This window comes from Copadichromis virginalis, linkage group LG11 (assembly GCF_057382275.1).
Source record: "Copadichromis virginalis isolate Kocher_CV1m ecotype Utaka linkage group LG11, C_Virginalis_male_GT1.1, whole genome shotgun sequence".
Lineage (NCBI taxonomy): Eukaryota > Metazoa > Chordata > Actinopteri > Cichliformes > Cichlidae > Copadichromis > Copadichromis virginalis.
In genome coordinates, this window is record NC_140628.1 from 6414254 (window position 1) to 6486342 (window position 72089).

Below are 72089 nucleotides of genomic sequence, written 5' to 3' on the forward strand. Positions count from 1 at the left end.
ATGATGGCAAGGGCGCCGTTTCTTCCTTAAGGGAGGATCAATGATTTGGCTATAAACATCGACGGGAAAGGCGGCTGACGCTGAGAATACCAAGCGGCAAGGGCTTCCAGGAGGGCATCTGAATTTTCCTTGCACAGACCAGACCGTGCCAAACAGTTCAAAGCAAAATCTGGCTCTTAGAGCTGTTATTATTTGTTTTAATCTTTTAATGTCCAAAAAAGTGATGGTGAAGGTAGTGGATGACAGGAAGTTATCAAAAAACACTACCTCTGGAAGCCTCTTTAGTGTTCCGCAGTGTGAAATTATGCGCTGGCAATAATCCCACAGCTGCGCAAAAATACCCCCCCTCTGAAGCAAAACGTGAGTCCACTGGATCCATGCTGGTCGTGTCGTTCTGTCAGGGCTCTGTGTGCGGGCAGGCGGAGGTGAGGATCCAAATGCAGGACTCATGGAGAATGAATTGCAACTAAAAACCACAGCTTTATTGCTGGTGATGAACAAAACATGAACTTAATAATGAACACTGAGAACAGAAACACATAGACACAATCTGAGGGTATGACGTAACACTGACACAAAGAAACACAGGGCTTAAATACACTGAGGAAGTCATCAAGGAATTAGAGACAGAAGGGGAACACAGCTGGGAGGAATGAGACCTAACGAGACAGGGGGAGCGAAGCTAGAAACACTGACATCATAACCCTTCAAAATAAAACAGGAAACAATTCAAAAAGACACAGACTAAGAAACATGGTCTTTACACAGAGTGAATACACGGGCAGAGAAGACTAAGCACAGAACTAAACCTAAACTAGACATGAGGGTACAAAATCAAAACGTAAGAACTAAACCCTAAACCAGAATAAACTGAAACGTAGATTTATAATAATAATCAAAACAGGATAACTAAAGAATCAGAACATAATGGCCTGTATTTGTATAGCGCTTTACTAGTCCCTAAGGACCCCAAAGTGCTTTATATGGTCAGTCATCCACCCATTCACACACACATTCACACACTGGTGATGGCATCACTAGTCATAATGCAGAAGAATACCAAACACATAAGAAACTGAAAATTCTGGGACAAAATGACCCAGAACCGTGACAGGTTGGGCTCAACGTCAGTTAATTTATTAATAACAAACCCTTCTTAGAAATACTGTCAATGCGGACTGTTTGCTGTGCGACTATGCTACTGTGACTTGTCCAGTTTTACTCTGGATGAGTAACACTACACACACAGATATGCATCAACATTTATATGTCTAGCTCAGCAGAAGGCTACCAGGTTGTTCTTCAAAGTGACGTTTGCTGTTTGGAAATTCTTCAAATCTAGTGCAAGTTAGGTTAACCAAGAAGAAATGCTGTACAGGTGTGTCTGCACTGCAAAGAACACAATTAACTTATTTCACCGCATGAAAACACACCACAAACTCAAGTATACTCCATACATGAAGGTAAGAATAAAAAACATTGCAGTGGTTGCTAAAATCAATCAATTGTTCAACATGAACTCAAATGTCTATAAAAGTGAAGCTATTGCAGTACATAGTACATAAGGATACCCATCCAGCTCACAAAGACACACTGAAATATGATGTGGCCAAAAACATCCTTGGCGAAATCAAATTCCATCTGGCCATAGACGTGTTTCCAATAAGCATGGTGAGAAATTAATGTTTCAAGAAAATAGTCAATTAATTAGACAAAAGATATGTTATCCCCCTCCAATTTTTGTGTGTCATGGCCTGCCATCCTAAATAAAGTGATGGGCAGGTATTTTCACCATAGGCACTCTGATGAGCCTAGTAGGTCACCAGAATGGGGTGATACTGTGGTGTTGCTTCATTCCTCCTTTCCTGACTCACCATTTTCTTTCTGTCTTTGTCCTCTATATGTGTGAATGAGTTTTGTGTGTGTTAAATAACTTGGCCTTGTGTTTCAGGGACAGGACTTTGGTTCCCTCCCTTCAGTGCCACGCACTATAAGCTACTTAGTTTGTTACACTATGCAGAAAGTACTGGTTGTTGGACAGAAAGAGAGGTCTTTGGAAAATTTGTGAAGCGAAGGAGATGTGAATTTGCATGTTCTGTAAGTTTTGATCCCCCAGCACTTTATTTAAAAATAAAAGCAAATAACAATGAGTGTTTTCTATGAGCTAAAAACACTCAATTTCAGAAAGTTATTTATCTATTTTACCTATTATATAGTTTTGATTTCAGTGAGAGGGGAAGGTCATGTATTCACACAGCTTTAGCTGTGAGCACTGAAACCTCACCCACCTGCTGTTTAAATTTTCTGTATGCAAGACTAGAATATGAGAAGAAAGTTAGTCTAAGGGGGGAAGGGAATAAAAGGGCTTGTTTCAGACAGAGAATAAACTAGGAGTTTTGTACCAGTTAAATGATAAAGGATTAAACTGTAAATTATCCAAAGTTATTCTTGTAGAGTCCAGTAAAAATGAGCATAACAAGTCCCTTTTAACAACCTGACCTAAAGTTTGTTAGATTTAATAAAATTTCTATTAACAAGGTAGGTATGATGTGTATTTCAGGAAGTAATAATACTATCTCATTGAGCTGGAACACTAAAGCCTACATCATTGTCATTATTCAGTAATTTCCTCTATTAACAAATCTTCTGGTGTAGTCTATCACCCCCGTCAGGATGCTTTGACATTTTTATTTAGTAATGCTAAAGTGTCTGTGTCCACTCTTTGTCAAGGAAATGTAGGTTCCATATGCTCCAATCCCAATCTATGGAAAGCAGAAACGTATGAGGAGCCACTTTATAGTTGTACCAGCCACTTTATAGTTGTACCAGCCACTTTATAGTTGTACCAGCCACTTTATTTCCAATAATAAAGACACACTTAAAAATGACATTTCCATTACTGAGCTCCCAGTATTGCTATCAGAACGAAGAGCTGAAAGAGCCTATCCAATTAATCAGAGAGCATTACAAGACTCACACAGGCTCTCTTATTATCTAAAATATACAGAACACTTTCTAAATTAGATGAATCAATATCCCTTCCTATTGCAAAGTGGGAAGCAGATTTATCAGTCAGCTTAGACCAAAACTTCTGGTCTCAGATTTGCTTAAAAACCTTTAAATTAATTAAAAATCCCAGTCTGCAATTAATACAATACAAAATACTACATAGAGTGCACTATACAGGTCATCGGATGTTCAAGATGGGCTTTACATCTTCCAACAACTGCTCACACTGTCAAGGCAATACACCAGACAATTACATCCACGCTCTTTGGTTCTGTCCACCAGTGCAAAAGTTTTGGCGCGAGATATGTGAAGACTTATCAAAGTGTCTGAAATGTAACATTCCAACCTCCCCCTTAGTGTGTTTACTGGGCAGCTTAGATAATGTCACTTCAGAAAAGAATATAGCCCATATGATTTTCACTGCCCTATGCATAGCCAAGAAAACAGTCCTCATGAACTGGAAAAATAAAAATAATCTTAATTCTAACCAATATAGAAATTATCTATTAGATTACATTAGTCTTGATACAGCCTCTGCCACCACATCAGATCAATTGCTCTGGACTCCTTTTATCAGCTCCATCACCTAGTGGGGGTGGGGGGTCATAATTTGGTCCCGCCTTCACTGTTGTGATTGGTGTGGGGGTAGGGACAGGCTTAGGGCGTCGGGGGGTTCTCCGGAGGCATCTTCCTTGGGGGGCTCAACCCGGGGTAGCGGTCATGTCCGGTTGGGGGCTCTGTTGGCTCTCAGGTGACTGTTTCCTCGCGGCTGCGTGCAGCGGGGCTAGGGGAGGGTCTGTGCTGACGGACGTGGGTTACTGACCTGGTAGCCTGGCTGACCCTGGGTGGGTCCGGGATGGGCGTGAGGTTCTGGGGGCGCTCCGTCTCTGGGCTGGGGCCCGTGCCGGGCCTCGGGGGCTTGGATCCTGGTTGGTGTGTTGCCGGGGTTGTGGGCGGGTGGGTGCATGGGCGCCCGGCCCTGGAGCGGGGTGCCGCCGGTGCGTCGAACCACCTGGGGGGCTCTTCAACTGGTGGGGGAGATGGTCACATCTTGCAGGAGCTTTCCTCTCTTCAGGAACTCTCTCTGCAGGAGGGGGAGATACAGGAGAGGTGGAGGAAGATCTCAGCCTGGGCGTTTACTGTCTTATGTAGTCTGGAAGATGAGTGGATGGTGGGGTGGGTGCAGTTTTCTCTGTGGTGGGGTTGGGTGGACTGTCCCGGGCTCTGTGGGGCCGGGAGGCGCTGCTGCACTGGGCCCCGGTCTGGATGGGCCTGGGCCCCCTTTCCCTGGCGGGTCGCGGAGTGTGGGAGTGCCTACTGGGGTCAGCGGGGGAGCTGGCCCCAGGGAGGGGTTACCTGCCCCTCCCTTCCTTCCCTCCCCATCTCCAGCTGCCTCTCTCTTCCCGCTCCACCACAACCACCCACACATGCAGGGCCTTGGAGTAGGGGTATGTCACCAGGGTGCAGAGGAGGCTACCCCCCCCCTGTCCCCTTCTGGCTGCGTCTGCCTCAATTTTATCCCACAACTTAGACATTCACATTATTCACACTCTCATTACACATACATATAGGATCTTGGGGGTGGGCACAATCACGGAGTCCAAATTACCATCAGGGTGTACACCTCACCCCTGGCGTCGTTGCCCACCTCTCAATTTTAAATACACTTAGACATTGAGGGCTATCAGGAGGGACTATGTGCTTACCTGCTGCTCCTTGGCAGGTAGCTCCACGCCCTCCTGGGTTTTAATTGCACCTTAGAACATACATGCATCAACACTACAATGAGCGGGTGGAGGGAGGTTTGGAGTCTTCTCCCACCCCCATTCTCTGCGGCCTGCTGGAGCGGGAGGGCTAGGTGGAGTTGGCCGTCCGACTGCGGTCTGGAGTGTGGGGCCTCCCTGCTGCTACGGAGTCGGGGTGGTCTGCCTCTCCCCACCGCAGGGAAAAGGGTAACACCACCTGGGTCTGGGTGCAGTTCCCCCCTCCAGGAGCAAGGGTACCTAGACCCGGTTTGTAGAGTACGCTTGGGGAGTGTGATCGTGTGTCTGTCTCCACGTTGGTTGAGTGTGGAGTGAGTGCATATGAGAGCATGAGGGGGGGAATGGATGTTTGTGTCTGTGTGTGCCTGTATGTCTGTGTCTATATGTCAGGTTGGGTATCAGACGCCACCTCTCTGGGGACACCTCAGGCCCTCCAAGGTTTGGAGGCCTATCTCCACCTACCACCACTTCCCCTGCCGGTGGCGGACTCCCTCAGGTGTCGGTGCATTGGTGGTTCTTTGTGTCTGGGGGTTGGCGTCCAGGTACACACCGGCTCACTCCTTGGCGGCCGCTTATCGGGGCCTGGAGCCTGGGGCTCGCTCGGGCCCCTTCGGGGGTGGGGTGCCCCCGGCCTCTCGGCCTGGGGCTCGGTCACTCAGGCACAGCTGGCGGCCGGCGGAGCTCATGGGCGCGTCACTGCAACTCCCCCTGGCTTCTGCTCCGCGGCTGCTGAGTGAACCCTCATCTGGGACTCTCCTCAGCTCTTACTGGAACAGTGGCGCGGCTGCCCCTCTGTTGGTCTTCCATGGTTTCTTGTGTTCTGGGGGCCTCTGAATGTCTGGAGTTTTGATCTCCTCCATACCTGCTTCACACCCTGGAGGACGGGGCTGTGGCCCCCCCACACTCCCTAGCAGATCGTTACATGGAGAAACCTTTGGAATACAAGCGCGCTGATCCACACAGGTATGCACACGGGTGTTCACTGCTCGTAGACCCAAATTACACCTTTCTTGGCTGCTACTTCGAAGCACATCTGTCCTGCGTGCTGCACAACAACATTGAATATTTAGTATTTACTGCTGTTTACACTTAGCTAGATTAATGCGATGGTGTTGTGTTTAGTATGTTGCTTTGTTTTTTGTTTTTTTGTCTTTTTTTGCTTGTTTTCTATTCTTCTCTCAACAGGTGATCCAGGAGATTTTTATTTTTTTCTCCCCCCCTTTCTCACTGTCCCTCTCCCCTTCTGTTTTTCCTTTCCTTCCTCTTTCTTTCTCCCTTTCCTATCTCTCACTCATGTCTGTCCCGTCTGTAACATCTGAAAATAAAATATAATAAATAATAAAAACAAAGATCGACCAAATGGACCAATACGGCAATGCCACGATGATCCATTTGGCAAAGTAAATCCATTGGGTATCCTTGTTGGTCTTCAGACAACAATTCTGATGGCTAAAGGACCAAATGGGACAGGCGAAAAAAAAAAAAAAAAAAAAAGAGAGAGGGCTGAAGAACACTGAATGAGGCAGCTTGTAGAAAGTGACAGAGAGCACAGCATCTCTAACAGCTCCACAAAGACTCCTGACAACTCCCTGTTCTGTGTGCTTTTAGTAAACAGAAGAGAGATTTAAAGCTGTGAAAGTGATATATACAGGAACATACTGAAAGTCAGATTCCACTGCATGCCATGTGGTGCAACATGGCAACAAAATATATATAATCATATTTATGCTTGAAATGGCAATCAGTGTTTGTTGTTTTTCCCCTCGCTGTACACCAGAAACTCATTACAGTGTTGAATTTTCTGCATTTTCAGGCAAAAAAAAATCAAACAAAAATCAAAAGCATGTTTATCAAAAGTATTGCAAACATTTGATTGCAATTGTTGCTGCTAAAGGTGGCCCAACCAGTTATTGGGTTTTGGAGGCAATCACTTTTTCACACAGGGCCATGTAGATTTGATTTTTTTCCCCTTTAAAATGCAGGTTCTAAATGAAGGTGTTTATTATTGTGTTTACTTGTGTTATATTTGTCCAACAAATTAAAATATTAGACAAACTGAAACATTTGAGTGTGAAGAACATACAAAAAATAGGAAATCAGGATGGCGGCAAACACTTTTTCACACCACTGTATAGGTGCTTTTATGTGCTGCTTCATGATTACCTCAGCAAATTTTTCTGCTATTTGCTGGGCTTTCATTTTGAAGCGCATCCCCTCATTAAATGGAAAGAGGGGGCCCAGAAATATTGGTATGCATTGTGGTATTATAATATTATCTTATGCTATGTTATACCCCTAATTAAAGATTGTGAAATTATTATGTAGTTTTAGTTTGCATTATTCTCCTGAATTAGAAGAAGGTGATAACTATTACATTTGTTAAATTGATTTGTATTAAATTAGACTGCTGATTTATTGTGAATGAATGATATTGTTTTATGATGCATTATACTGCTGAGTTATAAGAAATACTGTTTTCAGAGAGTCATTGCCTTATTTGTCTGATTAGAAAAGAACAGAGCATACTGCACAGGAAGCCTAGGTCATAACTTAGGCTCACTGAGTGAGAGAAAGAATGTGGATGTTGGGTTTTTACAACTAGGTGGGGGCCAACAGAGGCTATAAGAGGTTGAGTCACCCTCCACCATTTTTGAGATTTGCTGTGTCCCTCTGCATGCATGTCTCCCCATCCGGATGGTTCATGCTCAAAAGTGTTGAATTGTATGTAATAAAGTAATTGTTGATTGAGCATTTATACACCAAGTATTGTCCTTCCTTCAGCCCAAAGATCGAAAGAATTGGGAGGATTTAACAGCATCAAATACTTAATAATACCTAGTACTTTAGTCAATGTATCACCTTTAAGGAATGAAAACTTCAACGTCAAAAAAATACAGGTAATTAAATGGACTGATTCTTATATAGCGCTTTTCTACTCTCCTGGAGTACTCAAAGCGCTGTATATAACATGCCTCATTCACCCAAGCACACAAGTGAAAACTAACCAACATTCACAATCCGATGAATGCATCGGAAGGCAACTTGAGGTTAGTATTTTGCCCAAGGATATTTGGCATGCAGACTGGGGAAGCCAATGACCAAACTACCAACCTTCCAATCAGTAGCTGATCTGCTCTACCACCTGTGTCACAGGCACCTCTAATTTACTCACTCTTTATTAGTTAAGTCAGCATATCCATCGCAAGGCAAGCAAAACCATAAACAGTTGGACAGTCCAACACAGGGAAAACACAAAAGGACAGATTCACAAATTCACAGATTTAAAGCCAATTTAGAAACACCAGTTATCCTGCATTACCATGCATGGCTTTAGAAAGCTTGAGAAATCTGAAGTACCTAGAGAGAAAGCACACAGGCAGAGACACTCACACAGAAAGGATTTTCGACAGCTGCCAGTTTCAACTCAAGGAGAGCCCTAAGAGCTCTGTATGTGTTAGTCATTATATTTCTATGTAGTTAAAAATATACACTAAAACATTACTCTTAAGACAACCTTTTAAAAACATAGATTTCTCATTCTTAATTGTTAACTGTAGCTCTGAGCTCATGAAATATCTTTGTAACAGTTCTTCTTGGCAGTAAATATGGAGAGGACCCAGGCAGACCCATCCTGTCAGTTTCCATGTAGATCAGTGCTCTTGGAATATGACTGGGTTTAAATTTAGTGGGCCAGAGAATAGGCCCCAAGGTTCTGTTACAGGTTACTCTAGCCTTTTTTAAAAGTAAGACATATTTACAAAGGGTTAAAAAGGGAATGTCCACAATAGGTGGGTGAACAACAACTAGGGGAGCCTCAAACAGCTGACAGGGACCCTAACTTACAGGGCAACAGAAAGGTACATGAACCTGAGTTGCAGACAACAGAGCAACATTATGCAACATTAGAACTGCTGTTTTATAACCAACAGGAGTCACAAGATGAGCAAATATCAGAAGAACAACAAGATGAGCAAGGAGACAGCAACTTGAACAGTTCTTCCTATCCAGGGCGTCTTCTGGTGTAACATTCGCAGCCTTCATATCATCTTTGATTTGGTCCATCCAGCAATTTTTTGGGCTTCCTCATGGCCTGTTTCTACCCAGATCTAATTGCTGGGCTGTCTTTGCGATGGAGTTCTTATTGCTACGGACAACATGGCCGTACCATCGAAGCCTCCCCTCTCGCATCTTGTCTGTGATCGGTGTCACTCCCCATCGTTTCCTGACATCTTCGTTCCTTGCTAGGTCAAGTCATGTGACACCCAGAGGCCACCTCAGCATCTTTATCTCCATGGTGTGAAGGGCTTGTTCGTGTTTGGTCATCGCTGGCCAGCACTCTGACCCGTACAGTGCCACTGGGCGCACGATCGACTTATAGACTTTCGCCTTAATATAGATTGGCATTCTCTTGTCGCATAAGACTCCACTGACCTGACGCCACTTCATCCATGCTGTATTGACATGGATCTGGCGTCTGGTAGAGTTTCGCAGTGCGAGTTGACAAGGGACCTGAGGTACTTGAATTGGGCAACTTTAGTCAGCGGCTCGCCATCGATAGTGATGGTACTGTTGGTCTGGGTACCGCATTCAAGGCACTCAGTCTTCTTGATGTTCAGACGCATGCTGTTTTCGGAGAGCCGGTCTTTCCACGCTTGTGTTCGGAAATATATATTTTGAAAAAAAGGATAAAAGCAATTAAGAAGGGGGTTGCACAGGGTCAAGGATGTACAGAGAGGCAGGTTGGCTCCAATATTAATATAGTTTTATTTATGTTTATAAAGCAATGAAGAATAAAACATTAAGGAAATACTGAATGTAACGTTGTTATCAGTGTACTCAAATCACAACAAAACAATCGTGGAACTGGGACTTACCAGCAGCCGCGGACCCAAAAGGAAAATCACAAAGAAACAAAATCACAACAGCCTGCACCCAGTGCTGTACAAAGGAAAGTGTGAAAATTACCCACCACCTGAGGTCCCAGGGCCCCTGGCGCATCCTCCGTTCACTGGTTGTAATTGTCCAAGCCTCGATCACAGGCCCATCTAGCTCCCCACAGACTGGAACCGGCAACTGAGGTGGTTTAAAGTTCCCATCACAACACTCGGGCAGAGGATTGCTCTAGCCCGATCACAGAAGAGTGGGTGTAAGCAGCAGTCCAGAATAAAATCGAATAAAACCAGGCGAACCAAAAAGAAAAGGCAAGCCCACTTAATAAAAACAGTCCCACGAAAATAAAAGATGACACAAGACAAGACAGCAGCTCCACCGAGGAGGACCCCTCATAACAGCGGCTGGGAAGGCGTTTCACTCTTCCAATTAAGGTCGGGCGGTTTGCCACGGAGAGGTAAAGGCAGCAATCAAACCCCAGGACTGGAGGCACTATCCTGCACTACCGGAGATAACTCGAGCACCTCTCTCCGCAATGCTGGAGTGAAAAAGAGATGGCCGCGCTGTAGCTGTCATGCGATCTGCTCACTTGCTGATCGATCCGTAGCGGTGTGCCAGCATTTACTGCTGCTTTTTGCCAAAAGCACAGGAGGAATAAACCAGGAGAACACCGGCTTCCCTTTATACGGACCGAAGCCACTCAGCTGTGGAACGTGCTGTTCTCCGGAATTGTGGACCACCCACCTCAGACTGTCCGACAGAACCTGAGGAATAATGTGGGGAGCAGAGGTCAGGGGTGCTACAGGCACATTGGAAATAGGCCTGGGCTACACCGATGGAACTGTGTAGCCCAGGTGTCGGGAAGTGGCGCCACGGGTGCCGCAGGTTTTGAGGGTACCTCAGGGACGAGGAACCACAACTCATTGTCACTCAGAGAGGTCCGCTCTAAATCAGCAGGCACAGGCGGGGGTGGACCCTGTGGACAAGGTGCAGGGCCGACCTGTGCCTTCAACATGTCGCGATGAATATGTCGAACCTTCTCCAAGTCTCCTGCGGGGGCAATGGTATAAACAGCCCCCTCCCCTTCGGGGCGCCCTAAGTACCTGGTACACTGCAGAGCTCCACAAGTCCTGGATCTTGTGCTGGCCTCTAATGCTGTGATCCCACTGGGTCCTGAACCCGGCCTAAAATTTAAACAACCACTCGGTCAGAAGGACCTGGGCTACAGTTGAAGCCCTTTGATTCCGGGTAGGGATTGCCACAGTGTATTTACTGAAGACATCAGTCATGGCCAGGACATTCTCAAACCATTACGGCAGGGTTCCAACACCGTGAAGTCTATGGCCAAGATTTCATTTGGCCTAGACGCCAACAGATGACCCATGTAACTATGAGTCCCCAACTCTCAGTCTTTTGCGACCTGACAACCTTCACAACGCTGAACCCATTGCTTGATGTCAGAGGACATCCCGGGACAATAGCAATGCTGCCTGACCATTTCTTTTTTTTTTTTTCTTCTTTTTTTTTTTTTTTTTCTAAATGACATCAGAAACAGCAGTATGCGACATTACGTGATGGCAGAGCTTCAGTTCATCCTTTGTCATTTTTTTTTTTTTTTTTTTTTTTAATAAATAGGACAGGGGGAATGAATGAGAGAAAGAGGGGGAGAGAAAGAAAGAAAACCAAAGGGGAGAAGAGACGGTGAGAAGGGGGGGGAAGAGAGAGAAAAAAAAAAAAGAACTCCTGGGTCACCTGTATGGAGAAAAAAAAGAACAAACAAACAAAAAAAACAAACAGAGGAGACTGCAAACAACAAAGAGTAACATAATAATAGAGAAAACAAAGCACCATCACAATAAACTAGCTAGTCATAGATATCAATATTTACTAAATAATAAACGATATTGTGCAGCACGCAAGATAGACAGCGCACAGTGTGCTTTGAGGCAGCAGCCAAGAAAGCTTTAGTCCGCGTCTGTGAATACCCATGTGTGCATACCTGTGTGGATCAGCATGCTTGCATTCCAAAGGTTTCGCCATGTAATGATCTGCTAGGGAGTGTGGGGGGGCCACAGCCCCGTCCTCCAGGGTGTGAAGCGGGTATGGAGGAGATCAAAACTCCAGACATCCAGAGGCCCCCAGAACACAAGAGACCATGGAAGACCAACAGAGGGGCAGCCGCGCCACTGTTCCAGTAAGAGCTGAGGAGAGTCCCAGATGAGGGCTCGCCCAGCAGCCGCGGAGCAGAAGTCAGGGGGAGTTGCAGTGACGCGCCCGTGAGCTCCGCCGGCCCCCAGCTGTGCCTGAGTGACCGAGCCCCAGGCCGAGAGGCCGGGGGCACCCCACCTCCAAAGGGGCCCGAGCGAGCCCCAGGCTCCAGGCCCCGATAAGCGGCCGCCAAGGAGTGAGCCGGTGTGTACCTGGACGCCAACCCCCAGACACAAAGAACCACCAACGCACCGACACCTGAGGGAGTCCGCCACCGGCAGGGGAAGTGGTGGTAGGTGGAGATTTCATTTGGCCTAGACGCCAACAGATGACCCATGTAACTATGAGTCCCCAACTCTCAGTCTTTTGCGACCTGACAACCTTCACAACGCTGAACCCATTGCTTGATGTCAGAGGACATCCCGGGACAATAGCAATGCTGCCTGACCATTTCAGTGGTATGCTCAAGACCACGGCCTCTCTGTGTGAGGATCTAAACGTATTCTATGCTAGATTCGACACAGCGAACACCATGAGACCGGACAGTGTGCGCACCGCGGATGACGTCAGTGCGCACACTGTGTCTGAGGAGGATGTGCGGAAGTGCTTCAGGAAGGTGAACGCACGCAAAGCTACTGGTCCGGACGGAATTCCCGGCCGCGTCCTCAAGTCATGCGCGGCTCAGCTGGCTGGAGTGTTCACACACATCTTCAACCTTTCCCTCTCTCTGTCTGTAGTCCCAGCCTGCTTCAAAATGGCCACCATCGTCCCTGTACCCAAATCCTCCACCATCTCCTCATTGAACGCCCTGACCCACTGGTGTCAAGACAACCATCTCACCCTCAACGTCGCAAAGACAAAGGAGTTGATAGTGGACTTCCGGAGGTGCAGAGAAGTACACACCCCCATCACAATCAACGGCGCTGCTGTGGAGAGAGTGAGCAGCTTCCGGTTCCTTGGTGTACATCTGGCTGAGGATCTTACGTGGTCAGTACACACAAACAAAACAGTGAAGAAGGCGCAGCAGCGCCTCTTCTTTCTCAGGAGACTGAAAAGATTTGGCATGAGCCCCCGCATCCTCAGGACCTTCTATCACTGTGCCATTGAGAGCATCCTCACTGGATGCATCACCACCTGGTATGGCAACAGCACCGCCTACAACTGCAGAGCTCTCCAGCGAGTAGTGTGGTGCTCTGAACGGATAATTGGAGGTGAGCTTCCCTCCCTCCAAGACATCTACAGGAAGCGGTGCCTGAGAAAAGCGGGGAGGATCATCAAGGACTCCAGTCACCCCAGCCATAAACTGTTCAGACTACTTCCATCAGGAAGGAGGTTCTGCAGCATCCGGTCCCGTACCAGCAGACTGAGAGAAAGCTTCTTCCACCAGGCCATCAGACTGCTGAACACGTCATAGACACCTTCACTACTGGAACTTCAACATTATGCACTCCATACTGTACAGTAATGCCACTGTTTTGCACATGTCTCAACTCTGTATATTTTTATATATTTTATTTATTGTTTACTCTATTTAATTTGTAAAATATGTGTACACACACACACACACACACACACACACACACACACACACAAAAACACACGTAGAAAAATATTTAGTATACACATCCAGAAATGCATATACTATTATATATTGTACATATATTTATTAGTTTCAGATGTAGCCATTCTTGTATTTTGCTTGTTTACATTATTGTATTTGCACAACTCTGTTGCTTGTGAAGCTCGCACACAAGAATTTCACTCACATGTACTGTACCAATGTACCTGCACATGTGATGTGACAATAAAAGTGATTTGATTTGATTTTGATTTGATTTGACCTTGGTGCCCATGGTCCTGGTGCAGCTGCCTCAAGATCTCAGGCTTCAGAGCCTCTGGAAGAACAACTTGTAGGGCTTCCTCACCTCCACCCGGACAAAAAATCTGGCGATAAAGGATGCCATCCTTCTCCAGCAGACGATCCCACTGATGCAGCAGAACCATGACTGGTTTGGGGACCTGGCTCCTTTCGCCAGAGAGGGCGGGGACTGCCTCCTCCAATATACCAAGAAACCGTTCAGGAGGGGACCACCCTCCTGCAAATCATGAATATCCCCCGGAGAATGAGACGGAAAGGCCCCAATCTCTAACTGAGTAACAGAGGGCTACACTGCTGGACACGGAGCCTGCTGAAGCGAAATCAGGACAGGAGTCCCAGGCAACACGCCCTCGGCCAGGCTGGAGCTCATCTCATACTGTCGGGAGAGAGCATCAGCATTCCTATTACTGCGGCCTGACCAATACTTAATTGAAGGCCGCCAGCTTGGACGCCCACCTCTGCTCGGTGGCACCCAGCTTAGCTGAAGAGAGTTAATTGAGTGGATTATTGTCAGTGTAAACCACACACTTCTGCCCCAGCAGGTACTCCCGGAACTTTTCGGCCATAGCCCACTTGAGCGAAAGAAACTCCAACTTCATGGAGCAGTAATTGTCCATGTTGCACTCATGGGGTCGAAGACCTCGACTAGCATAAGCCACTGGCCTAAAACCACCTTCAATGTCTTGGGAGAGAACTGCACCCAAACCACTGTGGCTGGCATTAATCTCCAAGATAAATGGGCGTGTGAAGTCGGCATACGCCAGCACAGGGGCAGACATGAGCTTTGCTTTAAAGGCCACAAAACTCTCCTCACACTGAGGTGTCCAGATGGCACTTGTGGACAGGAGATATTTTATTTTGTATTCTTATGATCACAGTTATAATCAGAATTATCATTGATTAATCATTTACCATTGTTGAATCAGTTGACAGAATAATCTTTGAATTATATCCATGTTAATCTGAGTAAGATATTAATGTATACAGATTATCATCACTTTAATTCAGTCTATTGTTGTTCTGTATCATTCTTTAATATTTGCTTATGGGCCTCGTACATTTAGTTTTGCACGTACTCAGCCTTACACCAACACGCACAGGGAGTTATGTAAAACACGCACGTTCACAAACACACTTATGGAGAACTGTGAGGGCGTCTCAGGACATGCTCCCTGTTTGACACACACACACACTCACAATCGACACGAATAGATATACACTCCACACACACTGGTTTTCTCGGAGTGCTGGACTGAGTGGAAACATCTGGAGTCCATATAAGGAGAACTTTTTGAGTGTGGGGAACTGTTATCATTTCCAGTAAGATCTAACTGTGACGTCAGTGGGATTATATAAGGATGGGGAGCAGTCTGCTCGAAGAAGTCCGGCTCTTCCCACACTGTAATGTGTGTTTTAATAAAATGATCTGTGCTGACCCAGCTGTATACCAGTCATAGTCTCTTCCTCAAAGTACGAACCATGACAATTCTGGTGCCGAAAAACCTGGTTTGAGGAGGGACAAATGGAGCTTGGCTGAGGTATAAGTGGTGTCAGACGGATGGCCAGGAGGTCGACTGAGTGATGGGCCCCGGAATAGGAGAGGTAAGCACCGTCTGTTAACGTCCAAAGGTGCTGAATTGGAAATTAAGTTAATTAAATGTTCACTCAGTGGGGCTTCTGTTCTGTCCGTGGTGATCTTGGTAATTAGTGTTAAAAACAGGGAATATTGAATATTGGTCTGTCTAAATTTATTGTTGTTTATTTTGGGGGTGAATTTTGAGCTAAGAGGTTATATGTGTTTAAGACAATACGGTTTAAAGTGTTTAAAGAAGATGTGGGTTGACTGGATGCCAGCCAGTCACCCGGTAGTGTAGGGAATTTGGTTTAATTGATCAGCAGAAACGCGGTTTCGGCGTCAGGTAATTAAACTGGAGGTGGAGACCTCGCAGTGATGCTTATAATATCTTGAGTAAATTTGTTTAGGATGGGGGCGTGGCCCCTAGGAATGCAGTTTTCATTCAGCAGGTGGCACTGACCCCTAATCGCGGACGCGTGGTTAGGTTTTACCCCGGAGTTGGCCTTCCGTCGAGCACTTGGGACGCTCGCTTAACAGGCTAGGCAATCTATGAGTGATGGCCTTATACTGCATTGATTGATTGACAGAGTCGGACTCGGCTGTGACTATTTAAACGTCAGGAACTTGTGAACTTTAAGTAAAGCCAAAAGCGTGATCTGGGATATTTCACGCGGCTGGTGGAGCTCCTGGTTTTGCCTGACGGGAAGCAGTTATAAATTAATTAGTGTTTAGAAATCTGACCGCGGCCGGCGAGGGCGTTCCCGACGCGGGGTATTGACCAGCAAGGCGCGGCCTGGGCTTAGAGCTTTTAAATTGGTCTAAAAGTCAGGAATACCGGTATAGAAATAGAGAAATAAAGAAGATAAGCTGTCTGGCATATAGTGTTTTCTTATGTCTATGCGGGCCCGTGTGTAAATAGAATATAAATTACCCGTGTGTGTGAATTTAAAAGTGTAAACTGTATAAACTGTCTTTTGTTGTTGAATTCCATCTGTGTGGATCCAGAGTGTGAAAAAACGAAAACGCCTTTCTCTTCTCTCGCTGTCAGAGAAGAGGAGAGTGTGTGTGTATTTCTTCTTAGGAGAAGGAGGGGCTGTGCTCTGCTATGTTGTAGCGGGCACACTCGCGAATACCCGCGGGGTGTGTGTGTGTGTGTAGCTGTTGGCTTGGTCTCATCTCCCTATTTCTCCATTTCTATGCTTCTTAGTTTCTTTTTGGTTAGGTGAAAGTGTGTTTCAGAAGTGTGGTTAAAAGATTTGAGTATATTAAATAAACTAAACCTTGTAGTCTTGTGTTTGTGATTTCCTAATGTGAGTATGGTTTAATGGAATTTAATGAGTAATGATCTCTCGTGTAAAACTCCCGTAAAGTAGGAGTGTGTTGCTAAATATATTGGTGAAAATTGAGAACTTTGTGTGATTGCTGGGAGATTTTCTGGTTGGGTCATATTTTTTCTCTACCTGGAAAAGGCAGAGATCTGGGCTTTAGTTTGACGTTGTGTATATAAAGTCTTTTAAAGATCGGTTGAGTCTCTCGCTATAAGGAGGAAAACGGCGTGCATAGTAGATTGACTGGATTATTTTCATGTGTGAAAACTTTGTAGTTGTTAGGGAAGTGAATGTGAGAGTGAATTTTCGCTGGTTTTGGGTGGTTAAACTCTTGAACTAGAAGTTTGTGAAGTTTTTTTCTTGAAAGGAGCATTAGAGAGAGTGTGTGTGTGTGTGTGTGTGTGTATGTGTGTCTGTGAGAGAAGAGGTGGGGTCCGAGTGAGTCCGCGGGGCCGAGCGGGTCCGCGGGAGCGAGCGTGCATGGGGAAAGAATGGGGAAGAAGGGAGTGAGAAAGAGCGAGTGAAAAGAGTAACCGAGTGTTTGGTGATTTTTTTTTATTATTTCAGAGGCTGTGTGTAAGAGTTTTGATTATATTGATTGGTTTCTGTGGTTCTGGAGTTGGTGACTTTAGCTGTGAGAGTTGTGAAAAGAGCAGGTTTTTCTCTTGTTGTGATGTTAAGTATAAATTGAATAGACTGTGATTAATCGGTGATTTTCTGCCTGTTGTGCAGTGTGGAAGACACAGAAGTGTAGAAAGGTCTGTGGTTTATCTTTGTCTGACGTTTTATATAGTCAAGTCAAGTCAACTTTATTTGTCAATTCTGCCACATGTACAGGACATACAGAGAATAGAAATTCCGTTACTCTCAAACCCTAGATGAAATAGCAAATGAACATTTAAATTTAAGAGAGTGATTAAAAAATGCAAATAAAATAATTAAAAAGTAAAAATTTAAATAAATACAATACAATTTTATGTATAACAAGAAAGCTATGCAATATACAATATACAATATTCAAGTAAGGGTAAATGACATTGAGTGTAAACCAGGCAGAGTAGTGCAAATGGAGATTTAGTAATATACGGTAAGAGATAGTGTAAATACAAAGTCTCAATCTCAGGCAGGCCTCAATCTCAGTTCTCAAAGTTTCAGCATCCTCATAAAACCCGGCGCGTATTTTGGTTTTAACCACGTTATCAGACCTCTGCTCAGCATCACCCTTTCTCCTACATTCAAAATAAGCCTTATCATTAGGGAGATTAAGCCATGTATAGGGATATGAAATTTCAGTGAGAGCCACCTCCCATGCCCCATCGAGATTGAGATGCTGGGCGAGATCCACACGGAAGCAGCTGCTGCTGTTATTTTTAAATACATTCAAACTTGATGGAAGCGTGACGTAAAAACTCTGCGACCTGACAGTCATTGCTGACCCGTTACCAAGGTGCGTGTGTGGCCCGAAGTTTGTTATGCGATGGTTTTAAGCTCACTGGCTTTAACCCAGCTATTAAATTTCTCAGGCCAGCTCCTCCATTTGACCAGGAAATAAACCTGTCCCCTCTGTTTACGTTTTGAGAGAATTTTCTCTATGTGATAGAGCTTATCCTTGACAAGAGTGATTTTCTGCAGCTCATGCTCATAAAAACTACCGATAATTTCTTCCCCGTGATAATCTTTGATTTTATAAACGGGAGGATCTCTAGGTATGCATTGGTCAATAGTAAACACCTCGCTTGTGAATGTTTGCTCATACCGCTTATCAAACACACCTCTGACTTTAGACAGCCTAACGTGATCACCCTTTTTAAATTTCATGGGCTTTTTTCTACAGCGAGAAGAGGTGCCATACAGGTTTTAAAATACTAAGGCTGTGTTGTCTGAATTTACTTGATTCGGGGCCATTTTTATGGAACGATGATAACTACTGTTATAGCTGTCTAATAAATCTTGTAACACATCGATATATCTACGTGTATTTGCAGCAGTGAAATATCTATACATTTTACTTTTAAGAGTTCTATTAAACCTTTCACAGACTGAGGCTTTTAGATCGCTCCCTGTAGCAAAATGATTTATACCATGCTTTTTCATTAAAGATTGAAAACTGGAATTAAAAAATTCCTTACCGCTATCTGTTTGGAGTTTTTGTGGGATTTGGCTATGTTTCAAGACAGATTCAAATGCCTTAGTGACTTGAACGCCTGTTTTGTTTTTCAAGACTGTTGCATAAGCTTTTTTAGAAAAAACATCTATAACTGTAAGTAAATATTGATAGCCATCATTATGCTCGGATAACGCTCTCATATCACAAAGGTCTGCTGATGTGTGATCTGATTAAGAGGTCTGGGGACGAACACACGGTTTCTCAGAAAGTGCAGGCGTGCAGCTCGGTGTAAGGTGTAAGCGTCTTGTCCAGAGAGCAATTTTTGGGCTGTTTGCGCGTTAATCTTTGTACCAGTTTCATCCTGTATGCTTTTAATCAATTTTTCCACACCGCAAAAACTACTAGGGTGAGCTGGGTCATAATATGCACGTTTCAATAGATTCTGCTTTGCCATGTGTGATCTTTGAAGTTATGTTTAACTATGGTTTCATGTAACGAGTTTGCAAATATATTTTTATTTGATATAATTAATAACATTATACTTATTTTCTAGTAAAATAAAAATAATGAGTTTGATTTCTTGCAATGCTTTTCCAAAAAAGTTTTATTTGATGTAACGATTTTCCACAAACTATTTAATCTGATGTCATGAAAGCAATAGATTTGAATGGGGGTGAAACAAATAACAAGATTGATTGTTGCAATGCTTTTCCAAAAAGTTTTATTTGATGTAATGGTTTTCAACAAACTATTTAATCTGATGTAATGAACAAACAAACATCCATCCATCCATCCATCTTCATCCGCTTTGTCCGGGGCCGGGTCGCGGGGGCAGCAGCCTAAGCAAAGAGGCCCAGACCTCCCTCTCCCCAGCCACCTCCTCCAGCTTGTCCGGGGGAATACCAAGGCGTTCCCAGGCCAGCCGAGAGATATAATCTCTCCAGCGTGTCCTGGGTCTGCCCCGGGGCCTCCTCCCGGTGGGACATGCCTGGAACACCTCACCCAGGAGGCGCCCAGGGGGCATCCTTGTCAGATGCCCGAACCACCTCAGCTGGCTCCTTTCGATGTGGAGCAGCAGCTGCTCTACTCTGAGCCCCTCCCGGATGGCCGAACTTCTCACCCTATCTCTAAGGGAGAGGCCAGCCACCCTTCGGAGGAAGCTCATTTCTGCCGCTTGTATCCGCGATCTCGTTCTTTCGGTCACTACCCACAGCTCGTGGCCATAGGTGAGGGTAGGGACGTAGATCGACCGGTAAATTGAGAGCTTCGCTTTTACACTCAGCGCATTACTGCAGCTGCAGCCCCAATCCGTCTGTCGATCTCCAGCTCCCTTCTCCCATCACTTAAAGATGGGGACCACCACCCCGGTCTGCCAGTCCACAGGTACTGCCCCTGATCTCCACGCAACATTGCAGAGGCGTGTCAACCAGGACAACGTCCAGAGCCTTCAGGAACTCGGGGCGGACCTCATCAACACCAGGGGCTCTGCCACCAAGGAGTTGTTTAACTGCCTCAGTGACCTCGCCCCCGGAAATTGGCGGGTCATTCCCCTCATCCCCAGACTCTGCTTCCTCCTCGGAAGACGTGTCAGTGGGATTAAGGAGGTCCTCGAAGTATTCCTTCCACCGCCTGACAATTTTCTGAGTCGACGTCAGCAGCGCTCCGCCAGCACTATACACAGTGCAGGTAGAGCACCGCTTTCCCCTCCTGAGACGTCTGACGGTTTGCCAGAATCTCTTCGAGGCAGTCCGAAAGTCTTTTTCCATGGCCTCTCCGAACTCCTCCCACACCCGAGTTTTTGCTTCAGCCACTGCCCGAGCCGCATTCCGCTTGGCCTGTCGATACCTGTCGGCTGCCTCCGGAGTCCCACAGGCTAACCAAGCCCGATAGGAATCCTTCTTCAGCCTGGTGGCTCCCTTCACCTCTGGTGTCCACCATTTGGTTCGGGGATTACCACCATGGCAGGCACCAACCACCTTGCGGCCGCAGCTCAATGCAGCAGCTTCAGCCGTCTCCAAACAATAAACATGAACAAGAAAAGTAAGAAAAAAACTAACATTAAACATTAGAAAAACATTAAAACTAAAAACAAGAAAAATAAAACATGTTAAGAAAAATAAATGGTAATAGAGAGAGAGAGAGAGAGAGAGAGAGAGAGAGAGAGAGAACGATTACTAGGGGAGCCAAAGGGAGTATTTGTCATATAGTACTTTATCAATTATGGTCCGGGTAACTTCTGTAACGCTTGAGTCAATTTCTAGCAGTGCGGTCTCTATATCACGGGCATCTCGGAGTTCAAAGAGATATGCTTGGGCCACACCTCTGACTTGAGCCGCTGGTGGTGAAAAACCCTCTAACCGCAAAATTTGTAATAATGTGTTGGTGAAATGTCCATTCCATAATCTTGTGCAGAGTTCATCATAGTACTTGAAAAAGTAATATTTTTCCAGTGGGAAAAGACATGAATGTCGTCTTTGTGAGGGATGTGACACCTCACATCCCTGACAGACATCTTGTCTGTGTTTCTGGAGCAAGGAGTTAACGAGGTACTTTACAGTCAATTTTATAAGTTCAAACACAGCAGTAGGGAGTAGAGTCGCGGCCTCATCGTTGTCCGCGGGCGAAGGCTCATTGTCTTCAGACTCTCGGAAAAGAGCCCGGCACACAGGGTCGCCCAAGGCCCACAGCGATGCACCGGAGATTGCGGTGCTTGAGGGGGTCTGCTCCGGTGATTGCCACCCGAGAGCAGCTAGTTGTGGGTGGCTGGGCGAGTTCCATCCTTGAGGTGATGAGGGCGGGGGTGGAGGCATAGCGGCCAGAGACGCTGAGGCCTGATGCGGGCTCTCCATCAACGGACTCGATGGCGGAGTAGCCAGATCGATTGGCGGAGTGGGTGGCGGCGTAGCCAGATCCATTGGCGGGCTGGGTGGTGGTGTAGAAGCAGCTGATGGTCGGAGGGATGATGGAGATAGAGCGCTGAGGGTTCCAAAGCTGTGGTGAGTCATGGTTGTTTTAAGTTGTGGATGAGAGAGCGGTTTTTAAGGGTTAGGATTAGGAGGAGGCAGGGGTAAGGGGGACCGGATGTGGGGCTGGGGTTATGTAGAGCGTGGCGGGTTATTTCCAACCATGACCAGCTCAGTTGTACTTTTACTCATTTTGAACAGGTTTAAGATTGTCGCATTGTTCTCGGCCATCATCTTGAGCCAGTCCTGAGTCGGAATCCGAAGCAATGTGCTGAAAACCCCGGATTGGGTGTTTGTAAGGTCCAACACAAAATCATCTGTGCAAGCTCGATCGCATGCTTGTCGACTAGCTCTACATATCCATCTGCAAAATAGAGTGCTCTTGGTCTCCCACTGGGTGTATGTGAAATGTTTTGCTCACCGTGTTTTCAGTCCGGAGTGGTTTGTGTTCTTGGGTGAATCGGGGGAACGAGTAGGCCTCTTTGAAAACCCGATGCGTCTGTGTTTGCTGGTCTCTGGTTCGCGGTTGCTGCGAGCTTGTTTCCCGCACGCTTCTCTCTATTTCAGGGGTGGTAATGAGCGTAATAACAGCCCAGTCAGAGCAAGTAAAAGCGATCCGCGGTGTTAGCGGACCAAAACTTTCACCCACTTTGAGCTGATAGAAAAAGATTTCACTCTCTGGGAGGCTGAAGGCATAACCCCAAAACCCGCCATTGTTGAGGCTGAATCTTTGCTTCAAACGGCTGGCCGCTGGTGTTGACTGCACTCTGCAGAGATGTAGTCGTCTGAGTTCTGACGGCGTACCGGAGGCCCTGTAGCTAGTTACAGGCGTTTGAGAGAGCACAGTTAGGTTGGTAGGTCTGGAGGCCATGTTTCTTTGCGAAGAAAAGAGAAAACGCTTGTTTTTTCTGAGAGAGAAAAAAAAAGAGTTAAATTTAAGCTGAAATGTTAGATTATTTATCCTGAATGCCAGTAAGAGAATAAACTTATCGCTGAGAAGGTAAATCGGACCTGGAGCGGATTGGCTAACCGGGGTGCGAAGGGAGCGGCGCGATTGTTATGTGATTGGCAGCGGGGCGAAGTGAGGCGGAGTTGGTATCCGGCGCAAATTTCGAATGAGGTAAGCAGCGCATTGGGGAGCAGAGCGGGGAGCGAACAAGCAGGAAAAAATTGTGCTCTGCAAGAAGTTGTGGATTGGAGATTAAGAGCGAGGTAGAACTTAGACTCTGCGTTGAATTTTAGAGGTTGCTAGTAAGAGGGAAGTTTTTGAAGAAAAAAGACTAAGGACTTTTCCCCTGTTTTGAATATAAGGTTTTGGAAACAGAGGGGTACCTAACAAGTTATTCTAGGGTTTTGGAGAAAACGCGGAGAGTTTTTTAAGGAGTTTTCCCTGCTTATGTTTCTAAGGATTAGGTTAAGGGGGCTGCGGGGATCGCGAGAGTTTTTTTCTGAGTATGAGTTTTATTCTAAATCTACAAATGCATATAAATTGAAATAAAGTTTTCCCCCAAGGCATGCAGCCTGTATTTGTGGCCATACTGAACGTTACAAAAGCACAAGTTTAACTAAACAATTTTAATATGGTTTAATACATTTTTAAACACATGAGCACGGAGCTCGAGAGAGCACGGTCCGGGGGCGCGCCCAGGCACTGACCCGCCACCAGATGGCGTTTTTTGAGCATAAAAAATAAAAAAATTTTAATGGGTTAAAAAAATAAAAGAATGCTCTTTGATATATAAGAAAGTATTTAAATAATCAATTAGTTGTTTTTAGGGGGGGGAAAGCAATGAGCTATGAACTAGCATATTTTTATGAATATCATATTTTTTATGAATATCATATTTTTATGAATATCATAATTTTATGAATATCATATTTTTATTACTTCCTACTTCCTGACCTCATGAATAATTTATTGGGGGTCATAAATCAATTAGGGGGCCATATATCACTCAGTTTGACATAAGGGGTATAATATCACTCTCTACTGACCTGCCGAAAAGGTCTGCGCGACTGTGTAAAATGTCTGTGTAAATGTTTGTGTTTTCTGTGTGTTGAGAGTGAATTGATTTAAACAGCACAATACGCTGCTGAATCACTCTCATTGTTATTGTCATTTTATTTCCTGTTAGTAGCTGAAGTACTGGTGACAAAAGAGAAAGGTTGAGTTCAGCCTCATAGAATAGCTGGAGTTGAAGGGCGTGTCAATAACCACTCTTAAGTCTAATACCAGAGAAGGCTCTGCAGTTCTGTTTTAATGGGTAATCAGCCCACTAAGTTTACTGTTGACGAACAGTGGTTAGAGGAAAAAATGTCCATGCACCGGACAAATTAGTGTGCAAAGATTGGAAACAGACCCCAACGAATAGATATAAATATAAGAAGTACAAAAATAAAATAAACAAAGAGAAAATTACATTAGAACTTATTTTTAACGTATTGAAACTAATAATAGGAAGGATAACAACCTGTAAACTGATATTAACAATGAAACATAGTTGGCATGACGACCATGCCCAGAATGTATAAAATGAATAAAAGGAAAAAATTCACACGATAACCTTTTAAATAAAATAGAGAGATGCATAAGGTACATTAAGGCCGTGTCATTGTTCAGCCAAGGAAAGTGTGTGAAAAGGTAAATGTCTCCAGCTTGGGAAAGGGTGAAACTGCAGATCACCCGAAGCCCTTGATGGATACAAAATAAAATATAAAATATATAGTAATAAACTGCTTGGTTCGACATGCAACAGAGAGAATGAATGTGACTGAAGGTTTGATCTGAGATGAGGCAAACAGAAGACCAGTCTAAAAAGTAGGCACAAACCTGTTCAGAGAAAAAGCAAATTTGTACAGATTGGATGAATTCTAAATTATCTGTTTGCTGAGTAAGATGATCCTAACTATTAATTTGGCTCAGTAGTAGTGTGGTGATATACACTAATAAAATATTGTAATATACTATTGTTATTATATAGAAAGAAAAAGATGATGATAATAATGATATAATATTAAATGGTAAATGTCCTGCATTTGTATAGCGCTTTTCTAGTCCTTAAGGACCCCAAAGCGCTTCACACTACATTCAGTCATTCACCCATCCACACACACATTCACACACTGGTCATGGCAAGTTACATTGTAGCCACAGCTGCCCTGGGGCGCACTGACAGAGGCGAGGCTGCCGGACACTTCTTAATAAGAAGAAGTATCCTAGTCAGTTATGATGTGAGAAGCATTTGAAAGTCCTGGAGTGGCCTAGCCAGTCTCCAGACCTCAACCCCATAGAAAATCTGTGGCGGGAGTTGAAAGTCTGCGTTGCTCAGCGACAGCCCCAAAATATCACTGCTCTCGAGAAGATCTGCATGGAGGAATGGGCCAAAATACCAGCTACTGTGTGTGCAAACCTGGTAAAGACCTATAGTAAACGTTTGACCTCTGTTATTGCCAACAAAGGTTATGTTACAAAGTATTGAGTCGTATTTTTGTTATTGGCCAAATACTTATTTTCCACCCTAATTTACGAATAAATTCTTTACAAATCCTACCATGTGAATTCATGGATTTTTCTTTCACATTCTGTCTCTCACAGTTGAAGTGTACCTCTGGTGCAAATTACTGACCTGTGTCATCATTTTAGGTGGGGGAACTTGCACAATCGGTGGCTGACTAAATACTTTTTTGCCCCACTGTAACTGTTTAAAGGCACTGAATGTGATATTTTGCCTGGCTGGGACTTAATCTAAAAGGAAAATACTGAAAAGAAATGGAGAAGAAACAGACTGTGTTTGCTGGAGATTTAAGACAACAAAGGACACTTTGAGAAGGGCACAGGGGCCAGTGGGAAGGTGAAGCCCAGAGGAGTATAATTGGGTTGAAATTGAAGCCGGAACTCATGATGGTGTTTAGAGATGTCCACCAGATCACAACAAAGAGGTAAATAAAAATAGAAAACACACATATATAAATTGTTACATGTGAAATTATTTTTGGAAAGAATCAGAAGTAAGAAAGTTTGAATCAGACCTCAGTGAAAAGATGCATTAATTGATACAAGTGAACCAATGGATAAATCTGTTAGAGAGACAACTTTAGTAGAAAATAGGGATATTGTTTTGAACTGCTGTGCGACTAGGGATGGGTACCGGTGTCCGGTGCCATCATGGCACCGGTTCTGACATAAACGGTAGTAACCAGACCGAAAAGCAGCGCACATTTCGGTGCTTTATTTCGGTGCTTTTTTTTCCTGAGCTGTGATACACTTTAGATTCTAGCCAATCATTTTACGTTTCCGAGGATAGTAGGCGGGCCCAGGTACGTAGGTTCTTTAATGCAGAGCTACAGATTAAAAATGTCCAAGGCGAAGCGGTCAAAAGTCTGGCTGTACTTCACAGCAAAATATGCAAACTCAGCAGCCTGCAACAAGTGCTTTAAGCTGATACTGTGATACTGTCAAAGGAGGTAACACCTCAAATCCGATGAAACACCTGGCGACGCATAGCGTTTTTTTTAAAGCCCAGAAATGCGCCGTATTTGATAGCTTGCTGCGAGACCTCACACCGAGCGCATCTACTACCCCCAAAAACATGAAGAGGAGAGTCCTGGCCCCTAGCCCTGCCAGTGTAGCAGAAATGATGAGGATGATGATGGCAGCAGCAGCCGCTCTTCTCTGCGTGAGTAGCTTCATGTTGTTCGAGTGTAATTTACGTTGAGTAGGCTAACCACGTTATTACATTAATGCATGTAAGGTGAACTAGCAAACATCATCATAGCTACATGCGGCTGTCCTCTTGTTTGATGGCAGATACTCCCTTCACCCTGGCCAAAAAGACTAAAATGACCAAAGAAAAAGTGGAAAACAGTTAAACATGAGAGGTTTAGGACAAAGTTTGTGTTTTTTCCATTGTTTAAGCCCTGCTTCCAGCCAAGAGTGATACCATATATGCCCCATAGCTGCAGAAAAGGCTAACATTGTTATCTTTTTACAAAAAACAGCTGAACATGAGAGGTTTTTGGACCAATTTTGTGTTCTCCATTCTTTAAGCACCGGTTTGAGCACCGTTTGAGCACCGGCACCGTTTCAAAAGTACCGATTTGGCACCGGTATCGGATAAAACCTAAACGATACCCATCCCTATGTGCGACGCTTCTCAAGTCTCTTGCAGATTAAAACCAGGCGATAAGGTCCATGCCAAGTACTCCTAACGACGCCAACAGTTTGCAAAATCGCTGAGAGGCCCTTTTGGATCCACCAGAGCCATTGCAAAAAAGGTGGAAGTGAGTGACAGCATAACCTAAAAGACACCACCACCCCGACTCTTTGGACAATCAGCAAGCCCTGGTCACATGACCTCAGGGACCTGCTGGGAATGTATGGATGTAAAAGTTCACTTATATATGTTGGTGCTTATCCATGCAGAGCCCTGAAAGTCATGTCAAAACCTTAAAGTGGATTCTGAATTTAACGGGGAGCCAGTGCAGCTGAATCAGCAGGGGTGTGACATGGGAGTACTTGGAGGACTTGGACAGAAGCGTTGCAGCAGCATTTTGAACAAGTTGCAGATGCTCCAAAGAGGCTTTACATAAACAAGTAAACAAAGAATTACAATAATCCAGACGAGATGAAACAAATGCATGAATGGCAATTTCTAATTTGGAGCACGATACAATGGGACTCAGCTTAGCAATGTTTCTCAAGTGATATAAACAGGAGCGAACCAGAGATTTTACATGAGCATCCAAAGTCAGAGCTGAGTCAATAGTAACACCAAGGTTCCTGATAGACGGTTTGGCAAATGTAGCAAGTGGACCCAAGTTTTCCATAACACTAGGTACAAATTTTTTAGGAGCACAAACAAGGACTTCAGTCTTCTCCTCATTTAGTTGAAGAAAGTTTCCAGCCATCCAACCTCTAATGGAGTCTATGCACTTATGCAAAATCTGTAGCTTGGAAACATCATGGGGCTTAAAGGAGATATATAATTGAATATCATCTTTATAGCAGTGATACGAAATGTCCTTAAAAGTGCTCAATAAGTGTTGAAGAGGAAGTAAATACAGCAAGAACAATAAAGGCCCCAAAACTGAACCTTGTGGCACACCATAGGCAAGAAAAGTAGAAGAGGATCTGTACTTAGAGGTAGCCACAGAACAGGATCGTTCATGCAAATAGGATTCAAACCAGTCCAAAGCAGCCCCTGATATACCCACCCAGTGTCTCAGCCTATCTAGCAGAATATGATGGTCCACAGTATCAAAGGCAGAGGTCAGGTCCAACATCAATAGAACGGAGCATTCTCCTGCATCACATCTCATCAAAATGTCATTGGAGACTCTAAGAAGTGTAGTTTCAGTAGAGTGAGCTCTACGAAAGCCAGATTGGAATTTATCCAGAATGCTGTATTCATCTAGAACAGCTATAAGCTGCTTAGCCACAACCTTTTCTAAAATCCTAGCAATGAATGGTAATTTTGAAATCGGTCAGTAGCTACTAAGAAGAGAAGCATCAAGCTTAGGTTTTTTTAACAGTGGATGAATGAAAATTGTTAGTTTACAATGAATGTTACTGATTATGTGGTAGTATTTTTGTGTTAATTGTTTTGTTTTTTGTTTTTGTTTGTTTGTTTTAATTCGGTGGGTGAATGACAGTATAGATTTGTGATATTAGAGCCTTACTGTGAGGCTTCAACTGGAATAAGTCTTCCCACCAAGGCTTGAGAGGCTGACTTGGAAACTCTGACCAGATAGAAGATGCACAGTGTCTTATTTGAAAGTAGCAGAACAAATGATACGAGGGCAAATCGTACAAAGAACAAAGTTCACTAAAGCTGAGAAAAATGTTATCTTTGAAGAAGTCATGAAAACATTTGATACCTTTTCTTGCCCATATACTGAAGGAGGAGTCCACCAGGGATGGGGGGAAGAGGTGGTTGTTGCAGACTGGGGTCAGAGCAGAAGCAGAGATAGAATTGAAGTGACGCCGGAACTGATACCATATTTTTAGAGAGCCAAAATATGGCTCTCTGTTGTCTGTGAATCGTAACAGGGAAACCGGAAGGGATGAAAATAATAGTGCTGGGAGTGAGGAAGAGAAACACGATTGAGCCTCAAGGCAACACCAAGTAGCTTGAGGATCATTCAGCCAATAGGTATACTTCTGAATGTTGGCTGCCCAATAATAAAAGATCAAGTTGGGCAGAGCAAGACCCCCACTGAGCTTACCCTGTTGTAGTGAGGTCATACTAATCCTGGGGGTCTTATTTGCCCATATAAATGATGAAATCATTCGATTCACAGATTTGAAAAAGGACTTAGGTAGAAACAATGGGATACACTGAAAAAGGTAGAGGAATTTAGGTAGAATATTCATTTTTATAATATTAATCCTGCCAAGAAGTGACACAGGAAGATTTGCCCACCTCTGAAAAGCCAACCTGACATAGGTCAGCAAAGGGTTAAGATTAGCTGTTCGCAAAGCTTTAAATGAACTGGTAATATACACTCCTAGATATCTAAAACCTGAGGAAGCTAAATGGAAATTAAAATCTGTCTGTCTAAGCTCCTTTGCAGCTGGGTTTATAGGAAATCATTCACTTTTTTGTATATTAATCTTGTACCCAGAGAAAGAGCCAAAACTCAGAAGTATTTCCATTATAGAGGATAAATAAATTGTTGGATTTGTAACATATACAGTGGGGCAAAAAAGTATTTAGTCAGCCACCGATTGTGCAAGTTCCCCCACTTAAAATGATGACAGAGGTCAGTAATTTGCACCAGAGGTACACTTCAACTGTGAGAGACAGAATGTGAAAAAAAAATCCATGAATTCACATGGTAGGATTTGTAAAGAATTTATTCGTAAATTAGGGTGGAAAATAAGTATTTGGTCACCTCAAACAAGGAAAATCTCTGGCTCTCACAGACCTGTAACGTCTTCTGTAAGAAGCTTTTCTGTCCCCCACTTGTTACCTGTATGAATGGCACCTGTTTGAACTCATCATCTGTATAAAAGACACCTGTCCACAGCCTCAAACAGTCAGACTCCAAACGCCGCCATGGCCAAGACCAAAGAGCTTTCGAAGGACACCAGGAAAAGTATTGTAGACCTGCACCAGACTGGGAAGAGTGAATCTACAATAGGCAAGCAGCTTGGTGTGAAAAAATCAACTGTGGGAGCAATCATCAGAAAATGGAAGACATACAAGACCACTGATAATCTCCCTCCATCTGGGGCTCCACGCAAGATCTCATCCCGTGGGGTCAAAATGATCATGAGAACGGTGAGCAAAGATCCCAGAACCACACGGGGGGACCTGGTGAATGACCTGCAGAGAGCTGGGACCAAAGTAACAAAGGTCACCATCAGTAACACACTACAACGGCAGGGAATCAAATCCCGCAGTGCCAGACGTGTTCCGCTGCTGAAGCCAGTGCATGTCCAGGCCCGTCTGAAGTTTGCCAGAGAGCACATGGATGATACAGCAGAGGATTGGGAGAATGTCATGTGGTCAGACGAAACCAAAGTAGAACTTTTTGGTATAAACTCAACTCGTCGTGTTTGGAGGAAGAAGAATACTGAGTTGCATCCCAAGAACACCATACCTACTGTGAAGCATGGGGGTGGAAACATCATGCTATGGGGCTGTTTTTCTGCCAAGGGGACAGGACGACTGATCCGTGTTAAGGACAGAATGAATGGGGCCATGTATCGTGAGATTTTGAGCCAAAACCTCCTTCCATCAGTGAGAACTTTGAAGATGAAACGAGGCTGGGTCTTCCAACATGACAATGATCCAAAACACACCGCCCGGGCAACAAAGGAGTGGCTCCGTAAGAAGCATTTGAAAGTCCTGGAGTGGCCTAGCCAGTCTCCAGACCTCAACCCCATAGAAAATCTGTGGCGGGGGTTGAAAGTCCGTGTTGCTCGGCGACAGCCCCAGAACATCACTGCTCTCGAGAAGATCTGCATGGAGGAATGGGCCAAAATACCAGCTACTGTGTGTGCAAACCTGGTAAAGACCTATAGTAAACGTTTGACCTCTGTTATTGCCAACAAAGGTTATGTTACAAAGTATTGAGTTGTATTTTTGTTATTGACCAAATACTTATTTTCCACCCTGATTTACGAATAAATTCTTTACAAATCCTACCATGTGGATTCATGGATTTTTTTTTCCACATTCTGTCTCTCACAGTTGAAGTGTACCTCTGGTGCAAATTACTGACCTCTGTCATCATTTTAGGTGGGGGAACTTGCACAATCGGTGGCTGACTAAATACTTTTTTGCCCCACTGTAGTAATAAGTCATCTGCATACAGAGCAACCCTATATTCCGTACCACCACGAATAACCCCTTGAAACAGAGGCGAGGTTCTGAGAGTCACAGAAAGAGGCTCTATTGCTAAAGTGAAAAGTAAAGGTGAGAGTGGGCAGCCTTGACGTGTACCACGTGATAGAGTAAAATACTCAGAATTCACATTATTAGTACAAACAGATGCCAGTGGCGTAGTATATAAAAGATGAATCCAAGATATAAAACTGTCACCAAAACCAAATTTCCTCAAGACTGCAAAAAGATACTCCCATTCCACTCGATCAAATGCTTTTTCAGCATCCAATGAGATCACCACCTCAGGGACAGTGCTATGATTTTTGGAATATATTATATTAAGAAGGGACCGTATATTAAAAAAGGAATGTCTTCCTTTAATAAAGCCTGTCTGTTCGTCTGATATAATAGAAGGGAGAACTCTTTCCAAACGGGTTGCTAGCAGTTTGGATAAGATTTTAAAGTCTACATTAAGAAGGCTTATTGGTCGATAGGAGCCACAACAGGTAGGATCCTTTCCTTCTTTATGCAGTAATGAGACAGAAGCCTGTCTTAGTGTCTGAGGGAGAGAGCCGCATTTCAGTGACTCCTCAAAAACCGACAGCAGCAAAGGGACCAGTTTTAAGTGGAATTTTTTATAAAATTCGGCAGGGAACCCATCGGGACCAGGGGACTTTCCAGACTGTAAGGATGTGATTGATGATATGACCTCATCCAAAGTGAGCAGTGCATCAATTTCTGCTGCTGTTGAGGTTGTAATTGTAGGGGTATCCAATTTGTTAAGAAACTGGTTCATATCTATAGAATTAGAGGGGAACTCTGATGTATACAGAGAACTATAAAATGACTTAAAAATTGAGTTGATTTCCGTTGGATCAGAAGTCAAAGTTCCCGATTCATTTCTAATTTGCAATATTTGGCGAGATGCCGATTGGTGACGTAGCTGGTGGGCTAGCAGACGAGAGGCTTTATCACCATGTTCATAATAGTTGCCATGGGACCGTAATAACAATTGCTCTGCATCATGGGTCGACAGGAGACTGAACTCCGATTGCAGGTTAAGACGCTGCTTATATATTTCAGGTGAGGGAGTTTGAGCGTATTGCCGATCTAGAGCTTGAATTTTGGCAGAAAGTTCATTTTGCTTAGCTTTCTTAGATTTAGATAGGTGAGATAAATAGGAAATTATTTGGCCCCTGAGGTATGCTTTAAGAGTTTCCCATAGTAGAGAATTTGAGATGTCCTCAGACTCATTTGTAGTTAAGAAGTTATCAATTGCAGATAAGATATAGTCACAGAAAGCTGAATCAGACAAAAGAAGAGAGTTCAACCTCCATGGGTGCTGAGGTCTATAGCCAGGAGACAAAGCCATATCCAGGATTAATGGAGCATGATCAGATATAACAATCGGAAGATATTCAAAGTTGCAAACTTTAGAAGCCATGGAGCCATTTATAAAAAAGTAATAGATCCGAGAATATGTGTGATGAACATTTGAAAAAAAGGAATATTCTCTGGCTTGGGGATTAAAAAATCTCCAAGGATCAATGTATCCATTTTGGGTCATAAAGTGTGAGAAAGCCCTGGACATAGCAGATCATGCTTTAGAGCCAGTGGCAGATTTGTCTAAAGCTGGGTCAATAACGCAGTTTAAATCACCTCCGAATATTAGGAGGTGTGTATTTAGGTCAGGAATCATCCTCAAAAGATTATTAGCAAACAGAGTGTTGTCAAAGTTTGGGGCATAGACGTTCACTAAAACAACTGGGTTATTCATGAGGGTCCCTACTACAATTAGATATCACCCATTTTTCTCAGCAATCAATTTAGTGAGAGAAAAATGTATTTTATTCCTAATTAAAATTGCCACTCCTCTGGCTCGAATATCAAAGTTTGAGTGAAACATATGACCTATCCATGGAGGTTTAAGTCTTTTATGATCTTTGGCTCGCAAATGAGTCTCCTGGAGAAAAGCTACATCTGCACTGAGATGTTTTATGTGGCTGAGAACCCGAGATCTCTTTACCGGACCATTCAAGCCTTTCACATTCCAAGACAAGAATCTAATAGTACTATTGTTAGTGCTATAACTAGCCATATATATGTTTTACTGAAATCTGGTGACAATAACAAGTTGACCGTACATGGGAGGGGACAAGAGAAAATAAAACAAAACAAAACAAAACAAAAAAACACAAACCCACATACAACCAAAGCAAACAAACACAGGAACAATATCTTGGGGCCATAGTTCCCCCCACCCACTAGGTCCCCTTTCTGAACTAAGGTGACCGCAGTATATTCCCAACAGCTTCAACCTCCTAGCCCAAACTCCTGCTACATAGAAACTCCATATAACCTAACTTTGAAGTGCTAAGTGTATGTCCCAGTATAAGTCGAACCTTCTAGGGATCAGTGAACATAAATTCAAAATATTACAAAAGAAACATAAGAACCAAGTGTTAGAACGGTGACAACTAGTATTCCATGAAGTAACAGAAACATGTAGTGCTTGCCTGCCTTCTCTGCAATCGTCCGATTGCCTGCAAGTCAACAAGGATTCAAGTCACTTTACTCGCAGCTGTCAGTCACTGTGGCCTTTGAGCTTCAGCCTCGTTCCTCAAGCCTTGCACGAACTTATCGGCCTCTGAAGCAGACGTAAACCACTTTTTCTCCCCTGCGGGAAGAACGATGCGCAGTTTAGCCGGGAAGAGGAGCGCAGGTTTAAATCCCCGCTTATAAAGTTCAGACATCGCGTCTTTATACTCAGCTCGGACTGAGAACCTTCACAGACACTCAGCTCGGTTCTTCACCACCTCCGGGCTGTAATCTTCATATAGCCGGATCCTATGGCCGTTGTAGCTGAGCTCGCCTTTCTTATGAGCTTCCCGGATTATAAGATCTTTTATTTGGTACCGGTGAAATCGCAGAATGACCGGCCGTGGTTTCGTCGATTTCGGAACTGGACTCCGGTGCGCCCTGTCCAGCTCGGGCGGCGAGGGAAGTATCTGCATTCCGAAAACATCGACGAGGAGCTGAGAAAAGAAAGCTGTCGGGCGTGGGCCTTCAATGTCCTCAGGTAGTCCTACAAGTCGTATATTCTGCCTCCTGCTGCGACCTTCCAAGTCTGCCACCTTGGATTTTAGCCAGTTGTTGTCTTTGCGAAGCGTAGAGCATTCGGACTCTAATTGGTCCAGACGTTGGTCAAATTCAGTGTATGTCGATTCCAAAGAATCAATGCGTTGACCGTGGTCCTTCACTGCAGACTGCACAGTGTCTAACTTAGAGGACAAGTCCTGAAAGGATGACTTGAAGTCCGCTAGCAATGCAGCTCTATGCTCCTCGAGCATTAAGCTAATCTCGGCTGCAGTTACAGGCGCCGCAAGTGTCGAGGTTTCTCGGTCTTGTTTGCCCCTTGACTTGGACATTCTTTAAATCTTCGGTAATCGACAAAGGCAAAAGACATTCAAAACTGGGAATCAAAATCTCAAAGAAGTAGGTTCGTTAGGTAAATGCTGAGCCATGTAGCAGAGCGGACCTAAAACACATCTACCCAGTAAACGCCATTACCGGAAGTCTCCCTCTAATGATTACTTCTTATTGAAATTTATGTTGTTCAGTGCAGGGAAAGTGCTCACACCTCTACATTAGAGAAACCAAACAGCCACTTCATAAACGGACTGCACAACATACAGTGGGGCAAAAAAGTATTTAGTCAGCCACCGATTGTGCAAGTTCCCCCACCTAAAATGATGACAGAGGTCAGTAATTTGCACCAGAGGTACACTTCAACTGTGAGAGACAGAATGTGAAAAAAAAATCCATGAATCCACATGGTAGGATTTGTAAAGAATTTATTCGTAAATCAGGGTGGAAAATAAGTATTTGGTCAATGACAAAAATACAACTCAATACTTTGTAACATAACCTTTGTTGGCAATAACAGAGGTCAAACGTTTACTATAGGTCTTTACCAGGTTTGCACACACAGTAGCTGGTATTTTGGCCCATTCCTCCATGCAGATCGTCTCGAGAGCAGTGATGTTTTGGGGCTGTCGCCGAGCAACACGGACTTTGTGTGAATGTGTGTGTGAATGGGTGGATGACTGGATATCAGAATCAGAATCAGAATCAGAATACTTTATTGATCCCTGGGGGAAATTATTTTTTGTTACAGTGCTCCATTTTAAACCAACATTAAGACAAGACAGACAATACGCTAACTAAGAATAGTACAATATATACACATACATACATACATAAGTCACTTATAAATAAATAGTTGGAAAAGAAACGTGTAGCTGTAGCAGCAAACAGTGTGTTAAGTGGATGCGTTGTACAGGGAGATGGCCACAGGCAGGAATGATTTCCTGTGTCGTTCAGTGGTGCTTTTCGGTAATCTCAGTCTCTCACTGAACGAGCTCCTGTGACTGACCAACATGTCATGGAGTGGGTGGGAGGTGTTATCCAACATTGTCTTTATCTTGGACAGCATCCGCCTCTCCGACACCACCTTGAGGGAGTCCAGCTCCATCCCCACAACATTGCTGGCCTTACGGATCAGTTTATTAAGTCTGTTGGCATCTGCGACCCTCAGCCTGCTCCCCCAGCATGCAACAGCATAGAGGATCGCACTGGCCACAACAGACTCATAGAAAATCCTCAGCATTTTCTGGCAGATGTTGAAGGACCTCAGTCGCCTCAAAAAATAGAGACGACTCTGGCCCTTCCTGTAAAGTGCTGTGGTGTTTTTAGCCCAGTCCAGTTTATTGTCAATGTGTACTCCAAGGTATTTATAGTCCTCCACAATGTCAACACTGACCCCCTGGATTGAAACAGGGGTCAAGTGTTTCCTGGTCTTCCTGAAGTCCACGATCAGTTCCTTGGTCTTTGCCACGTTGAGCTGCAGATGATTCTGCTCACACCACGTGACAAAGGAGTCGACCACAGCCCGGTACTCTGTCTCATCATCCCTGCTGATGCATCCAACCACCGCAGAGTCATCAGAAAACTTCTGAAGATGGCAGGTCTCTGTGCAGTGGCTGAAGTCTGTGGTGTAGAGGGTGAAGAGGAAGGGGGAGAGGACAGTCCCCTGTGGTGCCCCTGTGTTGCTAATCACCTTGTCAGACACACACTGTGGGAGACGTACATATTGTGGTCTTCCTGTCAGGTAATCAACAAACCAGGACACCAGAGAAGCATCCACCTGCATCGCTGCTAACTTATCACCCAGGAGGGTCGGCCTGATGGTGTTGAAAGCACTGGAAAAGTCAAAAAACATGACCCTCACAGTGCTCATATGTAAAGCGCTTTGGGGTCCATAGGGACTAGTAAAGCGCTATATAAATACAGGCCATTTACTTTCAACTCCCGCCACAGATTTTCTATGGGGTTGAGGTCTGGAGACTGGCTAGGCCACTCCAGGACTTTCAAATGCTTCTTACGGAGCCACTCCTTTGTTGCCCGGGCGGTGTGTTTTGGATCATTGTCATGTTGCAAGACCCAGCCTCGTTTCATCTTCAAAGTTCTCACTGATGGAAGGAGGTTTTGGCTCAAAATCTCACGATACATGGCCCCATTCATTCTGTCCTTAACACGGATCAGTCGTCCTGTCCCCTTGGCAGAAAAACAGCCCCATAGCATGATGTTTCCACCCCCATGCTTCACAGTAGGTATGGTGTTCTTGGGATGCAACTCAGTATCCTTCTTCCTCCAAACACGACGAGTTGAGTTTATACCAAAAAGTTCTACTTTGGTTTCGTCTGACCACATGACATTCTCCCAATCCTCTGCTGTATCATCCATGTGCTCTCTGGCAAACTTCAGACGGGCCTGGACATGCACTGGCTTCAGCAGCGGAACACGTCTGGCACTGCGGGATTTGATTCCCTGCCGTTGTAGTGTGTTACTGATGGTGACCTTTGTTACTTTGGTCCCAGCTCTCTGCAGGTCATTCACCAGGTCCCCCGTGTGGTTCTGGGATCTTTGCTCACCGTTCTCATGATCATTTTCACCCCACGGGATGAGATCTTGCGTGGAGCCCCAGATGGAGGGAGATTATCAGTGGTCTTGTATGTCTTCCATTTTCTGATGATCGCTCCCACAGTTGATTTTTTCACACCAAGCTGCTTGCCTATTGTAGATTCACTCTTCCCAGTCTGGTGCAGGTCTACAATACTACAATACAGGTCTACTGGTGTCCTTCGAAAGCTCTTTGGTAGTGATGGCCCGCTTGAAGCTGACGCTCCGGAGCGTGTGTCGAAAAAAACAACACACTGGTTCAGAAGCACTGTGTCGAGGCTTGCTTCATTTGGCAAAAGTCACGTGACCAGTGACGTCCGAAGCTTCATTACGCACGTAACTGCTTCGGTACCTGATTCAAACGGATATAAGGAAGTGAATCATCCACGGGATTCGTGGAGTGTGTTGATGGTGACAGATAGCGACGAGGTGATCATTCCACTGACAGATATGGAGCCAGCGAGGAAGAGAGGACATTCTGGCGTGTGGGAATATTTTGAGTTGATTTTGCTCAATTCATTTTATCTGCCGAAGTGCAAAACTTGAAATGTCCAAAATCATGTTTTCATAATGTAAATATCATTACAGCATATGACTTTAGGAACACTTCCATGTGAATTAAAGCTAATGAAGACTACAAAAATGTATTTGACACTATACGTACATTACATTGCTACACAGTTTAGAAAATCATTTTGTTTATTGTTTTTAGGTGATAGTCTGCAGGACCCAGGAATACCTGCATATCTACCAGCTTGCAGTGTGGTTCCTGCACTCCACAGCCTCTTCTGTTCCATGCAAGTGGATTTTCTCCAGGGCAGGAGAAACTATTTCTAAGAAAAGAAACAGACTCAGCCAGCGCACAGTAACACTAATCCTCTTTTTAAATGTAAATAACAAAAGGGCTACCTTACATAGATCATGTTTTTACTTTGCAAGTTCTTGATTAGGGGTGGGTTTTGATTATCGCTTTTCTGATTACAATCCATGCTAAATTGAATAAAGTGATATTGATTCATTAAAATCCCGTGTCGATTTGTAAATTAACGTTATTATGCCTGAAACGCCAGCATCTCAGGTTAAACCTCACAACATGTCGTCAAACACCATACAGCTAAAACAGTAACTGGGAGCAGGTTTACGGATTCTGCATACAAACGTAAACACAGAGCGCGGACCCGACGCGTCAGAATCAGATTTTGGTGTGTCGTTGGGTCCGCGCTGTGTTTGCCTCTTTTTTTTTCGCTGGCTTCTGCAGCTGCAGGTTTCATAACTCTCTGTTTACATCTCTAATTAAGTCTCACATGTGTCAGCTTTCTTTTAATAGATACGAAATTATGGATATATACTGTTAAATGATCAGAATTGTAATATTTCTGACTGAGGCAAAACTTTCCAGATTCCAATCAAATTGAATCGGATCCTGTATCGAATCAAAATGATTCTACAAATCAGTGACGATGCAGCCGTACTCAGCCCCCTAAGCATTTTCCCTTTCCAGTTCACAGTCAATCCCACCCCTAGGTCAAAAATATGTATAGGAATTGGCCTAATCTAATATTTTGTATGAACCTGTCCAGCTGTCCAGTGATTAAACGACAAGTAGATGGAGGCAGGACTTCACAGCAGGGGCATACTCCATAATGTGCTGTGCATTCTCATATGTATATTATATATATTGCTCACTTATTGTATTTACCAACATCAAGGAGTTATGAGCAAAGAAAGGCCACACCATAGTGCATGTTTAAATAGGGAAAGTTTATTGATCAAAATGTATTACGCAGATACGCATTACATTTTTTTCAGCCCCCCAATCGAGAAAACAAAACCAATTACATGTTCAAAGCAACGGAACGGTGGCCCAATATCAGAGAGAACTCCACTCTTGAGTGAGCAGTGATAATTGAGCAGTCCGTTTTATTTTGCAGATTCAAGCTGCTCTTCAAAATTTTCACCACCAGATGTCACCGGAGAGGACTGTGTTGAAAAGCTTCGAGTAATGAACCGTTTTTCAATACAAGCTTCAGTGCTTCGGAAAGCTTCATTTGGCCATCACTACTCTTTGGTCTTGGCCATGGCGGAGTTTGGAGTCTGACTGTTTGAGGCTGTGGACAGGTGTCTTTTATACAGATGATGAGTTCAAACAGGTGCCATTAATACAGGTAACGAGTGGGGGACAGAAAAGCTTCTTACAGAAGACGTTACAGGTCTGTGAGAGCCAGAGATTTTCCTTGTTTGAGGTGACCAAATACTTATTTTCCACCCTAATTTACGAATAAATTCTTTACAAATCCTACCATGTGAATTCATGGATTTTTTTTTCACATTCTGTCTCTCACAGTTGAAGTGTACCTCTGGTGCAAATTACTGACCTCTGTCATCATTTTAAGTGGGGGAACTTGCACAATCGGTGGCTGACTAAATACTTTTTTGCCCCACTGTAAAAGAGACACCTCAATAGGACAGGCACTATCCCCTTTAGTCTTCTGTCTTGTACAAGAAGCAACTAATAGATTTTGAGCTTGTGGAAAAAGCAAGCAGATGGAGATTGTCCATTTACTGTTTTGTTTGTAAGTATGATGAGTTTAAAACAAATTCTGAAGTCAATTGGGATTCAATGTAAAGGGAAGTAAATGGATGTAAAGAGAATAAACTGTATGAAATGGTGACTGTGACAAAGGGTACATTTTTTAATTAGCCTGTAATACTTTAAGGTAGTATATTAATGTCATTCCATTCCATAAGTGAAAAATAAAAGAAACCACTGAGTTAGTTTCAGGATTGAAGTTTGAATGGCTGTCCTATCACTCTTTAGTAACATGTTGAGTTGAGTTTAATGGGGCCCTGCCTCAAATTTTTGAGCAAGATTTGCACTCTTCAGGGGTTAGCTGACAGCAGATATCAGCCAGAATGTTTCAGAATTCAAGGTGTTAAAAACAAGCAGTAAAATCTGTAATTTTAAAACTCACGGTCAGTGAAGGACAACAATGAAAAGTGTAACACGAGCATTTCTCTTACTGAATGTCTACAATTTGAAAGCAGTGTTTCAGTGCAGTTTTCTGGAGCAAATACCTGAGTGTAACTCATTTGGAAACACAAGAATAACAATTCCAAAAAAAGCCACTATTTTGAAACCTGCTGTACATGTGTGTACAAACATGTATGAACTTTCTCCTGGAATTTTGTGAGCAAATAGTGCACAGTAATTGCATTGCTGCCATCAACCAATAAAAAAAGATGCAAAAATGTTGTCCAGATGTTGCAAAAATGATACAATGGTCCATATACTTAATTTTTAATCATTAAAATTAATGACGAAGCAGTTAGATGCTCCATTGTTCATTTTACTGATTCTCACATAATAAATTCCCATAGCATTAGAATTTTGTCCAGAAAGATCTGCTGACAATTTAAATTTACCTTGACATTTGTTACTACTTAATGAATAAAGAAATTATAATTAATTATTATGTGACATAGCACCCATGGTAAAAAGAAATGGATTGCAATTGTGTTTTTCATTACAGCTCCATATAGTCGGCACAGATGGAAGGAGGTTACAGGAGCAAATGTCCCTTATTGTTTCCAATGCGTTTCTTTTTTTTCTTCTTACACTCTCCGTTATACCTTTATTTGTTTGAGAGATTAAATCGTTTGAGTGCAGTTTTCATGGCCTATGGAATAGCTGCTCTGAGGGGACTCCACCATCCGCTCACAATAAATGAAATGTGGCATGCCAATCTGTGGTTAGAGGCTCAGGTCATGATAAATGCCCTCATACATAAATTACCTAGTTGATTCACAGCTAATCATCCATACAGATGCACAGGGCACCACTGTCTTGTGATTTGTATTTCTGGTAAAATTGTGTGAAATAAGCTTGACATCCAACAATCAGACATATATAATCCAGCTGTATGCATGCGTGCAACACATCAAACCACATGTAAAAATGTATAATTGTGAAGTTATCCAGTGACTACTGGATATAACCATTAAACTAATTCTTTAATGGATGTATTCAGCAGATACTAATTAAAGTAACTAATATACCTTTAGACTTAAATTCTACTGCTTTTGGAACATTTCAGTGCAGTTATAATGTGCCTTGTCTGTGATACAAATGATCCTAATAACAAAAGAGTTCAGTGCCCAGTGAACATAGCCTCTTCCACTCCTCTTTCAAACCATCTGTATTCTATGTGCAGAATGTGAGCACTGGCAAAAGAGTCATCTTTATCCTTTAGATCAGGGGTCGGCAACCTTTCTGATGATGAGTGCCATCTAAAATTTCCTCAGAAGTCAATGTGCCATATGACTGCATTAGCAATACATTTAATAACGCTCTATATTAACAGTTACACACTGTATAGAACCACTTTATAGAATTATATTTGTTTGCAGATGTTGGCAGCTATCAGCGAATAGTTTTCAGCTATTTTGAAACATAAAACAGACACTTTTTTTCCATAACAAGAACTCCATAACAGCAAATGAACTGTACAACAGAAAATGCAACAATGATAAGAAAAATAAACTGGGCCAATATGGCATGTTTGTTAATACAGAGACACACATGTTAATGTGATCTCTGATCTCACACTCAGAGACACAGGTCTCCAAGTGTCCTGCATTACCTGTCCACTCTCACACATAGTGTCCGGCTACCTAACGGGTGGCTGTGGCTCAGGTAGAGCAGATCAGCTACTGATCAGAAGGTCGGTGGTTCGATTCTTGGCTTCCCCAGTCTGCATGTCAAGTATCGTTGGACAAGATACTAACCCCAAATTGCCCTCTGATGCGTTCATCGGAGTGTGAATGCGTATGAACACAGGTTAGTTTGCACTTGTGTATATAAGTGCTTGTATGAATAAGTGCTCGTATGAATGGGTGAATGAGGCATGTTGTATAGAGCGCTTTGAGTACTCCGGGAGAGTAAAAAAGTGCTATATAAGAATCAGTCCATTTACCATTTACTCTTTGTGTGAGAGAAAATCTGCTCACACAGATATGTACTGTATCTAGGTGCAGGATTCACCCGCACATCAAAACAGGAAAATCAGTGTTTTAGAGTCTCCACTCTAACAGACTCCAACACATCCCATTCACTTCTGCTAGAATTCAGTCACCTTTCCTTAATCTAAGAACGATCAACTAATTTGCATATCAGCTATTAACCCACCAAGTTGACAGGACAACAGAAATGCATGTTCAAAATATTATCACAAAAATAGTATTTCCCTCATACAGTAAATTACTTTTGCTGCATCAGTCAAGCAGAAAGCATCTCCTAATTTACTATATTAACAACTAAATTTATTGTCTGATCACTGGTTGGTCAAACCAGAATCTTTTTTTTCCCACAAAAGTTAAAATGTTGTCCTGTAACCTAGAGAGTTAATTGTCAGCATTGGATAAATTCAGCATTTGATAACAAGCTGATTTTCATTGCATGTGTGTGTTATTAAGCAGGTTTAATCTATGTCTGTGGAGCTGTATATCCAGCAGGGCATGTTCTTAAAGCTGCCTTTCCTACACATTTTTCTGCTATTATTTGATCATTTCTTAACTAATTTGCTATTAGTCCACTGGTCTTTGCATCACTTTTCATCACACTAAGTGACTTGGACAAGATGACAAACAGAATCTCATGCTTAAGATGCTGTCTAATCTTCATGAGCTCTCTTGTGTTTGTAAGTGTTAGTAAGGTTAACACATTTTCTGTTTGTGTGTGTGATTTTGTATATGTTTCTTTTTGCAGTGTTTCAGACTCCTTCACAATTTTCCCACTTAAAGCAGTTTCCTTTTTTCCCAGGATTGCTAACCCAAGACCACTGTCTACTCTATGATTATTATTTAATACTGTATTGATAGAACCAACTGATTCTGCAGCAGAGCATCCCCAGTCCCTGAGCTCCTGCTGCTGCACCCACAGGTATGTACAGCAAGCACTGATAGCTTTTTAGTTGGTGGGATTGCCTTGTGATCACCTTTACTAAATATCTACAATCAGTCTGATTATATCCTGTTTTTGTTTTTTGTTTTTTTTTCAATGTTGAAATTAAAATCTAGTAGCCTTCTCATTTCTTTGTGTTTTGTGCTGTTTTACAGGCCCACAAGGGAGGATGGCTCCGAGGCAGATGAGGGACGGGTCCCAGGACGGTCCATCGGCGCTGGAGCTGGCCATCCTGGTATCCCTGAAGAGTCCACACCAGTCTCCAACGGAGCATTTCCTCCTCAGCCTTGTTCCTGCTCTGGAGAGCAGCTGGTCCTTTTTATTCCTGTCTCTCTGTAAATACTTATGTTTTACATATTTATGTTTAATGTTTTTCTGTTTGAGAATTTTAATATTATTTCAAAAAAATTTTTATAATGACTAATGTCTCAGTTCTACTACACAGCAAATGTTGGCACACGACTTGTCACATGTAGAATTTATTTCATATTATACTAATGACAAAATATACTAATACAGTGGGATGCAAAAGTTTGGGCAACCTTGTTAATAGACATTATTTTCCTTTATAAATCGTTGGTTGTTACAATAAAAAATGTCAGTTAAATATATCATACAGGAGACTCACACAGTGATATTTGAGAAGTGAAAAGAAGTTTACTGGATTTACAAAAAGTGTCCAATAATTGTTTAAACAAAATCAAGCAGGTGCATAAATTTGGGCACCACAAAAAAGAAATGAAATAAATATTTAGTGTATATCAATGTGTGTGTCTCCTAAATTATATATGGGGTGCCTTTGTCTGGACGTGCTTCCCATCCAGAGCTGCACAGCACAGAGGAAAGTTCCAGTGCTCCTGGAATCCCTCTGTGATGGACCGCCAGTCTCCAGGTGAAGGCACAGCCATGAAGTCGTCCACCAGACAGTCCCAGATGGCCGTCGCTACCTGGGGGATGATCTGACACACCGACTCTGAAACTGAACGCTTGGTGAAGGAGTCCCCGGTGACAAGGAACCTGGACAAAATTGTTCAAAATCAGTATTATGTGTACTGCAGTTAGAAAATACATTATTCAAATTCCAAAATACTTTTGTGATGTCAGATTTAAGTCACAAAACTTAAATCTTACATAAAACATTTTGTAATTATAAGGATAATTACAAAATGTATATTAGATAATATCTAAAACAGTTGTGTTTTGTTTTAACTTTAACATATCATAATTTGATTGGTAGCAACTTTCACAACTACAGTGAGCCAATCACTCATAATTCCTAAACATGTCAATCAGGTAGGAATGAAGTGAGACATTAATAGAAATAAAGAGTTGTATGTTGACATGTAGCCCTTTCCTTGCTTAAATCATTAAGCAAGGAATGTGTGTGTGAATGGGTGAATGACTGAATGTAGTGTGAAGCGCTTTGGGGTCCTTACGGACTAGAAAAGCGCTATACAAATGCAGGCCATTTACCATTAATATGTTTGAAAAATTAATCTGTGATAAGACATAGCTTATCAAGATAGAACCAAAGATGAACCAAACTGTTCAGTTTTATCTAAGTCTGTTTTAATAAAGGCTGGCGACCCCTGCTATAGAGTCTGACAGCTGTGGGGATTATATACAAATATTCAACTATACCAGAATTAAACCAGGTCTAAATAAAAAGGAGTGAGTATCACTACAAAGGTTATCTCAGTGGTCCTAATGCTACAGTTTGATATCAGCAAACCCCGAGCACATACATTGATGTGACACCACAGCCATGCTATCATTGCAAACACTGATAACAGCATAAATCGAATTAAATCGGGACTTGATGAGAGCTTCTGAGTATCACTAGAAATATTATAAACAGTCGTCTCCGTACTAGAGATGGTACGATACCACTTTTTTATGTCCGATACCGATATCATAAATTTGGATATCTGCCGATACCGATATAAATCCGATAGTGTTTTTTTAATCAACAAAAGTGTTTTTTAAAATATCTTGCTGCATTTTGCAAGTCTGCAAGTTCATACTCAAGTTTAAAACAACAACTACACTAAAGCTATTCTGTTATACCTGTATGCAAAAAAAAATATTTCATAGTTCAGCAATACTGATCAATCTAATAAACTTAAACCTACACCCTCCTCCCTATTCTGGTATTTTAAAGAGTACTTAGCGTAAATATTAAGCAACCTAACTAATAGGGTTCCAACTCCCAGCAACAACAAAAATAAATAAATAAAAAATAGGGAACCACCCCTCACACGCCACCTCATGATGCTTAATCGACGTAATCAACCTTAATTTGATGCAGTGTGAAAAAAAAATGCACAGAAATCAATTATTTTTCAAGAAATATTAAATAGATTCAACATCTTTCTTCAACAAAATTGCAGACTGCACAGATGGTACCTTCCCAAAGGAAAAAGTACTATAGCTTACTAGGGTATATATATTAGACTTAATAGTCACTATATACAGTAATTGACTTCTATTCCTTTTACATCAAATTAAAACTTTGGGTGTCAGATAATTATTTATTAAAAGCTAGACATTTTAAATGAGAATAAGAAAGAAAAGTATGTCTTTGTGCCCCCTTTTCCCTGTTCATGCCCTATCGGCCCCCCTGGCTAAACTTTGCTAGACCCTGCACAGTTACCAGTGTCAGCTACGTAGAAAAAGATCCTCGAGTAGAAAGTAATATTAAATACATTCTAACAACAGCTTATCAAGCTTAAACGTGCTGCTGTTGTTCAGCTGCTGGTTTCCTCTTTCTGGTGCAAAGTGGGCCAAAAACAAAGAAGAGAGATGGAGTCGCGACAGAAAAGCCGATCAGCTGATCATTAAGCAGTTTCACGATTGAAGTAGCAGCCGGAGAGCGAGAGGCAGTCGCTCCATATATCGTTTGGTAAACTTAACGCAGGAATGCTTTACATTCAGAGATGGACTTACACACTTGCTTTACTTCTCTCGGGGATAACTTTGTCGGAGATGAAATGCCGGGTTGCTAGCGAAGCTCCACATGCTATCCAGACCACCGACAGGTCCCGCATGCCACAGCCGCTCTATCACGTGATGCATACTGCTCCGACGTGCTAACGTTCTGAGGCGAGTTACGGCGTGTTGCAAGTTTTGTGAGGTGCTTTCGTGATATTTAATGGATCGGATTAAATTTTTTATTTTTCTCCGATATCCGATCCAGTAATTTAGGTCAGTATCGGACCGATACCGATACGTAATATCGGATCGGTCCATCTCTACTCCGTACCACAGTTTTCTATCAGTAAACACCGACAGCATTCACTGTTAGCATACCACATTCATGTTAGCAGTGTATAAACGATAGTTTAGCATATATTAGCACAGGTATCAATAAAGGACTACCGTATTAAACACTTTTACTAACCTCAGGCAGATGGACAGGCGCTCTGCAGGTGGGATTGAGCGCCTGTAATTGGTGTCTAGGCGGGCGATTCTGGGACTGACGCAGGAAAGCAGGTCCTCAAACTGGCAGAGTGAACGACGGTGATAGCGCTGGAATCCGCCGTCATCCAGGCGCAGCTCCTGGAGCAAATGGTGAAACTCACCAAACTGTTCAAGCCTCTGGAGGACATGATGGACCCAGGTACGGCGAGGACGTCTTTTACGCTGCTGCTCTGCTCTCCACAGTACATAGAGAAGGGAGACTCTCTCTTCAAGTGCTAGCTCGACAGCTGCCATCTTGCAAAGATACCGGTCTGGCACAACTTCCTCCCACATTCCTCCCACATTTCCGGTTCACGCGCGTCAAAATGACGCGCTATGGATTTTTCTTGGACACGCGTAGAGGTGCAAATGTGCACGCGTCAAATTAGGGGCGTTTGGGGCGTTTTGTTCGTGTCCATCGCGTTCGGTGTGAACACACCATAAGGCCTTCTGTACTCACTGTTCGTGTTGTTTTCATTCACGGGAAGAGTCTCTGGATCCCATCAATCGCCATCCAGCCTGAGGGGAGTTCAGACGCAAACTGTCCACCTGGTGACAAAGTTAAGCACCAGTTCTTTCAACAGGCGTCCCAGACGCTGGCTGCTAGCAGACTTTGGCGGCGTCATCTCCCTCTCCTCGGTGGATGTGATGTGTTGGGTTCTGGCTCAGAGGACCAAATAAATGTTGGATCTGTGTTTCCACAAGCCCCGCTAGTTTAGAGACTAACAGAACATCTTCAACCCGCTAGGGAAGTTTTTGGTCAAGAACCAGCTCTTGGAGCTCACGCTCCTAACCTGTCTCCAGCCCAAAATCCTTCAGAGAGCAGCTGTCCCCATAGCTATTTATTAACATGACAGTTACAATACACAATACAACACAAGCACCTCCCACCGTAAAACCCCCCAATGGTTCTAAGACAAGGCACTATGTGTGTGTGTGTAAGCACGTATGCATGTGTAAGAACGTGTGTGTGTGTGTGTGTCATGTGAGAATGTGTGTGTGTGTGTGTGTGTGTGTGTGCGCCTCTCTGTATGCATGTGTCTCTGTATTAGTGATGTGTCGGTCGCGAACTAAATGGCTCTTAGAGAAGGATCTTTGATGTGAACGACGCGAGCCAGCTCCTTATCGCGAGCCGTGGGCTTTTTTTTTTTCCTTTCTCTCACCCTCTCTCTCGCACTGTTTTTCGCTTCACTCTGCACGCGAGTCTTGTGCTTGCGCTGGGAAGACGGGGTAGGGGCGGTAGTTACAGTCACAGTAGCACAGGAACAGAGCGGGAGGGAGAGACAGAGAAAGAGAGCCAGGGACAACAACGTCACATTAGAAAGGTATAGGTAATCATCCACAACTATTTTCAGTTGCGGATGATAAAGGAAAGTTTATTCATGCAGGCCCATATGACAGAGAATGTGCATCTTCTTTTTGTTTTCATATTTGAATTTATATTTAATTGCGTTGTGGTTTGCAGTGTTTTGTGTTGTTTCACTTTAAATTTGTTTAAAAGGAAAAAGCTGAAAATTTAAATAGTTAAAAGTTGAAATGTGAATAGTTGGTTTTTGTATTATATGATTTATTTATTTTTATTTTATTTATTTATTTATTACATTTTTTATGGTGGCCCCTAGAGACAAAGCACGTACAAACTTTAAAATACGTCTGAACTCTGAAGCACGTACAAACCCTGAAGCACGTACAAACTCCAAAACACGTAAAAACACGTACAAAAGACAACAGAAGTGCTCCAGGATGCTAGGCGCAGTGTTGAGCTTTTGTTACCTAGTGGCTACACAAGCCAGCAAGTACCAGCGACCGGATTTGGTGTGTGGTAGTAACAGGTAAATGAATTTTTTGAATTATTTGAATATATATGAGTGCATGTGTATAAATACACAAACAATACACATATGCTTTCAATTGTGTAATTTAAGTGATCTAGGTAGCTCTGTTTTGGAAGTTCAGTTAACGCTAGAAATGTGTTTTGTAGTTTGTACGTGCTTTGTCTCTAGGGGCCACCGCATATATTTATATATAAACATGTATAAATAAAACCACTTCTTTTTTTACATTATTAATATTTTTGTGCATAATTTTATATTGTTGTTAATAATAAATTAATTAAAGCAACAAAACAACCTAAAGAGCTGGTTCGGAGCTGAAAGAGCCGGCTCTTTTTAGTGAGCCGAGCCGAAAAAGCCGGTTCTCTAAAAAGAGCCGGAAATCCCATCACTACTCTGTATGCATGACTTCCTGCTCACCAAAAGGATTATAAAAGCAGGAAGCAGCGTCACAAGAAACAGATCTTCCAGATAGAATGTATCTGCAATAAAACCTCCCCCAGCACAGAGTGGTTGGAGACCTCCTCCCCTTTCCCTCATCCACCTGCTGGCCTCTGTGAAAGCTTGACCATAGCCACCACCAAACAACTGAGTTATTTTTACACATCGGCCAGCATCTGGCCAATCCACCACCAAAATCACCATCAGCCCACTGGGTATGCCTGATGGCCAGTCCAGCTATGGTCGTGCCATCAGTTAACCCTTCACATGCCAGCTGTGGCACATGTGCCCAGGGTTGCCGACCCCTGCTTTAGATGCATACGTATAGCTGAGTCTCATCCTTTTGAGTTGGCTCTTCTATATTGTGCCATGCTTTTATGGAGTGGCTATTTGGTTTCTCCAATGCATGCCAAGCCTGCTAGTATTAACTAATCTTATAAAAAAAAAAAAAAAAATTATAAACGGTCATTTAAATGATCATTTATAAAAAAGACCAAGTATCATCAGAATTCAACTATTTTTAGACATTGAATTTATTACACTGAATTTTTATCCTCCAAATTTCCCTGCAAAAATATCCACCTGCAAAAATTCAACTGCAAAAGTGATGAACTTAAATGACCCAAACGAGAGCAATCAGCACTAAATCGAGTTGAGCGGCTCTCAGCCAATTAAATCACGCTGTTTGATCACATGCCACTGTTAGCCAGCAGTGTGTCTCCTAAAAGAGAGCTGTTTAAAGGTGAGTGAAGTGTGAAGTTTTTCTCCTAAATAGAGATCATTACAGTCTGCCTAGTCCTACTTAAAATCCCATTCATTTTCCTTTTATTTTATCATCTACTCGAACTGAGGAAAACGTTTGACTAACCCACAGACAATTTCCGCGCCTCCCCTCTCTGTCTGCAGAGGCAGTTTTGAAGATGGCAGCGGCAAACCCTGGCGATTCTCCAGTAAGTATATTGTTTCTTATCTTCAAGTTTGTCTTTTGAAACGTTAATTTTATTTAAATCCGTTGCTTACTTATAAAGTACACAGACAGGGTCTTTGCTCAACTCGTCTGAGGCGTGTCCTACTAAGCGCAACATGCTAGCATCCTGCTAACCGAGCTACCATTTACATGCTGTGCTTTAGAAAATAGGACACTCGGTACAAAACCATACTCCGCAGATATTGATAGGTAGATGAACAATGCAAATAAAAGGTTGGAAACGAGAACGGCATTTGGTGAAGGGGTAAAATACACCATGAATAAAGCCATAGAGTGAATGGCTGCCATGGTTGCAGAACAGCCTGATTTAATGACAAGAATGGGGAAAAGTGAGGTGAAGTGAACCAAAGCTACAAAACACGGTCAGAAAAGGCAGGAATAGGGCAGTGATATGTCTGTCAGTATGAAGTTGGTGTGTGCTTTGATGCACAAAAACTCGAGACCGGTAGCAGGAAGATGGGAGACTCATGTTTCACTGGAATAGTGGTGAATTAAAACATCCTTTGTTGGGGAAATTTAGGTGTAAATGCATCCATACAGGCGAGACAGAGGCAGACCAGACAGTGAAAACAAGGCAAACATTAGAAATATTAAAACGGAAATATAGGATTAATATAACATACAATTAGGGAAAACTGAAGGAGCACAATGTAAATTATATTGTAAATTCATTAAAACAGCATACTCTGATGAAAAGAAACATTTAATTGGGTAGGATGATAATAATAATAATATGAAAAAACATGTACACGATGGGCATGTATACTTGTACCCAGAATTTAACAACAATAAAGTTGTAGCATGCCAGTACCTAACCCCATCCGTTACACCCACACTTTCAGAAAAGGATATGATCAATATCTTTACAAATACTATCTAAACTTAAACAGATAGCATAAGTTAAAAGTAAGACTTTGAGGGTAAAAAAATACGAAATGACAGATAAGCCAATTATTACATCTGTATCGAAGACATTGAGAGACCATCTTGATTGAATGTAACTTCACTCCACACAAGTTTTATGGTAGACAGATTTATATTGGCATCTAATAAATGATTAATTCTTAGATTTTATTGAACGTTAATTTATAAATAGTTTCTGTCTGTATGTGTTTGTTTCAGATTATGTAAAATGAAATTATTCAGTCAGAATATTCAGTTGGATGCTGACATCATCCAACCAATATATATACACTCAACAAAAATATAAACGCAACACCTTTGTTACTGCTCCCATTCCCCATGGGATGGACGTAGAGACCTAAAATTCAGTCCAGATACACAATATAACCATCCCTCCCAAACAGTGGTCACAAATCAGTCCAAATGTGTGGTAGTGGGCACATCTGCCATATTGAGATAATCCATCCCACCTCACAGGTGTGCCACATCAGGATGCTGATCTGACATCATGAGTAGTGCACAGGTGTACCTCAGACTGCCCACAACAAAAGGCCACCCTGGAATGTGCAGTTTTGTCTCACAGCAAAATGCCACAGATGCCACAAGCAATGAGGGAGCGTGCAACTGGCATGCTGACAGCAGGAATGTCAACCAGATCTGTCGCCCGTGCATTGAATGTTCATTTCTCAACCATAAGCCGTCTCCACAGGCGTTTCAGAGAATATGGCAGCACATCCAACCGGCCTCACAACCGCAGACCTCGTGTAACCACACCAGCCCAGGACCTCCACATCCAGCAGGTTCACCTCCAAGATCGTCTGAGACCAGCCACCCAGACAGCTGCTGGAACAATTGGTTTGCACAACCAAACAATTTCTGCACAAACTGTCAGAAACCGTCTCAGGGACGCTCAACTGCATGCCCGTCGTCCTCATCGGGGTCTTGACCGATGTTGTGGGCAGTCTGAGGTACACCTGTGCACTACTCATGATGTCAGATCAGCATCCTGATGTGGCACACCTGTGAGGTGGGATGGATTATCTCAATATGGCAGATGTGCCCACTACCACACATTTGGACTGATTTGTGACCACTGTTTGGGAGGGATGGTTATATTGTGTATCTGGAATGAATTTTAGGTCTCTACGTCCATCCCATGGGGAATGGGAGCAGTAACAAAGGTGTTGCGTTTATATTTTTGTTGAGTGTATATCCAACAACCTTGCACAGCCATTGAAGTGGAGTGGACCAACATTCCACAGGCCACAATTGACAATCTGATAGACTCCATGCGACGATGTGTTGCACTGCATGAGGCAAATGGTGGTCACACCAGATACTGACCGGTTCTGGGTCCCCAGACCCCCAATAGCGCAAAAAACTGCACATTCCAGGGTGGCCTTTTGTTGTGGGCAGTCTGAGGTACACCTGTGCACTACTCATGATGTCAGATCAGCATCCTGATGTGGCACACCTGTGAGGTGGGATGGATTATCTCAATATAGCAGATGTGCCCACTACCACACATTTGGACTGATTTGTGACCACTGTTTGGGAGGGATGGTTATATTGTGTATCTGGAATGAATTTTAGGTCTCTACGTCCATCCCATGGGGAATGGGAGCAGTAACAAAGGTGTTGCGTTTATATTTTTGTTGAGTGTACGTGGGAACTGGTACACGCTGTCGTATACGCCGGTCAAGCACATCCCGAACATGCTCAATGGGTGACATGTCCGGTGAGTATGCTGACCATGCAAGAACTGGGACATTCTCAGCTGCCATCTGCCCTGAACAATGTGAACCATGATTCATCCGTGAAGCGCACACCTCTCCAACGTGCCAGACGCCATCGAATGTGAGCATTTGCCCACACAAGTCTGTTACGGCGACGAGCTGGAGTCAGGTCAAGACCCCGATGAGGACGACGGGCATGCAGTTGAGCGTCCCTGAGACGGTTTCTGACAGTTTGTGCAGAAATTGTTTGGTTGTGCAAACCAATTGTTCCAGCAGCTATCTGGGTGGCTGGTCTCAGACGATCTTGGAGGTGAACCTGCTGGATGTGGAGGTCCGGGGCTGGTGTGGTTACATGAGGTCTGCGCTTGTGAGGCCGGTTGGATGTGCTGCCATATTCTCTGAAACGCCTGTGGAGACGGCCAAACAAAAAACAAGGAGCACCAGAGTCCAAAAACGCAGGAAAGCACATCAAAAACAAAACGAAACCAGAGCTCAACGAGAGTCCACGAAGAGTTCAGGGGGCCGACCGTGCACACGGCAACGGCGGGCGAACAGTTCTGGAGGCCGACGGTGCACACGGCAACGGCTGCAGCGCAGGCAAAACCAATCAGGAGGCCGACCACTTGGAAGGCAGTGGCGGCCACTGAGCAGGTCCAGAGGTCGGCCGCGATGCCAGCCGCGGCGATAAACTCCTTCCGGAGGCCGTCCCCGAAGGCCATGATACCAACTTAGAGGCCCGGAAAACAGCCGGCAGAGGCGAGGCGGAACGGGTCGAGCTGGCTCTGACGGCGGTGTGGCAACCGCAGGACCAGACGAGGCAGGACCAGACGAGGCAGGACCAGACGAGGCAGGACCAGGCGTGGATGAAGACGCGGAGGCTGGACCAGGCGTGGATGACGGCAGCGGGACGGCTGCGGAACCTGACGGCAGCGATGCTGCAGTTGGTGATGCGAATGGTGATGATGTAGAAGTCGCGGGGGATGATTCAGCAGATGACGGCTGAACAGACTTCCCCGGACCGTCAGCAGATGTGAGGATGTGCTGGGCGGGCTCCTCGGACCCACCAGCTAACTTGGCTTGAAGCTGAATGGGCGGCTCGGGCCCTCCAGCAGACGTGACATGAGGCTGGCTGGGTTCTCCCGAACCCCCAGCAGACGAAACTGTAGGCTGGACGGGCTCCTCGGGCCCTCCAGCTGGAGCAGATGCAGGGCCAGAGGCAATAGGGACCTCTGACTGAGGGTGAAGATGAGTGGCTGACTTAGCAGATGACAAAGCTAATGATTCCTCCACTAACTGTGCTACTGACTGGGCTATGGACTGTAACAAGGTTTGGAGAAAGTCTGATTGTGGTAGAGCCTGAGCTATGGATAGCGGGGGTGAAGACTGAGCTATGGGTGACTGAACTTGAGATGAAAGTGATGGTGGTGGAGTTGGTGACTGGGCTACAGGCGGCTGCTGAGCAGGAAACACTGGACACTGAGCTGAAGGCGGCTGCTGAGCAGGAAACACTGGACACTGAGCTGAAGGCGGCTGCTGGGCAGGAAACACTGGACACTGAGCTGAAGGCGGCTGCTGGGCAGCTAACTGAGCTGAAGGCGGCTGCTGGGCAGCTAACTGAGCTGAAGGCGGCTGCTGGGCAGCTAACTGAGCTGAAGGCGGCTGCTGGGCAGCTAACTGAGCTGAAGGCGGCTGCTGGGCAGCTAACTGAGCTGAAGGCGGCTTGGAGAAATTCTGCTGTGGCTGCTCCTGCTGTGGTGTGAAAATGACAACTGCTTCAGTCCGTACCACAGGAGAGAATGGAAGTGTGGTTGGATGATGATGGTGAGGGTTGCATTTCTTCTTTAAAGGTGGATCGAACGACTTGGCAATGAACCTTGGCAAAACATACTGCTGACGTCGAGAGCACCAAGTGGCGAGGGCCTCCAGGAGAGCAGCTGAATCCTCCTTCCCTGGGCCGCCCATGCCAAACAGTTCAAAACAAAAACTGGCTCTCAGAGCTGTTACTATTGTTTTTAATCCGTTAATGTCCAGAAAGGTTATGGTGAAGGTAGGGGATGACAAGAAGTTGTCTAGAAACACTACCTCTGGAAGCCTCTTGTAGTTATCCACAGCGTGAATTATGCGCCAGCAATAATCCCACAACTGTGCGAGGTACTTTCCCTCTGAGGCAAAAAGTGAGTCCGCTGGATCCATCTTATGGTCGCGTCGTTCTGTCAGGGCTCTGTGTGCGGGGAGGTGGAGATGTGGATCCAAGTGCAGGACTCTGAGACGGAAATATAACTGAAAACCACAGCTTTATTGCTGGCACCAACAAAACAGAAACCAAACATGAAAACACTAACTAGAACACACAGGCAGGGTCTGAGGGTACGACGCGACACCGAGCATGGGAAAACACAGGGCTTAAATACACAGGGTAGTAATGAGGGAATGGGCCACAGAAGGGAGACACAGCTGGGGGAGATCAGGGCTAACGAGACGGGGGGAACAAAGCTGCACACACTAACATAAGACAGACTTTCACAATAAAACAGGAAACATGAATCACAACTCAGAGACACGGACTCAACACAGAGACAGAAAATGACACATGGAACTGAACTATACATGAAACCACAATACCTAAAACATGGATAACAAAAACATGAAACTCTAATAATAATCATCACAACCACAACAAGAGAACAAGAAAACAATCCATGATGCAAAATTACACCAAAACATAATAAACTCAAAATACTGGGTCCAACGGACCCAGAACCGTGACACCTCAGGCCCTCCAGCTGATGAGACTTGAGGCTGGACGGGCTCCTCGGGCCCTCAAGGGCCATGATCTGCAGTTATGTTTTCATCTTGATGAATTAACATGAGTTCATGATCAGCGTTTACAGTTTTCAGTTCATGAAACACGAGTAGCTGGGAAAACAGGATCACTAGTCATGTCACACTTTAATTCATGATTTGCCACTTCTGCAATATCCTTGCTTACAGTGGCTTCAGAGGGCCCCGGAGATGGGAAAACACAGTTCTTGAGGTCTGGCTCCGACACCGACACACCTGTTGGCCCATTGATGAAGGGTGTGGCTTGGGAGCCGGTCAGCTCTGGTACATTTGAACCTTTATTTTGAACATGGTCTTCAGACATGACCTTCACCAGTGACTGAGTTATACTATCATTACCTTCATTAAGTGACTGGCGGAGGAGCAGAGCCGACTCAGGAAGGAAGATATTTGCCACAGACAGCTCAGACTTGTCTGAACTTGTCTGATGAAGACACAAAAGGAAGCACCTCCATCCCACTACTCACGCTATTAACATGAGAATCAGTGGAAGTCTCTTTCAGTCTATGTGTAGATTCTGAGGTCCCTACAAGATTGAGTGAATTATTCATGACTGATTGAGAAGAAATGTTTCTAGACTGTGGCTTGGTTGACAGAACACCTTCACTCACCTCCAAGTGCTGGGCGGTGTGACGGCGATGCGAACGCCGCTTTTTCTTGGCTGTGGACCTCGTTGAAATAGACGGTGGAGCCTCTTGCAGCGTCACAGAGGCTGGGGAGGCGAGTGTTGGCGGAGCGGGAGGTGGGAGCTCCTAGAAACTCCGGGGGCCCCCAAGAGCCAGGCGTGTACTGTGGAAAACCTCCTCATAGTTAGGAGTGAGCCACAGCTTCCACTGGACCTCCTCCTCTAGTTGAGCACATGCGGCCCACTGCCGCTCAACAAGGTCCAAGTCTATGATCTCCACAGCAGCTTCCTGTCGCACTGTGGAGGGCGAGACATGCCATAGTGATGCGCGGCGGCGTGAACGCCGCTTCCTCTTTGAAGCGGCCGTGGACAAGACGTGACTTTCCATGGCGACCGGCTCCTTGTCCTCCGACCACATCCATGATAGAAAGGTAGCAGGAGGGTGGGCGGCCGGTTCGAGGCGGGGCGGCTGGCGAGAGCTCCTCCTGCGTAGTGCAGTCAGGCGGTGGCGAAGATGCGGAAGCCGATGAAGCGTAAGCCAACTGTGTGTCGGCAGCGAGTCTCACCGTTCCGACTCTGACTGCTTCTGGCTCCCAAGGCAGCGGAGAAACAGCGCAACAGCATGGCTCTGGCGACGAAGCACGCACGAAGGGCAGCGGCTGTTGCGAGCAGGGGAATACGGACACGCATACCCCTACTTGGCGAGCTAACTTTTCCCGTTCCTCCTCTCTGGAACACTGCAGCCATTTGCCGCATAGCGACTCCACTGTCCGGGTGATCTCCTTCTCTTGTGTCGCTGGGTCCGGCATGGTTGCGCCGTACTGTCACAGTCTGTGGAGACAGGCCGTGCAGTGGTGTGTGTGGTGGACCCAGGTGCGTACACAACTGAGTAGACGGGAGTGAACTTAAACTGAAAGCAAGCCTTTATTATGGCTGATGACACAGAGTTCAAACAAAGCAGAAATACAGTGACTAAACTATAGCTAAACTGGGAAACTAATACTGTGATAAATTATGGAGACCCAGAGAACTATGACAATGACTGCAAAGACTGGCTGTGAAAACATGGAGGGTGGGAACACAGACGACATGACACAGACTGAATGAAACACAGAGACTAAATACACATAAGGGATGATCAAGGGAAGTGGAAACACATGAGGGGGAACAGCTGATACACATGAACCTAATGACAGGACAGGGAAAGTGAAACTACATATACTGAAATTAGACACAGACTTTCAAAGTAAAACAGGAAACATGGGGATTAGACGTGACCTGAACTGAACATAACAACACACAGTGTTGGGAAGGTTACTTTTAAAATGTATTCCACTACAGATTACAGAATACATGCCCCAAAATGTATTTAACGTATTCCGTTACTCAATGAGATTACTTAATATATTATCATGCTTTTTACAACTACATGAATGTACTATTGCTGTGTGATGTATTACTATTACTGAAGGTCCGCGGCTCCGAACCGTAGCAAAAGGACCTCTTGCTAATACGTCGGGTTCGTAGCCGAAAACTGGCTTTACTTTGTTGTCTGGGTCAACTTTGTTAGCCAGAGACAGAGAGAGGCGGTGAAAGGCTGCTCCAAAGGAGCTTATTGTTTCAGAGGAAAACACGAACACAGTGTACAGTCGAGTCTTAATAGCTTACTTGCAACTGGGCTCATCAGGCACTCTTCTTGGCTGCAGTGGTTATTAATATATTTACATCCTTCCAGCTCCCGTTTCTGCTCGATGACAGCTCGTACTTTTCCTCCCTCCTCACGCTCACAGACACATAACGGGTATGGCAGTCCATTCTCCCTGCAGCACGGACTACACTGCCCGTGAGGCTACAGTCTTTAGGGTTATACCTGTAGCATTCTGCCTATTAGCTTAGCACAACAACAAAAAGGCGCTCTCTCACCCAGGAAACAGTCCCAGGGAGCGCGCGTCATCCTGTAACCATGGCAACCGTAACACTGCAGCCTGGAACAACAGAACATACTGTAGCTGTCAAACAAAACCAAAACAGTCCTGACCTGAGACAATATGAAACAGGAAAATATCAGAATCAGAATCAGAATACTTTATTGATCCCTGGGGGAAATTTTTTTTTGTTACAGTGCTCCATTTTAAACCAACATTAAGACAAGACAGACAATACGCTAACTAAGAATAGTACAATATATACATATATATAAATACCACCGTGTTATCCATTTATTTCAACAAAGTAACTGTATTCTAAATACCACCTTTTTAAATGGTAACTGTAGGGGAATTGTCACGGCGAGTGAGATGAGCCGTGTGGAAAATAAAGGAGGATCCAAACGCAGGCACAGGTGTGAGGGTGGTTTATTAAACACAAAAAGGAAATGGACAAACGGCGAACGGAGCAATGACTAAACTAAACTGGGAACAAACTAACTACTGAGCACAAACACGAACCTGAACATAAAGGAAGGAAGGAAGGAAGGAAGGAAGGAAGGAAGGAAGGAAGGAAGGAAGACGATGGTACATGATGATGACGGCAGTGAACACACGGATGAAACATGGTGGATACGCAGACGGACCAGCAACTACAAACACAGAAGACACGACTTAAATACACTCAGAGAATCACAGGGAGATTACACACAGGTGGGAGACACAGCTGGGAGTCATTAATGAGACGAGAGGTAAAACTGAACACACTCACATGAGACGCAGACCTTCACAATAAAACAGGAACAAGAAACCATCACACTAAGACGCAGACTCGACATTGAGAGACAGACAGAAAATGACACATGGAACTAGACATATACTAAGCAGACACAACCAAAGAACAAATCCTAAACACTAACAGAAACATGAAACTCTAATAATAAACATCATAATCATCATCATTAACACAACAAGAGAACAAGAAAACAATCCCTGATGCAAAATTAAACCAAAACATAATAAACTCAAAATACTGGGTGGAAACTGACCCAGAACCGTGACAGGAATACAGTTACTCATATTTTGTATTTTAAATACGTAACGGCGGTACATGTATTCCGTTACTCCCCAACACTGACTACACAGACATGACGAGGTAGACACACGGATCAGGGAGACTGAATACAGGAGGAGATGACATAAACAACTAAGAAACAAAGGACTAAACAGCAACCTCGAAATTAACTAGATGAACTAAACTAGGGCACAAATGAATACCAAAATATATAAGAACTCAAACACTGGGTCACAGACCCAGCCCATGACAGAGATGAATTGCAGAATGGCAGATAAGAGACAAAATACTGTTACTGTTAATCTGACTATCTTCAGTTTTTACATGCTTACATATACACACGCAGTTACTGTCCCTCCATTTAGAAAGGCAGAGGCGTCACAGTGTAATTATTTTACGTGTAGTTGTTTTTTTTTCCTGTGTAATATTCAACATTGCTATCAATACATTTTTCAAAAAATGCCTCTCTGTGCAAAATGGGTTCAAAAACATAAACAACGGTGGGATAATGTTAGTCCGCGATTTGAACCGGGGGAACAAATCGTGGCAGGATCAGCCTGATATTGTTTGTATCCCGCTGTAACTTTACTGTATAAAGAGCTAACATCTCCGAAATGTCAGGAATAGTTAGTCATTACAACAAGTGTTTGTGAACTAAAAATCAAGAATGTGGGCTACTGTTTGTCCGTGATTTGAAGAGCCCAGTGTGTGCTCCCGACAAAGGGAAAACCAATTATGCTGGGGAGACCTACCTTGGCACTTGTGCAGTCTTTGGCTTAGAATGAAGTTGGTTTGGAAACATATTCAGTGATGCTTCATCTCCTGCTTTGCGTTTGTGTGGGCGCCCGTGCTAGCAGTGTCCAAGCGTATTGGGTTTTTTTCCCCCCTTTTCATACCGCAGTTTGAAGTTTGCTTTTAACCATGCATCACAAAAGAATGCCCAGCAGTTTGCCCCATGATGTGCAAGTCTGCCCATGAAACTTATGGCCCCAGCGATAACAGAACTTATTTATGTACTGCAACCTTTTCCTCTATTCATGTGTATTGTTTGTTTAAAAAAGAATCGAATAGAAATCAAATTGAAGTCAGTGCTTAGTGGAGACTAGCTCTGATGTTTCACTCTGCCTGTCCATGCTTAACAGAAGACAAGTTTTCTGTGAGTAGATGGTTTGGGGCTGGTATGGTGGGGGGAGTCCAAGTTCTTTGACAGAACTTTAAAGCAGCAGAATGAACAGATGTTTCCCAATGATTAATGTTCCTCCCTGACTTTCCTCAGAGGGGTTGCATGCCTATGCATCTCTAACCCTGGACACCTCCGCAGCACTCAATAAAGCCAATTTCTTCACCCCACAGTTTCTCTTTTTTTGCATTTCGTATTGTCTTTTCTTTATTTATATTTCTTTTGTGAAACATCTGCTTTTATTTTAATTCAATTCTAACAAGTCAACTGTTACTAAATAATGGATTTAATTTTTTGTAAAGACAGTGTATTGAGAAGTACATCCAGTTTCATTTGAAGCCACTACAGTGCAAAGGTTTAGGTGGAAATCCCCTCATACTGTAATATGGCAAGACAATAAACGCCAGGGCTGTGTGCTGAAGGGATCAATCATAGAGAGAACCAAACAGAAACAGTCAGGCACTTCTCCCTCTAAAAACTGTCATTTAAATAACATAAACTGTGTCTTAAAGGTGTCATCTCATAGTGTGAGCCTGACCCCAAGTGGCAGAAATGGGAATAGAAATGCTGAAGGTTCTGTAGAGGAGTTACCAGGAAAGAGTCTAGTTCATATTTTCTCTTCTGCACCTATTTGTTCTGTAAAGTTAGACTTCACTCCAGCTTATTTTAATTCACATAAAACAGATAATACAATACATGTAACTTCTTTCATTCAGTCGTTGAAAAATCCATCATCAGTCAGAGAGTTAGCATAACAGTTATTGTGACTTTGCAAAGCATGCAAGTTTTTTACTCAGACTTGTCTCTCAGTTCATCTCCTCTATTTTCTTTCAATTTTTGGAGGCACTGTCGAAAGGAGTGCAGAGCAACAGCGTCCCCTGCTGCTTCACATAATGAGTACGGATCCCTGTGAACACAGTCTCAAGGGAAATTCCCTGTTAAAATCTGGCACTACGTAATAATGAATGCCAGGCCATGGGTAAAGGGCTCACATTAAATATTTATGTCACTTAATATTTCATATGGTAATTTTGTATTTAAATTGGATTTAATATTTAATATAAATACAGACCTAAGTGCAGTGTACTATTCTCAAACACCAATCCAGACACCTTTCATATGACCTGGGGGAGTAAATATGACACAGACTACATACAGATGCAGACATTCAGTGTTAGAACACACAGACAAACAAGGACAGCCATTTTTATTTGAACCATCTTTAAGGATAGGTAAAGGCTTTATTCACAGTTCACTATATTTCAATAGTAAAAATAATTATAATAATAATGATATATAATTACCTGGTATTATTGATGTAATTATCTTTGCACTCATAAGTAAATGAGTAAAGAGCCAGAATTTAATAATCAATCCTAAAATTCGCCGCTTCATCATCAAAGCATTCATTACTACCATGATAAACAAGTTTTTAAAAGTTTCTCACATCATATGTTGCCTAAAATTTCTTTCACATGGTAGGAAAGGAAAACAAATTTTTTGTAATGACAAGTGAGACTATTCGTCTACTTGCTAATGGTAGCCCTGTTTCCACACAAAACGGAGATGGAGCAGTGAAAGTTGAACAGGCGGCAGCTTGCCTATGATTCTGCTCTACGCCACCATATTTCCAACTAAAAACTTAACCACACTTAATCTATCAAATTAACTCAGCATCAACCAAATACTTCAGAGTAACAAAATTTTGCCTTGTTGCCATCTATTATGTGTACTTTGTAGACACATATAAATGTCATGCTTGTTAAGTTATGGTAATGAACTAATCATTTGTTTCAGGTGTGTTGACCCAGGGTGAGATCTAAAACCTGCAGGACACCAGCCCTCGAGGCCTGGAGTTTGACACCCCTGCTGTAGAGGATTAAACTGAATAAATGTTCGGACTATTTGGCATAGCTTTATCTGTGTGGGCATGGCATAAAACCATGACTGACAGCATCGGGAAGATTTCTCAACATGATAACAAGAGCCAAGATAACATACAAGTATATGTGAGGGCATGTCATCCTTGTCAGTGGCCGTTGGATAAGCTGTCATTTCAAGCATTCAGCCCAGAGGAGGAACAGACAGCAGCATGGAGATCTGTCTCCATCACGGGAAATGTAGAGTTTTCCTAAAATAGTCTATTTTTGTCTTTCTTTCTCAGCAGACATTCTGTATTTTCCCAGGAAAAAAGTGATGAAGTGGATTCACCAGGCCAGAACTCTTCCCATCAAAGCAAATAGGGCAGACAGACCAAATCAATCAGTGGAATGTGCTCCCAGCTGATAGGATTTAGACATATTGTCAGCTCTCCATGGTTACTCCCCATTTATCTTCCGACTGTTTCATTCATCTTCATCTTATCCTTCACGTCTAAGATCAGTAATTTCACATGGTTCTTCTGATGTAACATCTCATTCATTAAAAACATACTCCCCTTCAGATTGTATACTGTATATCTCAGTAAGTTAAGAATTTACATGTTGTAATAGGTGGCAGGGTGACCTTTCAGCCTCCTGAATTCATGTCTTGAACTTCCCAACAGCAATGTCATGACTAGTGGTATGGCAGGAAGACCCAAATGCAGGACTCGAACCAAAAAGTTTAACTGTAGCAGGCAGCTTTAATAGCTGTGAAAAACTCAATACAAGAAAACATAACCAAAACTAGAAACAGAGACTTTGGAACTACAACTTCTCGTTCTACTAAAACTGGGAACTCAGAGGAAACACTCAGCTATGGGGAACAAGAAGACAGGGGAAATCACAGAGACATGATGTAACAACGTGACAATGGACAGAGGAAAAGGGCTTAATTACACCGGGGAGTAACAATGGAATGGGAAACAGGAGGGACACACAATTGGGAATACTCTGACAAAATGAGACAGGGTGGAAGCAAAACTGAAAACAGTGAACACAGGACATGAGACTGTCGTAATAAAACAGGAAAACAGGGCGAACATGGAGCACAGAGACAAGAGTAACAAATTGTGACATGGAGACACGACTGACACAGGAGATGCATGAGCTTAGAAACTGGGAAAGAACAGACAAGAAAACATATTCGATGTGACACATGGAACACACGTGAGGCAAAGTAACAAAAACCTAAGATCTAAAAGTATAACCAGAAACTAACTGAAACAAAGAATATCAATAATCAAAAACACAAACACTGACTCACCAGATTCAGGACCATGACACAAAATATTCTTGCTTGTTAGAAGAAACGTTGGGTCATCATTAATGTCTCCAAGAGGCTCTCTTAGAGCAAACATTACGTAGCACAAGCTGGCAAGATAAAGAAAAAATATAATCACATGCCGCTAGTGAATGATCAGCAAAGCAGAGACAAATACAGAAATCTTGCTGGACTTGTTCCTATTCCTCAAGATGTCAAGTGTCTCATTAACTGCTTATCAACCTCTCACTAACTACAGGCCAATCTCCAAACTCCCTTTTATATCCAAAATATTGGAAAAAAGTAGTTTTAAAATAACTTTTAAAACTTTAGACCTTCAGATGCAAATAGCATCAACAAAAAATTTCAGCCTGGTTTTAAACCTCACCACAGTACTGAGACAGCATTACTTGGAGTTTTTTTAAATTATCTTCTGTTAACCGCTGACTCAGGCTATTCCACGGTTTTAGTTGTACTAGACTTTACTGCTGCTTTTGACACGGTTGACCAAAACATTCTTTTATCTAGATTGGAACATGTTGTTGGTCTTAAAGGCATAGTTTTATTCTGGTTTAAATCTTTTTTTCCTTTTTTTGTTGTTGTTGTTGTTGTGGTTTAAATCGTATCACTCTGAGAGGTCATTCTCTGTTGCCATGGGGCAACACTCCTCGGCCTCTGCCTCTATTTACTGTGGTGTGCCTCAAGGGTCTGTGCTCGGTCCAGCTCTTTTCTTCTTGTATATGCTGCCATTGAGAATAATTTTTAAAAAATATATCATCTCCTTCCACTGTTACGGTGATGATATCCAAATTTATTCTCCTTTGACATCTGATGTCTTTGCTTCTTTGCAACCTCTGTTCAACTGTCTCCATGAGGCTAAAATTTAGTTATCACATACTTTTCTTACACTGAACGAGAATAAGACAGAAGTCATAGTTTTTCATAGTCACACTCCGCAGGACTAGTTAGCTGATGCCCTAGGTCCTCTTGCTAGCCATCTCTTGCCCACCGTCAGAAACCTGTGTTTCTGAAGTGTTCCTGCAAAGCTCATTTAAACTTGAGAAACAGGTCTCCACTGTGGTAAAAAAAAACAAAAAACAGTTTTTACCAGTTGTGCCTGATATCTAAAGCAAAGCCGTACCTTCCTTTGAAGGACCTCAAAAAGCATATTCACACATTTATCACTCCCAGATTTGACTACTGTAACTCCCTCTACTTGGGCCTCGAACACGATTCTGTTTACCGGCTCCAGTTAGTTCAAAATGCAGCTGTGCGTCTCTTAAGTGGTACTAGAATCTATGATCACATCACTCCGGTTCCGGTTGGCTTCCTGTTAAAAAATTCTTACTTTTTTTTTTTTTTTGTCCCGTTTGAATCTTTAGCCATCAGAATTGTTGTCTTAAGATCAATAAAGATGCCAAGCGGATTTATTTTACCAAGTGGATCATCATGGCCTTGCCATATTGGTCCATTTGATTGACCTTTATTATAATTATGTATTTATTTCATTTTTGGTTGCTACAAACAGGACAGACATGACTGGAGGATAGGACAGGGAGAAAGAATGAAAGAAAGAGAGGGAGAGAAAGAAAAACAGAGGGGAGAAGAGATGGTAAGAAAGGGGGGAAGGAAGAAAGAAAAACAAACAAAAACACCTGGATCCACCTGTATGGAGAAAAAAAAACAGAAGAGAAAGCAAACAAAGAAAGAGCAACATAATAAATACAGCACCATTACAATAAACTAGCTAGCAGTAGATAACAGTAGATACTAAATATTAAATGCTATTGTGCAGCACGCAAGATAGACCGCGAACTATGTGCTTTGCTTACTTTTAAAATTCTAAACAATTTAGCACCCAGCTATCTATCCAAAGTCCTCCATTTGAAAAATCCTAATGTGGCACGGTTCTGTTTGTCAGATGTAACAACATCTCCCACCACTGGTCCCTGTCTTCAACTTCTCTTTGGCCTCCCAACTAATGAAATCAGCAGCGTAAAGGTAGAGCGCAACCCGGAGTATGATTTTTAAACCCATAACGAAGGCTTTTACAGACAAAAACATGGCTGTGCCATGGGCTCCCCCGTGTCACCTATTGTAGCCAACCTTTACATGGAGGAAGTGAAAAGGAAGGCTCTTGGCTCTTTCAAAGGAAGAGTACCCAGCCACTGGTACAGATATGTGGACGACACCTGGGTCAAAATCAAGACACAAGAAGTGGAATCCTTCACTGCGCACATTAACGCTATGGATAAAAACATCAAGTTCACCAGGGAAGACACAAAGGACAACTGTCTGCCTTTCCTGGACTGCGCTGTGCACATTGAAGAGAACGGCAAACTCAACATCGAAGTTTACCGGAAGCCCACACACACGGACCAGTACCTCCTCTTTGACTCCCATCACCCTTTGGAACACAAACTTGGAGTAATCAGGACCCTACACCACCGGGCAGAACATGTTCCCTCTAAGCCTGAAGGGAAAAAGAAGGAACACACACATGTAAAGGAAGCACTCAAAACATGCGGCTATCCTAAATGGGTGTTCTTAAAGTCAGTAAAGAGGCACAGAAAAGAAGACCAGACACCAGCGAGGGAGGATAAGAAGGACAGACGCAACAACATTGTCATCCCCTATGTAGCCGGTGTATCAGAGAAACTCAGGAGAGTTTTCTCCAAGCATGTATGTGTATTTCAGACCGAGCAACACGCTCAGACAGAAACTGGTTCACCCGAAAGACAAAACGCTAAAACACAAACTTAACAATGTGGTGTATGCTGTACAGTGCAGCGAGGAATGCTCAGACCTCTACATTGGAGAGACCAAACAGCCACTTCACAAGCGCATGGCACAACACAGAAGAGCCACCTCCACAGGACAAGACTCAGCAGTCCATCTGCATCTTAAGGCTAAAGGACACTCTTTCGAGGATGCCAATGTTCACATTTTGGACAGAGAGGACAGATGGTTTGAAAGAGGAGTGAAAGAAGCCATCTATGTCCACTGTGAGCGACCATCTTTGAACAGAGGCGGGGGTTTACGACACCAACTCTCTGCCATCTATAATCCAGTTTTGAGATCCCTTCCCAGACGCCTTAACGCCCACTCACATCCTGGCCATCTGACCTCAGGAATTCGCATGATAAGGTGGGGCCAGGTTTCACAATGAACACACCCGAAACTCTGGCTGATTGGGACCCACGCCCAGTTTCCCACCTTGGCTCAGGCGATTAGAGGATCATCAGGGGGTCCTTTTGTCCCTCTGTGGGGGGTCACTCCCACTAGGTTTATATCTGGGACTCTCCACCATTTGACCTTAGAACTGAAGAAGCTTCTCGGATGAGAGGTGAAACGTCTTCAAGCAACTTAAAGAAGTCCAGACGCTTTTCTTTGCAAGCTCCTTTGACTACGATGACCTGGATGACTGAGAACCTTCACAGACAAACCCATAACCACAGTTTTGCTGCAGTTGGGCTAAGGTAGAGGGAGGAGCCAGTGAAAGCCTGGTTGTGGTTGTCAGATGTAACCACAGCTACCACTACCATGTCTTCAGCCTTCTGTTTCTCTCTCCCCCTCCCTTTCGCTGTTTTTTTCTCTCTCTCTCTCTCCCTGTCTGTCTTTTTTTCCTTTCTTCTCCTTTTTTCTTCTCCTTTTTCCATTCTTGATCTCTGGTGGATTGACAATGGGATCTTCCGCAAATTCTGTCCCTCACTTTTCTTTCCTTCTGCTGTCCTTCACCATCTCTCTCTGTCTCTCTAACCTCTCCTTTTGTTCATTGTCTTTTCTCTCTTGATGTCTTCTGTAACTACACCTCTTTCTCTTATTTTTCTTATTACTGTCAACCCATAATTAATTTTTTCCTGTTTGTCTCCTTTTTTCTTTCCATTTTTTTCTCTCCTCTCAGCTGTTTCTCTTGCCCTTTCTCTTCCTCCCTTCCTGCCTGCCTCTTTTCTCTCTCTCTCTCTTTCTCTCTTCTCATTTATATTTGTCTACAAGTACACATAATAGATGACATAACAAGGCAAAATTTTGTTACTCTGAAGTATTTGGTTGATGCTGGGTTAATTTGATAGATTAAGTGTGGTTAAGTTTTTAGTTGGAAATATGGTGGCGTAGAGCAGAATCATAGGCAAGCTGCCGCCTGTTCAACTTTCACTGCTCTAAGATCATCTCTGTTTTGTGTGGAATGAATGGTGGAGTGAATGGAGCTGGGGGCAGAGTGAGTGGTTTTCTGTTTTCAAGTTCTTTTTCTATGTTTACTATCAAGTGTAATTATTTTGTCAACACACAGTTGTTAGACCTGAGACAAAAACAATATAAGAACCCTATGTACCGTATATACACAATGTTTGGGTTACAGAAAGCATTGTGGGGGGGGGGGTGTACAAGGGCATCGTAATAAAGTAATAAAGTATGATAAATAATAAATAAGGGTGGAAGGGCTATTGCATAGGAAAAAAATGGCAGCAACATAATAAATAGCAAATAGCAGCGACAGAATGATTGTGTGGGAGAGGTCTGCTCACACTCTTAATTTGCATTCTGACAGCCCACGGGCAGAAGCTGTTCTTTAGTCTGTTGGTTTTGCACCTGATGTATCTAAACCTTTTTCCAGAGGGCAGGATGTTGACTAGATGGTCGTTAGGATGGAGTTGGCAATGGAGTGCAGGGAGGAGAGTGGGTACCTGATCACCTTCTCTGCAGTTCTGATGACCCTCTGGAGTCTCTTCTTATTGGGTGTTGTGCAACCAGCGTACCATACGGGGATGGTGTGCTCGATAGAAGGACACTAGTAGGTCAGTCTGCAGCCTGTTACAACTCAGAACCCACAAGAAATGGAGGCTCTGCTGGGTTTTCTTCACCTGGGCTAATGTGTTTGTAAGGTCCTCAAAATGTGGGTACCGAGGAACTTAAAGGAGGACACTCTCTCCACAAAGTTGTCTTTCATGGAGAGGGGAGGGGGATCAGTTTTTGTCTTGCGGAAGTCCATGACCACTTCCTTGGTTTTCCTGGTGTTGAGGGTTAGGTTATTGTAGTCACACCATTCTGTCAGACGTTGGATCTCATCTCTGTAGGCGGTGTCGTCATTGTTGGTGATGAGTCCCATCAGAGTGCTGTCATCTGCAAATTTGATGATGATGTTGCAGGGACATGTGGAGATGCAGTCACTGGTGTAAATGGTGTATAGGAGAGGACTCAGCACACATCCCTGTGGTGAGTCAGTGCTGAGTGACAGAGAGGATGATCTCTGGGACTATTGTTGCTGATTTCAGGCAGTGAGGGAGAGGTTGAATAGTCTAGTGAACACAGGACCCAGCTGGTGGAGAACTCTCCCAGGTATTCTGTCAGGGCCAGCTGCTTTTCTCTGATTATGTCAGGGTCCTGGGTCTGAGTGACCCAGGATCCCTGAGCAGTTATGGACTTGTTATATTATATGTATTTTTGGTGTTGCTGCCCCTCTTCTCCATGTTTGTAGATATGAGTGTGTGTGTGTGTATGGGTGCAGGTGTGTCTGAACTCTTGTTTAAAGGCGCGTTGTTACTTGCAACGCGTTACTGTAATCTGATTACTTTTGTCAAGTAACGAGTAAAGGGATTACTATTGCAAAAACGGTAATTAGATTACCGTTACTTTCCCGTAGGAAGGCTGCGTTACTGAGTTACTAAAACTGTGATTTTTTTGCGAGAATGTTTCATGACAGTGATGTAAGTGAGTGCGCCATTCCTGACAACAGCTGTGTGCAGATCAACAGTGGATCATATATCGAGTGCGGGAGAGAGTATGAGCATGCAGCGTTTAAAGCGTGGAAGTACTGACCTTACTTTAAGTTTGATTCCATAAAAAGTGACAAAAACATTAGTGTCCGTTGTGCGTGGGAAGAAAACTTCTTTTTACAGCGAAAAAAACCCTAAACAAGCTCCGAGTGCGCAACAACGTAATGGGAAATTCACAGAGAAACTCGTGGATTCTTCAACTGACCGCTGCGGCACACCTGCACCAGAGCACACCGCCTACCCCACTCCTGCTTTACAGGTGAAAATAGAGCAACAGGACCGCTAGTCTTTTTTTTTTTTTTTCTGCTGTGTTTTACTTGCATCTATTTGAAAGACAGTGTAAACACAAAAAATATTTTATTTTAAGTGCTGGAATGTGCAGAAATATAATTTCTTCAAGTCAGAGAATGGTGCATATAATAAAATTTTTACTTGATGCATAAAGTTAAAAGATTAAAACTGATAAAACAAGTTTTAAAAAAAAGAGACTTTTCCATTTGATTACATTTTGTATGATGTATTATGCAGAAAAATAGAATTGGGCTGACAGATCTATCGCTTTATCACCTATTCAGGTTGTAAATTGTGTTTTTAAAAAGTAACTAAGTAATTAATTACTTTTGAAAATAAGTAATCAGTAAAGTAAAGGGATTACTTTTTGGGGGAAGTAATCAGTAATTAGTTACTGATTACTTTTTTCAAGTAACTTGACCAACACTGCTGGCCACACCCAAAGCCACACACCTGCTGCTGATCAGGGCTCATCGGGGGAGGTACTTAGGAGAGTCTTGGAGCTCCCACCGACGCGGGATCATTGAGTTAGACTTCCAAGTCAGTGTGACAAATACTGATCGTGTTTGCCCGCAGGGGTCAGTGTCTAACAGCTGCTTCCATTGTTTTCCCCCAGGAGGAGCGTGGAGAGGAAGGACAGCACGCACAGGGTGTGCAGAGCCACGACAGTGGGGAGCACAAACACGGACGCCACTGGAAGACACACACGGGAGTCTTGGGGAACACAGGGATTAATTGTGCATTGATATTTACCACACTGTAAATAAACGCACCGCTTATACACATAGCACCGCGCCTGGGTCCTCCTTCCCTACACCCCCACGGTCTGCCAGCCAGACCGTGACAGATTAACTGCTCTGAACACATTGCGAACCTGATGTTCTTGGAGAGTAAGTGTGTGTGGGCTGTGCTCAGGGGAGGCTATGGGCAGGGCAGTGTGCATGGTAGGGGTGTCTATAGTTCTCTCAAAGCGGGTGAAGAAGTAGTCAAGTTCCTGTGCTAATGAAATGTCCATGTTATCTGTATTTGTCCCATTGCCTTTGTAGTTGGTGATGTGTTCAGGCCCTCCCATACCTTCTTGGAGTTATTATCTGAGAGATGATCCGATAGTTTATTTGAATAGTCCAGTTTTGCTGCTCTGGTGCTTTTTCTAAGGTCTGCTCTTACTCTGCTCTTACTCTGCTGTAATCTGGACCCCAGATTTATATGCAAAGTTGTATGCCAGTGTCTGAACCTAACTTGTCATCCAGGGTTTACGGTTGGGATACACCCGGGCCCACTTTTCCATGGTGACAGTGTCCATTGATGTAACCCAGCACCTCAGTGATGTGAGTCTCAATGTCAACATATCCAAAGACACTCCACTCTGTGAGGGCAAAACAGTCCTGCAGCTGAGCCCGAGCATCTTCAGAAAAGGTGTTGATAGTTCTGATGGTGGGCTTTGCCCTTTTCCTGAGTGGTGTGTATATACATATACTGTTATATATATACATATACTGAACAACATATACTGTTGTTCCAGTCTTTATAGAGCAGCTACCAGAGAATTCAACATTAATTAATCAATGGTAGTGGAGGAAGCAAGAGGACAGTTTTGTTTCATTTAATTTTTATTAATCCTTTATTTATCCAGGTAAAAAATCTCATTGAGATTAAAAATCTCATTTCCAAGAGAGACCTGGCATCATAGAAAAGTGCGCTTTATAATCCTGTGCGCCATATGTATGAAAACAGACCCGTTTGTGGACAGTGCGCCTTATAATCCCGTGCGCCTTATGGTCCGAAAAATATGGTACTTAAGTGCAAGCTTCTTTTTTAAAAATTTGGTGTTACTGTCTTTTCAGATGTGGCAAGAGACTGAAAACATGCTGCTGTTTGCACATATTTAATGATCGGCTCTGCACAGGAGCTGAAGCCTGATGCTCTTACAGTATAATACTAAAGTACTAATATTACAGTACAGTAACGGTAGTTAGTCAGTGACTGAGCAGCCCGGTGCTTTTGTCTTGATTTCTTTAATCAGGCTAAAGTCATTCACCTGCCCGGATGAGCTAAACAGACTTTACAAAACAAGTTTCCCCGACAGCCGAGTGCTCTAGTGATGGGATTTCCGGCTCTTTTTACGGTGTGTTCACACTGAACGCAATAGACGCGAATGAAAAATGCGCCAGACGCCCCTAATTTGACGGGAGCACATTCGCACCTCGACGCGTGTCCAACACAAATCAATCGCGCGTGAACCGTAAATGTGGGAGGAATGTGTGAGGAAGTTGTGCCAGATGGTATCTTTGCAAGATGGCAGCTGTCTAGCTAGCATTTGAAGAGAGAGTCTCCCTTCTCTATTTACTGTGGAGAGCAGAGCAGCGGCGTTAAGGACGTCCTCGCCGTACCTGGGTCCATCATGTCCTCCAGAGGCGTGAGCAGTTTGGTGAGTTTCACCATTTGCTCCAGGAGCTGCGCCTGGACGACCGCGGCTTTCAGCAGTACCACCGTCTTTCCCTCACCCAGTTTGAGGACTTGCTGTCCCGCGTTGGTCCCAGCATCGCCCGCCTAGATACCAACTACAGGCGCTCAATCCCACCTGCAGAGCGCCTGTCAATCTGCATGCGACTGTTTATAATATTTCTAGTGATACTCAAAAGGTCTCATCAAGTCCCGATTTAATTTGATTTATGCTGTTATCAGTGTTTGCAATGATAGTATGGCTGTGGTGTCATATCAATGTAGGCTCTTGGTGTTTGCTGATATCAAACTGTGGTATGAGGACCACTGTGGGTTAACCTTTATAGTGATACTCACTC

General features: G+C 43.6%; 1 long non-coding RNA gene across 1 annotated transcript; it reads left to right on the forward strand.

Annotated features, from left to right (window-relative positions):
- Positions 1 to 15142: 15142 nt before the first annotated feature.
- Positions 15143 to 44126, forward strand: LOC146697978 (uncharacterized). The gene is made up of 3 exons (XR_014922960.1): positions 15143 to 15351; positions 42954 to 43014; positions 43191 to 44126. It is a non-coding gene; the product is annotated as an uncharacterized LOC146697978 (long non-coding RNA).
- Positions 44127 to 72089: the final 27963 nt, after the last annotated feature.